This window comes from Pinus tabuliformis, chromosome 1_1, assembly GCF_031772625.1.
Source record: "Pinus tabuliformis cultivar Carrire ecotype Pingquan chromosome 1_1, CPIR1, whole genome shotgun sequence".
Taxonomy (NCBI): Eukaryota; Viridiplantae; Streptophyta; class Pinopsida; order Pinales; family Pinaceae; genus Pinus; species Pinus tabuliformis.
This window is the reverse complement of record NC_142297.1, coordinates 742,782,589-742,854,677: the sequence shown is the minus strand read 5'-3', so window position 1 is coordinate 742,854,677 and position 72,089 is coordinate 742,782,589.

The window sequence follows — 72,089 nt, the reverse complement described above, 5'->3', positions numbered from 1 at the left end:
AAGTGGCTTCAGTGGGAATACTTGTAGGTAACAGTTTGCATGTATGATTTCCTAGCTGGTTTTGGCATGCATGGTATATGAATGTGTGTATTGCATTCATTTGTTGTCATTCGCATGGGTTTTTCCTAGTTTGACGGTGGTTTCAACCTTTCCTTTCCATTTCTTAATAGTAATGGTGTGACAAAATTCATTCTTAGTTGAGCTTTGGATTGCCAGAAGGTTATTGGATCCGGGTGAGGTTTTCTTAGGAGAATCCAAAGGATTGGGGATGGAAATGGATTTCTCCAGGAAGCCCTCAACAGGTGGGTGGAGACAGCAAAATTCCTCAAGGGATGGTGAAGGAATTCTAAGGAATCCAAGTTTGGTTTGGTTTTGTGATATCGGAACCCATTTAGGTGAGATCAAGGTAGTGTGAGGGTGGAGGTGGTTTAAGCTTTAGATTCCCTTGGTTGTTTATGCATTGGTTTATCCCAATGGATCCCACATTCATGCTTGGAATATGGCACAAGGGTGATTGGCTGATAGAAAGATTTGGTTCAGCGCAATCTATGGTCAGGTGGTACGTGGAAGTCCCTTTCCTGTTTAGTTTTTCATATGGTAAATAAGAGCTAAGTTTATCTTATAATTCATCAGTAATTATACTTGTTATTATGTGGCTTTTTAATGGTTGTTCTATCCTTATTATTTATCTGGTTACATGTTGGTTATAAGCATGGTTTTATGATGGATATAAGTTATGCCTCTTAACATGTTTTCACTTGTAAATGAATGGTTATTGAATGCATGACCTAATAGATGTTATTGCAGATATGGTGAGAGGGCATTAGTCCTTCTTGCTAAACCTCAGGTAAGTTTCAGATATTTGTGTTCAAATATGCATTCATGACCTGTAGATTTCATACTCACCATGTGTTTGACGGAATGACTGTCATGGTTAGACTGGGTTAGATCAATTCCTTATCTAAGTTTTGTGTTAAAGGCTTTGTCTGTGTGTCATTCATCATTCTGGAAATTTTCATTAAGTTCTAGGCAGAGATCTACCTCCTAGCCCTGAAAAGTGGCTTAGATCTCGCAGTCACTGGAACAAAACTGGGTAGAAAAGACTACAGTTTCTCCCTTGCAAGCTCATGCATGTGACTAGAGGGTTATATTCAAATGCATGCAATGTTATTCTAGCGTCTGGGAGTCAATATCAGTAAAAAGGGAAAGTTAACTCAGGGTATGGGACCTGGAATGGTGGTTTAGCTCTTGGGGATCCTGTAGCACCGGAGGGAAGTCAGTAAAGTCTTGGGTTATCAACTCCATTTCCTTAAGATGATTTAGGAGGTTGAGTCATGTCACAATATCCTTTTTCTCATGTTTACCCTGACAGGCTGGTGAAAGTGGGAGGTGGCATTTACAGAGAGGTATCAAAGCAGGTTTCGCTCTCTTTAGGTGGTATGGTTATGGTTAGCTCATTCAGCACATGGGTTAGATGCATGTTGTTAAGCATGCATTATATGGTAATGGTTGTCATGCATGAGGTCACTGATGTAGTTGGTATTATCATGCATGTTGTTGATATATTGATATGATTATACATGTATCATACTAATTTGGACTGATTTTGCGGATGAGATAAGCCTCCCCTAAATGTCATTGAGGTATGATTTTGATTATAGTATCTATTTGGTTTAGCTGACATGGAATACTTGCAGGAAGAACAGAATCAGAGATGACGAGCAAAATGGTAGACTACAATTCACGTGACTCTCACTACATATCATTTGGGCAGCAAGGAGATGAGTATTCTCCTGGTATAGAAGATACATTAAGGCTTTTGAGGGCAGAGATCAGAAGTTGCAAGGAAGATAATGACAGGTTGGTTGAGGCTCAAGAAAGACTTGTAAGGGCTTAGGAAAAGCAGGAAGAGGTCAATGCAGTGATCCTTCAGAGTTTGTCAGACTTGCAGAGAAAGGGACAGTTGAGGATTATTCAAGAGTAGGAATAGAAGACTAATGGAGCTTATGGTAGCAGGTCTTGGTTAGGATACAGGTTGGATAGAGGGGATATAGTCATAGGTGGAAGATCATTAGATACACCTGATAGGAGGAATGGTATGTATGCGTATCATTATAGTTCCTCATCTAGGAGACATCCTCACTAACATCACTTCCATCATCCGTATAGGAGGAGTGAGTACTTTCTTGAGGAGTTAAAAAGGTCAAGCCTCCTACATTCGATGGAGAGATGAAGAAGTCAGAAGATGCAGAGGCATGGTTGCTCAGGATGAAGAAACTCTTCAAATTACATAACTACTTAGAGAACATGAAAGCCAAAATAACTACCTTTAGTCTTAAATGGAAAGCAAACATTTCATGAGAAGATGTGAATAATGTCAAGGGAAGTCGGGAAGAAGAGTTGATTTTGGATGAGTTTGAGAGACTCTTTAAGAATAAGTATCTATCTGAGAGATATTATGATGACATAGATAAGGAGTTTTATGAGCCATAGATTGGTTCTATGATAGATGATGAGTACACTAGTAGGTTCCTAGAGTTGTTGAGGTATGTTCCTTACCTCAAGGATGAGAAATAAAATATTCAAAGGTTCATCAATGGGTTTCCAACAATATATAGAGACTGGATTGAGTTTGATGAGCCTCGGTCATAGGAGGAATCCATCAGTAAACTAAAGCATTGTTATGAGAAATCAAAGCGTAAAGCCGAGCCTAAATGTGATTTGAAGGGTAATGAAAAGGTTAAAGGGAAGTGGTCACCGAAGTGGGGAAGACCTCAAGATGTGGGTGAGAAAGAAAATGTTGCTTCTTACAAGAAATTAAATGCAGTTGAGAAGGGAAATGAGTCACAACCTGGAGAGTGGCAAAATAGAGGTGATGGTAGGGGATAGTTACAGTGTTAGATATGTGGAAAAGATCATCGCAAGAAGTATTTTCCATCATACCAGGGTGGAAAAATTCATATCTATAGTTCTCAGGAGGTGCAAATGGTTGGGGATGTGGGCCACAACATTCCTTAGATTTATGTAGTTGTGGACAACAAGCAGGAAGATCACCAGGAATCCATTAATAAGATGGAAGGTAAGCTCTATGGTCGAGTTGTTTCTATTTTGATTGACCTTGGATCTAAATATAGTTATGTTAATCTTGACCTGGTGGCATAGAAAATTTTAGGGGTGAATGTTCGCCCTTTGGCGAAATTAAGGGGTTTTAGATTTTTAGTGGGCGAATATTTTGTATCATAGTACATTTTTACAAATCACCTCAAATAGCCCACCTTATTTTAAGGGAGAGGGTTAAAAAGGTAGATTTAGCCCTTGAAATTATGAGTTACAACCTTCCATTCACCCATTTTCAAGAATAGGTTTTATTTAAGTGAATCCATTCGCCCATTTTCAAGAATAGGTTTTATTTAAGTGAATCCTATGGGCCAAATACCATATTTATAAAAGAGGTATGGTAAATCAATAAAAATATAAATAAATGACAGGTATGGTAAATAAATAAATAAATAAATTATATTTACTCCATAAGTCACCTTATATACATGTAAGGATGTAAACAAATAAAAATATAAGTAAACTGGAGGTATGGTAAATAAATAAAACATCTTTTTATACTTACTCAAAAGGTATGGTAAATAAATAAAAATATAAATAAACTAGACGTATGGTAAATAAATAAAACCTCTTTTTATATTTAGTCCATAACCCTCGTTTTATTTATGAAGGCTCAAGAAAGAGGTTTTATTTAAGTGAATCCTATGGGCCAAATACCATATTTGTAAAAGAGGTATGGTAAATTAATAAAAATATAAATAAACGAGAGGTATGGTAAACAAATAAAACATTTTTTTATATTTACTCCATAAGTCACCTTATATTTACGAACACTCAAAAAATGTGTTATATTTAAGTGAAACCTATGGGCAAAATACTATGGGACAAATACCATGGACTAGATTGTTATTAATACCATGCAAAAAAAATTTATTAACCCTAATATTAGTATTAATAAAAATAAAAATGGCACATGGTATTGACCCATGCTATTCACCAAAATGGCACATGGTATTGACCCATGGTATTCACCTGGAATGTAGCCTATTTAAATGGGGGAATTAAACCAACATAGATCCATCTTTACTCTGGATCTACTAACCCCCGAGAGGTATCAAATATCGTGATATGCAAACTAGTATAGAGTGAAAAATTATTTGATCCCTCTCGGGGCTTGTTGGATCAAGAAGAGGTATCAAATATCGTGATATGGAAACTAGTATAGAGTGAAAAATTATTTGATCCCTCTCAGGGCTTGTTGGATCAAGAGTAAAAATGGATGTTGTAATTTAATGTATGTTAAACATTTTAGCTTGGTTAAAATAAAAAATAAAATAAAAATCAACTATTAATTTTATTAATTTTTATAAATTACTAATAGTAATTTTTAAGCTCCAGGTTTATGATAACCCATGGCATTGACCCATGGTAATACCAAGATTTTACAAGATTTTATAATTGAGTAAAATATTCGCCAAAAAATTATATATACATATTATTATTATTGATAAAATCGCCTTCCATTTTTCCTATATACCATGGAGATTCGCCCATTTATTATACATATAAATTTAGGGGGCCTTCTTAAAATTTTCCCTACGTTGGTGGATAAGTGTGGTTTGAGAAAATAAGTTCTTGTTGAATCTTGGTTGGTGCAGTTGACTACAGGTACTAAAAAGAGAGTTCATCATTGGGTAAGAGCTTGTGCATTTGAGCTAAATGGTATGCCAAATTCAATGCATTTGAATGTGTTTCCATTGGGATCATATAGTATGATTTTGGTCATGGATTGGTTGTACCTCCACAAGACCAAATAAGATTGTTATGACAAGGCGATTAAGTGCTTGGACAATAATGGGGAAAAGAGGATCTTGCAGGGAAAGAAGAAGGCTACATCAATTGGAATGGTTACATCTATGTAGGAAAAGCATAGTCGCAGGAAAGGGTGTGTATTATTTGCAGTTCATATTTCTAGTGATAAAGGTAAGGATGTTGAGGATGCAAAAGTCTTGAAGAGGTAATTGGTTTTGTAGTAGTTTTAGGATGTGTTTTCAGCATAAATTTCGAAGTTGTTTCCTCACAGGGAAGTGGAATTTTCTATTGAATTGTTACTAGGAGCAACACCAACATCAAAGGAACCTTATAGGATGAGCATTCTAGAGTTAGTGGAATTGAAGTTGCAATTGAAGGAAATGCTTGATAAGGGATAAATTAGGCCAAGTGTATCACCTAGGGGTGCACCGATGTTGTTCATGAAGAATAAGGATGGTATTCTCAGATTGTGCATTGAATACAAGCAACTGAATACGGTGATGATTAAGAACAGGTATCCGTTGCCAAGGATTAATGATTTATTTGACCAGTTGAAGGGAGAAACAATCTTCTCAAAGATTAATTGAGATTGGGATATCATTAGGTACGCATCTAAGAAAAGGACATCTATAAGATTGCTTTTTGAACCAGATATGGGAATTATGAATTTTTGTGATTCCTTTTGGTTTGACTAATGCTCTCGTTACTTTAATGTGCTTGATGAATAGTGTGTTGCATCCTTATTTGGACTCATTTGTGATTGTATTCATTGACGATATATTGATATATTATAAGAATGAGGAACAAGATGTAGAACACTTAGCAACAATGTTGAGATTGCTAAGAGAGCATCAGTTGTATTCCAAGCTTAGTAAATGCATCGTATTTCAGACAAAGGTACATTACTTGGGACATGTTGTCTCCAAGGAAGGCATAACATTGGATCCAGAAAAGATAAGAGCCATCGTGGAATGGGAAACTCCTAGAAATGTGGATGAAGTTAGATCATTCATGGGGCTAGAAGGTTACTACAGGTGGTTCATCAGTAACTTCTCAAGGATTGCATATCCTATTACGTCCTTGTAGAGGAAAGGAAAGAATCTTGAATGGACAAAGGAATGTGCAACAAGTTTTGAGAAATTGAACTAGTTTCTTACAGATGCTCTAGTGCTAAATATTGTACATCCAGATAAACAGTTTGTAGTGTGTATAGATGCTTGCAAGAGAGGACTTGGTGGAGTCTTGATGCAGGAGGGACAAGTGGTATGTTACGAGTCAAGGAAACTGAATGAGCATGAGAAAAATTATGTGACACATGATCTTGAGTTGGCAGCGATCATCGATGCATTGAAGATGTGGAGGCACTATCTTCTTGGTAGGAGGTTTGTGTTGATGAGCGACCACAGTGGGATGAGGTACTTGTTTGACCAACCAAATCTGAATGCTAGGCAAGCTATATGGTTGGATACCCTTAGTGAGTTTTACTTTGAGATCAAATACATTAAACGAAAGGAGAACAGGGTTGCAAATACTCTCAGTAGGAGAGTGCAGGTAAACCATATAAAAAATATGAGCTCATATAAAAATTTGTATCTCCATTTCTACAACTCAGAATCATATGATTCTCATTGTGTTAGATTTGTCTCGCTGAGAGCTATCATCCTCATCCATCACATGTCAAAATGTGCTCATGGTTTTGGCCCAAATATCAATGGGTGCAAAACCCCAAGCTTGGGTTTCAAGCCCACAAGCGACTTTTGTGGTGCTTTTCCCTCCAAACCCTGAACCTTGGGGCTTGGAGTATCTCCTAAGCTACACAAAAATCAGCAATATCAACACCACCCATTGGAATGGAAAGCATTGGACTATTCAATACATATTCTCCCATGGGTAGCCTTATATTATGGCACTTTCCAGAGAAATTTATAGTTCCTTCATTTGCAACCATCACTTGAGACTCAGTTTGTTGAATATAGAAATCAATTCAATTCCTTGGCTATCTTACAATGAATCAAAGTATGGGTACTACCCAAATAAATCAGCAATATTACCTTTTTATTCTTGATATATCCTTCTATCTTAAGAGTTTGAGGAGTGGTAATTCTTGCCAATGCATTACAAGATATCATTGGATGCATTTCTTGCTTTTATAGGGTTGGTTCCTAGTGTATATCCTCTTTTTTTATTCTTCTTTTTCCTTTTCTTCCTCCTCCTCACAATCTATGTAAAATAATTTCTCCTCAGCACACTTATGACCTTTAGTGTATTTTCTATCACAAATGTAACAAAGCCATTTTTCTCTTTTTTCCTCTAATTGTTGTGTTGTCAACATTGTAGGTTGTGGAAGGCTAGTAGCAACAACACTTCCATCTTTATAGTTGTGAATGGTCGACTTCCTTGTTACCATAATTTTGCTTTCAACTTTTCTTGCCACCTTAAACTCCTTCTCCAATGAATTAGGTCCCCAAAGGCGAACCTCATATTGGATGTTATCATTTAAAGTCCCTATGAAGACATCAATCCTATGCTCCTCTAGAGTATCATTTACCTTGATATTCAATCTTTGGAAGTCGTCAATGTGTTGTGCCATTGAACCTTTTTGTTTGAGATTTATTAATTGGCTAATGAAGGTGTTGCCTTTTGTATCCTCATAATGTTCTACAATTCCTCCGCAAAAATTATCCAAGTGACAATTGATTTACGAGATAAAAGTTATTGATACCACACAAACTGATTTCATTCTAAATATAAAGATGCAATGTGTACCTTTTGTGTGTTTGACACATCATGTAGATCAAATATTTACTCCATTTGTAGTATCCATTTCACTGTATCCTTACCATCAAACTTCCTTATATAGATCTTTGTTTTGTGGTTAGTATTCAACCCACTATGGTAGTCTCTAAAATCATAATTTGTATTCCTTTTATCCTCATCATGATTTTCGTGGAGTACCTTGTCACCACTAGGAATCATTTCTTGTAATAACTTTGTCAAACTTTCCTTAAAACCTTCTAGGTCCCTTTTCATTTATGTTTTTAAACCATCCTTCAAACATTCCATATTGACATTCATCATTGCTTCCATGTCAGATTTAAAACCATCCATCTTAGATTCTAGTTCATTTTTGGTTACTCTTTGCGAGACTGAAATTTGTTGCACTTGGTCTCGTAATTTTGACATATCATGTTGCATTTCTTCCTCTTCTTCATGCATCATGGAGGAGATTTTTGGTTGCTTACTAGTTGTGTCCATTTTTTGTTTCAAGTTATTTTGGAATCAAACAATGATATATATGCTTCACTATTCCCTTTGAATCACTTCAAACTGATTTTTCAAACAAAAGTTATACAAAATTTAAAAAAATACACTTCTTTTTCTTTCTTTTTAGGAGATCGATATTGAAACTGATGTATCTATGTAATTTTGGATCTCCAAGGTTTGAAAATTTGTCCTGTGGTATTCATCTGAGTCTTCCTTCCAACCCCACAAGTCAGACCAAGATTGGATTCTTCAAGAAAGAGTTATGCCCAATCTCCCATGATGACCTGATTATAGACTGCTTCAGAAGAACAAACTTGTATGGAGTGCCACGTGTCACTGTTTCCACCTTTGTCCTTGAAAATGATACACGAAAAACTACATTCCATGAAATTTTCATCACTTTTTACTGATTCAAATCCGATGCTCGGAGAGAAAGTTATGATCATTTTTCCTAGGTCACCTGTTTGAAATTGAATTCAGGAGCCTGCAAAAACCCTAACTTCCTCAGATCATATCTCCGAAAATATAGTGAATCAAGCTCTGAAATGTGTACACAAATTTCACCAATATTTCTACTCCATGAGGTTTCAACTGCAGCTTCTTAAGCCTCGTAGAAAAAAGTTATAGTGAAAATTCCAATATAACCTATTTGAAGAAGCAAAACCTTAGAATCCAAATCTTTGATAGCAAATGTTATGCAACCAGCTCTCAAAACTGAAGAAAAGATAGATCAATGACTTAAAAATTATCCTCTTCGAGGGGGAACCCTCCTTTACATCACATAAATGAACAATTCTTGGATGATACAAATGACAAGACCTCCTTGGTATATATAGGAGTCTAAGGGGTCATAAGATAATCAAAGCCTATATAACAATAATAATGTAAGGGCACAACAATAAAAATAGTGTGCTTCTATGGGGAATAACAAAAACAATATGGGGCCTACATGGGCACAACAATAACAATAGGGGGATACACTAACAATAAAAATAAGGGGGATACACTAGTATTATAGGGACCTAACATCCTCTCCTAGTCCTTTCAAATCAAATTCGGTCCCTCCCGGCTCCTCCCACCCTCCACCATCTACATTGGTGTTGGGGGTAATTCTCTTTTTCGTGGGTCATTGGGCACCTCATTCCAATCCATGGACTTCTAACTGGTTGGTGAAATGACTTCTCCTCCATGCCCCAATCCCTTTAGTTGTTTCATTATGGAGGAACCACCCAAAGAAGGCCCTTTTGGCTCCAGAAAAGTTGAGGTTGTTGGTCCAATCAATAGGGAACGTGCACAAAAGTAGCTGGTCCATTCTCCCTCAAGCTCATGAGGTGCCATCCCAACATGAAAAAGTCCATATTTTTGCATTGTATGCTTTGTCTTATGTTTCTCTCAAGGTCAGATGTTAGAACATGGGTAGCTACAGGCTCTTTAGCAAACGCTTTGTTCAAATCTTTTGTTTTTCTTTTTGATTCTCTAAAGTATAATAATGGCACCAAACTCTCTTTTTGGATAGACTATCTAATTTCCCCTTCTTGGGATAGATGGTCTCCCTTTTGTTTCTTTTTGTAGTGTCTATGGATCATGTCTCTGCATACATCTTTGCTTAGACTTTATGTATCTAATTTTCATTAATATAATGTAAATCATTAAAAAAAAAATATTAACCAAAAAAAATCTAAATAATCTATAGATAGGTATTCCAAATGATTCCCATGACTATTAAAATGCTTTTATTTTTTGAAATTAAATATATATAACGTTAAATATAGTTTGATTTTTAAATGATAATTTATTTTTTTAATAAATCAAATATTTTCCGTAAACTAAATTTCAGATTGAATTGTCCATATAATTAACTTCAATTATATATAAAAATTAGTTAGTTCATGTATCATGCATGTTGGAGATGGTTAAGTGATATATAAATGATGGGTATATGAACTTTTTTTTTTTATAAACTCATAATTTATGGAATTAAATTTTGATTGATGTGCTTAAATGGGTTACCATTCATCGTTACTTTGTGTTTCATTTGAATGTGCCCAATGGGTGTACTCATAAATCCTTATTCGCGAAATTAGTCTCTTTAGGAAATTAGAGAATAATTTATATATGATTATGATTTTTATTTTCAATTCTTAAAAATCAATATACAAATTATTGGAAACCTAATCCATAGGGATTATAGTATATTATATTATTCACTTGAATAAGAAGGAAAAATGCAACAAGTAAATTTTATAGAAGTCGGGAGTCCAAGAGACCTCTTGGGAGATGAATATAAACATCCTAGGATAACACAATTATATGTGTATTATATGAATGGTAAATGCATCACACATTTATCTAAATCTATCTTTATTCTTATATGTCCAACAATGTTATCAGAGTTAGAAGATAAATTATTCATATTGTAGAATCCATTATTCAGTATTGACACATACTAGCAATGAAGAGATTTTTATATTCTCACATTTTATCTTACAATGGGGAATATTAATGATTGGCAAGTAAGCTCTAAGTTTCAAAGTCCTATCAATCAAACAAAAGCAAGTGAGCTTGGCCACAATTACAACTAGAGCCATGAGCATGATTTGGTTTATAATTTTCCTTAAATCACAACTTAGTAAAGACCATAATTTATGATTTTTGTATTTAAATATACAAAAATAAATATAAATATGAAAAATAATGTAAAAATAACATATTGTATATTAAATTTTAAAATCAAACATTTATTCAAAGTAGACAAAATATATTTATTATTTAAAGTAACCAAAATTACATGTTTTAGTAATTTTTAAATAAATTAATTGTTGTATGAAGATAATATATGGTATATAACATGTCAATTAGGTATATTTATTGTGAAGAAATGTGTATTATTCTCTTTACTTTAATTTAATTTGAATTTGTGATTTTTCCATTTTAATGAATTGAGCATTTTCTCTTTCTATATAAAGAGAAAGAGAGTTGATATATTCATGTTTTTCAAATAAGTGAAAAAAGAATATAATAATATAATAGAAAGCCAATTATATATAAAGATGAAACAAGTCAATTTTATATTAAAATTATCTCAATTCAAGATTTACTAATCTTCAGTACTTATGTAATAATATTATTTGTAGATTGAATTCTCATAATTATTTGTGTATTAACACTCAAAATATTATTTTATCGAAGGAAATTTTATTTAGGATCAAGGAACTGAACCTAGTGGTGGTAGTGTGGCATAGCTAGGGTCCACACCATAGTGGAACCATTGGCATGGCCATGGCTCCCTTAGTCGATTACTCCATCCTATGGAAATCGCTATGATCTCATCCTTAAGTCCCCATTCTCTTGACTCTTTGATGATGCCTAATTCTATCCTTTCTTCTATTATGTTGTCTTCTAATTAGGTTATGCAGGTTGTTACTCACATGTTAAAGACTACTTCAATCACTAACCACTATAGAAGATATAGTTCATTCAAGGTCTAGTTCTTCCCACCCCATATCCATGCCCTTGTTGGAAGAAAATGCGTCCTTCAAGGAAACTCCCATCAAAGTCAATCCATAGGGAGCATCTTTGAACCTGTCTCCCTCACAAATCATATAAGTAAGAGAGGATCCAACTTTATCTTTGCTAGTGCTTTTCCATGTCATATATCAAACAAATTATTTTCGAAGTAATGGGTTAACCCACACATTTAATGGTCTTTGGTCAAAATGTATACATACACATGCATCTATTTCCTTCTCAACCGAGAAACCAAAATCAAAGATGAAGCCTTTATCTACACATGCATAAAAGAATTCTTCATTCTAGAATTCGAACTAAGGGTAGAGATGATCCAAGATCTTTCGCTTATAGATGTGTTAAAGAATTACATGCATAAATTGTAGCTTAAACATAGAAATTTAATGTGCACATGAGAGAAGAGGTGAAACACATAAAGCATGAAATAAGACAACAAGACTTGATAATGGAGTTCGTCTGATTTGGACTATGTCTCCGGGCCCTGCTCAATCAATGGGGAGGCCTTCATTCATTAAGTGGCATGAGAAAGAAGAGTACAAGCATTAGTTACAAAAAAAGAGTTTTATACCACCATACTGAAAAATGGCCGAAAAATGCAGAACTCTGAAGGGGAAACGAACAATGTCATTGCGTTCATGGCATAGAGAAATGTTGAAACCATATAAAATTTGTCAAAATCTCACAAAGTGAAAATCCGGCCCTCCTGCAAAAATTTGCCTCAAACTGCGTGCGCTCCCTCCTCTACTTGGGCGCAATGATAAACTGTGTTTAAATAATAAACAGTGGGCGTAAATCACAAGAATTTCGTTTGGTGAGTTGGTTTACGATAAGCTTGTTACGGAGGAGGTCGAGTGGTCAAACCCTGCCTCCTCCTTTTTTTACATACCAAAATATTTAATTAAAAAAAAAAAGAGATTGGTGGGTGGAAGGTTAGGTCCGCGCCCCAAGGGTTGGCCCACCTTTCCCACGCCATTTTCAAATGTTCTGTGGGAGGGGCCAGGGGTAGTGGTCTGCCCCTCCACATATATATGTTGCAGTTTTGGGGTGGCAGGGTTGGTGGCCTGCCACCCTTTTTTTATAATTTTTTTTGTTAAATAAAACAAACCGACCCTTTTTGAAGATTCGGGTTTTGAATGAAGGAGTCATTTTAACGAGGCAACAATTTCACCTAGAATCTGGCTGGAGTTGGCCGGATTCCATCCTCTGTAAAAGTCCAAATTGTGTCTTCATTAGTCTTGCTTAGTCAGCAAAAGTCAACCGAACTTTGATTGCCTCTATCTCCTTCATCCGGACTTAGATTGGAGTGTCGTTCGCACCGTTGGAATTAAGGCGATGAGCACTTCGATTTGATGTCAATTCAATCATCTTTCCACCACTTTGAATTTTGAGCCTTTTCCATGCCACTGGTGTCTAGAGAACCACCTGAATCAATCCTCCCCATTGAGGAGCTTTTGGACCGCCAAAAGCTTTATCAGTCAATTGGCAAGTGAGGGAATTGTTCCCTCACTCTTTCTTATTCCAGCCATTTTGCCTTGTTAGGGTGCATCCCCTTGAAACCAACTCGAAGGTATTCCACATCTCTCCGTCATGAAGTCCTGGTTCTTCTGTCAAGGATGATGTCTTCAAGTAACTCATCGAGATACTCTGGTGCAAAGTCATCAACTGTAGGAACTGTGCCCACCTCTTCGGTGTCCATAATCAATGGTGGATCATATAGCTTTAATTTTTCCACATTCACTACGGAGTACATTTGCATATATATCGGCAAATCGAGATGGAAGGCATTGTTTCCAGTCTTCTCTAAGATTGCGAATGGACCATACTAGATTGGTCGCAACTTCTTCCCTTCTCCCTTCGTCTTGTCCTTGCTAATATGGAACCACACTTTGTAACCCACTTGAAATTGATGGTTGACTCAGTGTTTGTCATGTCGAGCCTTGTACTAGGCTTGAATTTTCTCCAATTGCTTCTATATTGCTTGGTGAATCAACTGGATCCGCTGAATGAACTGTTGCACTTTGCCCCTGTCATCGCGTCCACTAGAGTCATCTTCCCTTCCAAAGACCATATCAAAAGGGTCTTTTGGCAGGTAGCCAAAACATGTCTCAAATGGTGAACGATGCATAGATGAGTGCACTGCTTGGTTGTAGGAATGTTGCACATATGGAAGATGCTCATCCCACAACTTAGGATGTTTCCCATAATAGCCTCGCAACAAGTGTACCACACTGCGGTTGACAACCTCTATCTCTGCGTCAGTTTGTGGATGAAATGTTGTGCTTCTTTTCAACTTGGTGTCCATCATCTCCCATAAGATGGTCCAAAACTCTCCGAGAAAGTGAGAGTCTTGATCTCACACAATCGATGTGGGCAACCCAAAATGGACCCAAACATGCTGAAAGAAAAGATAAGAAGTCTGCTCTACAGTGATCTGCTTTTCACAAGGCATTAAAATACACATCTTAATAAAATGGTGAACGACGACATAAAAATAGTCATGACTTTTTCTAGACAAAGGCAAACCTCCTACAAAATCCATCGACACACTTTCTCATGGACGACTCGGAATAGGGAGTGGTGTGTAGAGCCCGAGTTTTCTATTAGAGGGCTTTGAAACAGAACACATCACACACCCCTTTACATAGAGAGTCACAATGTTCTTCATATGAGGCCAAAAACAAAGCTTTTTCAACACCAAAATGATCAAACACAAGGGAGGTGTGGGCCTCCCAGATTACATGTACCCTTTCTCCTATGGGTATGCACAATTTTCCAAGGTGATACATCAATTTCCCCTGCAAGTGATAGTTTTCCACCTGTGAACCATGGGTTAGTTTTTCAGAAATCTCCTTAAAGTCATCATCGTTAGCATATTGTTCAACATAACTTTCAAAAGATAACGAAGCATTATGCAAAATAATAGAAGCAAAAATAGGAGGGCAAGATAGCATATCAACTACTTTGTTACTAGTGCCCTTCTTATACTTTATTACAAGATGAAACTGCTGAAGAAAACCCATCCACATGAAATTACGAGATTGCTGCAACTTGGTTTGTGAGTGAAGATATTGCAAGCGTTGAAGATCCATATGGATGATGGTCTTCTTGTCGATCAGGTAGTGTTTCCAATTTTTCACACTCTGGACCAAGGCATATAAATCATTGTCATAAGTGGGATAGTTTATCACAGCCTGAGAGAACTTCTCTAAATGGTAACATATCAGCTTCTTTTGCTGCATCAGTACAACTCCCATGGCATATCCACTGGCGTCTGTCTCGATCTCGAATGGCTATTGGAGATCTGGTAAGGCCAAGACCGATGCGGTGCTGATCTTTTCTTTCAATGTTTCAAAGGACTTCTGCTGCTTTCCTCCCCATTGAAAGACTTGCTTTACACTTGTCAATGCGTGTAAAGGTGCTGCAATAATAGAGAAATTGGCAATAAATCTCCTCCAATACTGTACTGCACCCAAAAAGCTGCAAACCTCAGTTACACTAGTAGGCTTAGGCCAATTTAAAATTGCTTCAACTTTAGAAGGATCAATTTTTAGCTGATCATGACCAACAATATGACCTAGGTAAACCAAAAAGGTTTTCCAAAACTCACACTTTGACAATTTTACAGAGTTTTTCTTTTTTCAATACATCAAGCACTTTCTTCACATGGCATACATGTTCACTCCAACTTTGACTAAAGACAAGAATATCATCTATATATACAAGAATAAATTCATCAATGAAAGGCCTAAAGAGATCATTCATGACCCTCATGAAAGTGGTTGGAGCATTGCAAAGTCCGAATGGCATCACCATCCATTCAAACAACCCCTGTTTGGTCTTGAAGGCGGTTTTCCACACATCCTGCTCTGCAATTCGAACCTAGTGATAACTACTATGCAAATCCAATTTGGTGAAATAGATATCATTCTTTAACTGATCTAATAAGTCATCAATGCGGGGAAGAGGGTAACGATTTTTCACCGTGATTTTGTTTAGTGCTTAGTAATCCACGCACATCCTCCATGTGCCATCTTTCTTCGGCACTAAGACAATCAATGAGCTGCATGGAGAAGTTCTCGTTCTGATGACCCCTAGGTTCAATAGTTCCTGTACTTGCTTTTTGATCTCCTCCATCTCAATGGTTGACATCCTCTACATGCCAATATTTGGTAAAGGAGTTTCATGCTACAAATGGATCTCATGTTGGATTTCCCTCTTTGGAGGTAATCCCCTTGGTTCCTGAAACATCTCATCATAGTTAGAAATTAATTCACATAATTCCTTTTTATGCACATGATCACAACCTTGGAAAGCATCGAATAATTCTACATCTTTTCCCCTTACAACCATAAGCATGCAACCCTTACTGGAATTCACCAACCTATTCATTTGTCCTGCACTTACAAGGCCGGCATTGATTTTAGTTTGATGAGCCTTTACAATATATTCTACCCCATCTTTTGTGATTTGGTATTTGTTTTCATGACGGAAGAAGATTGCCTTTCTACCATATAGATATGGACTCCCTAACACCATGCCACAGATATCCAATGGTATCACATCAAAGAATACCTCATCCACTAACTTAGAAGCAATCACTAATTTAACCTTGCACTGCTTAGTTACATTCAGTTTTTCTTTATCATGTATCCATCCAGGTGGGTAAGGTTTTGGATGTGGTTTGGTTTCCAAGCCTAGCTTCTTTACCAAGGACTCTGAAATTAAGTTTTCTTGGGATCCGGTATCGAATAGAGTTTCCACTTTTGTATGATTGGTGATAAATATAATATGAAGTAGCTCGATTCTCTTTCGTTCATTAGGGAGAGACTCATCTATTGAACTAGTGCCTTCATGTGATTCAGAATTAACATGAGGTGTAAGAGTACCTTTTGTTCCCATTGTTGTCATCAATACTTCATCTCCGTAATCAGATCCAAGGTCTTGCTGCACAGTTACCATTGTCTTCTGCTTGCCTTTTCCTCCATATTTATTTAGTCTCTTTTCCGGGTACAGTTTCCAACAATGATCATCATCATGACCTTCCTCTTTGCAGTGAGTGCAATAAGGTCTTTCTCCTTCATTTTTCTTGGTTGATGTCGTCCTTTTCTCCTTTCCTTTTCCTTTCACTATGGGTTTTCCATTTGGAGGTTTGAAAGGTGGTTTCTTGAAATGATCATCTCTTTCATTTTTTCCCATGTTCTCAAGATGGATGGCCTTTACACTGGCTAAGTCAATAGTAGTTGGTTCAAACAATAATAATGAATGTCTAAGGTAACTATGTAATGATCTGATATACTTAGTTACTACTTCAAGTGAGTCAAGTGCAATGCCCAAATTAAGTGTTTGTTTTCTAAATTCCTCTGTAAAGCTTTGAACATCCTGACCTCTGCCTTGCCTTAAGTTTTTCCAATCCATTAAGGCTTTTTGTTTGTAACCCAAGGGATAAAGTTGTTCCTTTAATGCAGAAATGAAACCAGGCCATGAGGAAAGAAGATTACCCACACTCTTACTGCTTCGCAATTTTCTCTCCCACCAAACAAGAGTGGTGCTACTTAGTCGAAGAGAGGCTAGTTGAATCTTTTCCTCGTCCTCTTCGATCTATTGAATCCTGTAGTAGATTTCAATCTGCCTAATCCTGTTATTAAGCTTTTCTACATTACTTTCATCGTTAAACATGGGAAGATCAAAGTTGACATCTAATTTAAAGAAGGTTTCTTAGATGCATCCCTTTAATTTCTATGATGATGTTGATGAGAGGAAGAAGAACTTTCGCTCGTGGAAGGAGAAGGAGGGGGTTCTTCTCCACCATTTCCATGCACTGAACCTTGTTCTTCTAGATTTCTCTCTTTTTCTTTCTCCAGCCTTGAAAGCAACTAACCGATATTTTCTACCATTGTATAGAAGGTTTTGCAGAAATTGCGCTCCTCTTCATAATAAGCCTCTTCATCTGCCATGTTTCTCCTTCCATGTGCATGCCCTGCTTCGAGATCGAAAGAATTTAGTTTCCCTTCGCCTCTTCGGAGCCTATTTCTTGTTAGCATACAAACATGCAATTCACATTGACAAAGACTTGCTCTGATACCACTTGATCCAAGATCTTTCTCTTATAGTTGTGTTAAAGAATTACATGCATTAATTATAGCTTAAACATAGAAATTTAATGTGCACATGGGGGAAGAGGAGAAACACATAAAGCATGAAAGAAGACAACAAGACTTGATAATGGAGTTTGTCCGACTTGGACTACGTCTATGGGCCCTGCTTGATCATTGGGGAGGTCTTCATTAATTAAGTGGCATGAGAAAGAAGAGTACAAGCATCAATTACAAAAAAGGAGTTTTATACCTCCATACTGAAAAATGGCTGAATAATGCAAAACTTTGATGGAGAAACAGACATCGCCATTGCATTCGTGGCGTTGAGAAATGCTGAAACCATATAAAATTTGTCAAAATCTCACAAAGTGAAAATCTGGTCATCTTGCAAAAATCTACCTCGAACTACGTGCGCTCCCTCCTCTGCTTGGGCGCACTGATAAACTGCATTTAAATAATAAACAGTGGGTGGAAATCACAAGAATTTCATTTGGTGAGTTGGTTTATGATCACTTTGTTATGGAGGAGGTCGGGTGGTCAAACCCTGCCTCCTTTTTTTACATACCAAAATCTTTAATTAAAAAAAAGAGGTTGGTGGGTGGAAGGTTGGGTCTGCGCCCCAAGGGCTGGCCCACCTTTCCTGCACCATTTTCAAATGTTCCGTGGGAGGGGCCGGGGGTAGTGGCCCGCCCCTCCACATATATATGTTGTAGTTTTGGGGTGGCGGGGTTGGTGGCCCGCCACCCTTTTTTTATAATTTTTTTTGTTAAATAAAACAACTTGGCCCTTTTTGAAAATTCAAATTTTGACCGAAGGAGTCGTTTTAACCAGGCGATAATTTTTCTCGGAATCTGGCCAAAGTTGGCCAGATTCCTTCCGCCGGAAAAGTCCAAATTGTGTTTTCATTAGTCATGCTTAGTTAGCAAAAGTCAACTGAACTTTGACTACCTCTATCTCCTTCATTCAGACTCGGATTGGAGTGTCGTTAACACCGTTGGAATCAGGGCGATGAGCACTTCGATCTGATGTCAAGTTAATAGTCTTTCCACCACTTTGAATTTTGAGCCTTTTCCATGCCATTGGTGTCTATAGATCCACCTGGATCAAGGGACCTCATCCGCAACTTGGTTCATTGGTTTTGGGCAATGTTGGCTATGCATGAAGCCTTGGACCTCAACTTTCAACCCTTCTTTAGATTCACTGTCCTCCACTGAATTTTGGGGCTTTGATTCCTTCCAGATTATTGGAAGCACATTCGTAAAACTCCACTTTCAAATCATTGAAACATAAAGGATACCAATCACTAAACATGTTGGAATTGACATGGATATTGATATCAATGAATGGTTCCCAAAAGAAAATCAAGTTGGTTGTAAAGGAGTATATTTAGACATAGCTTCTAGTTTATAAACAAGCTACCTTCCAATGTAAGTCTTGTTTTGAATTTGACCACATAGTAGCCCACAACCCAAATCTAGTAACTACGTGCTCAAACACTTAGAAAATTGCACAAGAATTCCACTTGATACGCAAGACAAAATGAAGAGCATCACATAACCAACAAGGAACTCCCTTCAAACACCTTTGGATCCTAAGCAACCTAATATTGAATTCCATCCATCAATTTTTTAAGGAGAAGAAACAACTCATAGAGCACTTGTGATTCCTAAAGGAGCATAAAACAAACCATCATATTTGTTGAATTGATCCCAAGCACCTTAGGAAGTAGCATTGTCACGTGCTATGGACCCAATGTCTAAAAAAAGTCACATATCTAGGAAAACACCTTGAAGAAAATAAACGTGTCCCTCTTCTCGCACAAAAGAAAAAGACATGACCCTATCCTAGCACTCCTACCTTGGTGATCTCACCTACCTATCCTTATTAAGAAAAGGGATGAGGAGGTTGGATTGATGTAGCAAAGGAAAAGGACAAGGCCATGTAATATCTGGACACAAGCAAGTTCTCTCAGAGTAGGAATGTGAAACATAAGAGAATTAGAAGATGAGGAAATGCAAGAATCAACAACATCAATACAAGAACAACATGAAGAATGGATATGTCTCCAAGAAGAAAAATAAATAAACCACCTCAACAAATGTTGAATTACATGATACGACATAACATGAATTACCATTGTAATTTGTTGAGTGTTAATTTATTATAATATATACATGTCAATCGTGAAAAGAAAAAAAATTAAGTAGAGAAATTATGTGTGTATATGTGTGTGCGCGCCTAGAAATCCCTTACACTATAAAAATCAAGAAACCTTCCCATGAAAAAGACATTATTATGATATTGTATACCTCTCTAACCAAGTAAAAATATAGATTTGATTTAATATAATATCGAAATTTTGAATTAAAAAAATGATAATATTTTATCATTTTAATTTTTTTTAATAAAAATGTATGTTTAGGAAGGAAATAAAATATCTTGGACCAAGTGCTTAAAGCGTTAATGTGTTTTATTTATCTTTCCATATAAATGAAACCAATAAAAAATTTAAAACTAATGTTGAAGAGTTATTACAATGTAATGTAAATATCATGAGTTCCACTCCATCCACTATGTCAAGAGTATCTCAAATGCCCATTTGGGGGCCGATGTCATGCCAAACCACAAAGTTACACTATGTGGCAGATATTTATTAATGTATTAATAAAAAAATACAAAAGGTTCAGCATCATCAACTACATTATAATTGTTGACTGGATCTATGTCACCTGTCGTTAATTTCATCAATAAATTTGCAAGTTCGACAGAGTGAAATTTAATAGATTTTATTATGAAATGAACTACTCTTCTAAATTTATTTTATTTGTTAAAACTAACGCATTAAATATGTTGGTGGACTTCAGTTTATCATCCTTTTGACATTAGGTTCGTTTTAATATTTTTATAATATATTTGTGTTGATATAAATTAGTAGGAATGAAATTTAAAATTTCTTTCACCTTTTTGTTTGGAACATTAAAAACATTTTTACATAGTTATTTGAGTACCTAATTCTACTCAGCTGCAATGGAAAAATTAACAATATCTATCTAAATAATCATATCATTATAAAAAACAAATTATTTAATTTAATATTAAATATTTATTTATATAATATGTTAGGATAGTGATATTTATTTATTCAAATGTATTATAAAAAGTAAAGATAAAATTTACTCTTTCTTTGTTAATTCAAATTTAATAGTATATAATAATAAATTTATTTTATTTAATAATAATATAATAATCCATTGTTTTAATCAAAAAAAATTATTAGTTTAAATCATAGATATATTGTGAAGGGTTTGAATTTAAAAAATTTACAACCTCATTCTTGCTGGACTTGTTGGCCATAATATAATAACAAAACTATATGATAAATAAAAGGAGTATACTAGAGAACCACATATAAAATGCCTAGTAAGACCAAAAAACCCTAAGAATCAGTAAGCAGCTAACATTCATCCTTAATCTAGAGGGTGCACCGGAGTTGGGTTATCGTGTCCATGGTCTGGTGACATAGGAGGATTGAAAGCACAATGTACATGACCTTCCATGTGCTCCAATCTTCCTTCTAGGCTCTCCATTCTCTCATGAATTCTCTTATGACCGTGTCACTGAGAAGCAATATGTTCATCATACGTCATTGGTTTCGTTGAAGGTCATTCATAGAACCATTGACCGTGTTCTTGTCCTCATGCTTGTCGCAACCAATTTGTTCCAAAAGTAATAAGATTTTTTGAAGACAATCATCCATAGAATCAAAAGGTGGAGGCAGTTCAATTCTGCTAGGAGATTGTGTTGGTTGAGGGTCGACTTCTGCCCCCAAATCTCGATTTTCCATTGCATGGGCTGCCCCACGACCCTGTGGCCCAATGCCCCAGCAGACTAGCCCATGTTGTCATAGCATGGGACTTTAAAATGCCAATATGCACCTACACTCATTGGTGCTTTGCTGAGAATTCCTTGTTGGAAATAATGTTAATACTGAGAGGGGGGTGAAACAGTATTAAGGCTAATTTAAATTTTATTCCTATTTATATTTTCATTCAAGTTTAGCATTCATTCATGTGACTATCAATAGCATATCATGTAGCAACAATATAAAGTAACACATGAACACACACACACCAAAAGCAAGAGTAGAAAACACATAGAACACAAAGGATTTAACGTGAATACCCAAAAGGGAAAAAACACCAATTTTGTTTATAATGTATATAGAATCTCCTACTCTATTACATCAATTTGTTTGTGAGTCACCACTTACAAGAAGTACCAACTCCCTTAAATTGTTTGCTAGCACCTACTAGTAAGAAGCACCAAATCCATTCTTTGTAGACACCTGATCAACTTACCATGAAGAATCAACTGAAGCATGGACTTCTTGGATTTGTTGTAAGCACCAACTTGCAGCTTCATAGATTTATGCAAGCACCAACTTGTAGGAGGCACCCACCTCTAATCTCTACTCAGAACCTACTAGATGGAAGCTCCAATTCCTTGTTTTGTAGGCTCCAACCCACACTCAATAAGGAACTTGATTGCTCTTTGTTATGGCACCCACTTTACCTATTTTCATATTTGAATTTGCTAGCTCTTAGCCCTTTGTTTTTCTTAGTAGCATATGCTCAACACTTTTCCCTCTAATCTCATTAGCAGCCTTCAATCTACTTAATCCATGCAACACTCAAATTACTAGCTTACTTTCCAGTAGCACATATCATCATAGCTCTCGGCCCTCGTACACTTTACATATCATCTCTTGTCCTTTCTCTTATGCATAGGCACTCTTGGCCTCTCTCCATGTAGAACACACGCACACTCCTGAGCTCCCTACTCTCACTCAATAATGTTGCATTCCACGCATTGAACAATGACAATCCTTAGTTGTGTTCCCCTCTTACACAGAGAACAATGCAGTCCCTATTGTCAATCACACACTTCCCAAGTGAGTACTCTCAGCATGAATCTCCATCCTATTGTTGCATCTAATTACTTGGCCATTGCAGCATCATTAACTTTGAGAATGGGCACCTCAGTGTTTTTCCATATTGAGAACTAAATGTCATTCCACTTGCACACACAAAGAGATCCTCCATTAAATTTTGCTTGAATAGACAACATGGCTCTCCAACACTCAAGATGTACTTTGGCATGGCACTCTGAGCTTTTGGTCAAATCTTCTACACCCAACACTCTTTTCCATTTAATTCTCCATAATGTGCAAGGAACACTCAGGTATGGCTCATTCTGATAAAGTTAGGCACCATATTTTAGCTCTACAAGTCGTGGTCCTCGTTTCCTTGATCCAGTGATCTCTGCAATCACCATTGACTCCATTAGCCTTGCCTATACATTCAAATCATGCACACAAAATGGTTTTCAACCCATTCATCATTCAAATGCCTGCCTGATCCAATTAAGGCCAATAGCAAATTTTGGCGTATATGGCACAAATAGTTGTCGACACGTTCAATGTCAATATACATAGGCCCACATGTCCTTTATCCCTTGGCTCCATTTTGTGCATGACCCTTATTCATTATAATTAGGTCGAAGTCCCTCTAAACATGTGTCTGCAACTCCTTTTTAAGTGCCTTTGAAATAGGCCCTCAACACCTCCTTTCAGTGTAATAATATTGTAGGCACATGGTATCATTAACATGCGAAATCCATCACAAAACATCTCATGATCACTCTTTTTGAACTAATTCCCCAAGGGATTAAACATCATGAACTAATATTTTGCACCCATGGTCACACAATGTACATAGAACCAAGTCCTGAGCTAACTTTAGCCCCTAGTATTCCTTCTGGGATTACATTTCAACGTGGGTAAACCCACTGTAGCCACTAGCCAATCAATATTTAGTCAGGATTACCTATCATAGCCACCATGATGCCACCATGTCCCAGTTCCTAGTCAGCTGAAGCAACCTCCCTTGCACCTTTTTATTTCCTTTTGGGTGGCACCTCCAGGATGACGTGTCTCGGCCTCATTCTCATTGGTTCTCGGCTCTACCTTAACCACCACCACATCTTGGTGCTTAGTCAACGTGGATATCCCTCTCTTATTCTCTTTTAAAACCTTCCGGGGTCTCGAGGCTGAGATGATGTGATTTTGTGGGACCACTCATGCACATTTAGACAAATCAACGACCAGTTGGGGTGATTTGTGCTCCACATATTCCTGATGCCTAGTCAGCCTGGATGCCTTTACCTATTCCCTTTCTAAACCATCTAGGGTAGCCCTTCCAGGATGAAATCATGCTCATGTCACCATTACCACATGGCATCTCCTTAGTGGTGACACATGTCACTCGGATTTGGCCCACATTACCTCCTAGGAAAATTGAAAATGCATGCCACATGTCCCTTGTGCTGACATCAGGTTGATGTCATCATGCTAACCATATTGTCACGCTGTCTATATGAGCCAATTACATTGTGCCATCTGTAATCTATGTTGTCTTGAGAATGAAGTCAAAGGGGGTCTTGAGCCTTTTTTTTACAACAAATTCCTTTGTTAAATTTATAAAGGTTCTTGGTCTTATTCAATTGTTGCGTTGACTAACACATATGCATGTCCCTACATCATCTTGGGATATTCCAAACTTTGCTACGCTTGGCTCTTCTAGGGAGGGACCTTCAAGTTGAGCTATCCTGTGGGGCCTCCCATCACTACAAAACTTCCACCAATGAAAATCCTTTGCCACCGCTGATGTCCTCCCAAGCTTGCATCATCTTGGGTGTTCACCCTTGTGCGCTCCTTTGGTTCTTCCGCGGAAGGACCTCAGGGATGATTTTGTTGTGGAGCCTCCTCGCACTGAAATTTCCACCAATCAATGCCTTTCCTACTATTGTGTTGATTTTCCACCTCCACCCAGGCTTACATCATCTCGAGCCTCAACACTTATGTGCACTTTGGTCCTTTCGAGGAAATCTCTGCCATGATAAGTTTTCATGTGGGCTCCACTAGAGGCCAATAAAAAAAATAGTCCACTACTGACATCCTCGTCAGCTTTCATCATCCCAAGCGCTTCCTTTGTGCACACCTTTGAACCATCAAAGGAATAACTCCCGGGGTTACGTGTCTCTAGCGAGACTTCTGCTATCCAATAAAAACTTGGTCCATCACTTTTTTGTTTACCCACATTTTCTCAGACCGTCACTTAGCCACTCCACTAACAAATCTGTTACTTTTGGAAACCCTACCAAACTCAACTTGCTCCAAATGGTCCTCCAATAACTTAGCTTTATAGATTTTGATTTTTTAGGTCACTGGCCTTTGATTGGAAATAACTTTTGATCTAAGATGCCATTTGTGGACTTTAGCATACTGTTGGAAATTTATTTCTGAGCATAATCCAACGACATCATTTCTAAATAACTTGAGCTTATCTCCCCAAGAATAAATGAATTCAAAGCCTCAAACTCCTCCTGAGTTTGACACACCACGCACACCAATGCTAGCCCAGTTGACATCAATGCCAACACTCTTGTTGCCACCTTCCAACCTAGCAATTCCAATTGTCCAACAATCTCCCCCTTTTGGCATTGATGACAACACCTCATCATTGATGGCCACTCCTCGTGCCTTCCTATACATGGATTTCTCTCCCTTGCTTGGGCCATCAACAACTTACTCTCCCCCTTTGAAATCAATGGTTATTCTACCCCTTCCAATTAATGTCTAAGGGTTTGGATGCTAATGTGCATTCTTCTTTGCATAATTCTCTTCAGGGGTTTATATATCCTTGATGATGCACTTGAAGTCTTCCATCCAAACTCACCTACAAACATCATAAACAAAGACACAAGCAAGAATCAACCATTAGCAAAACATGTCCTTGTGCCTTCTTATAGTTGTTGCTACTCTAGGAACTTGAGATTTATGATATGCTCCCCCTGAAGATATATTGACTCTTCTATGAATGATAATGTAGTTTTGGATACCTTATTGTTGTTTCCTTAAAAACTCTCTTTGCCACTGCATATTTTTTACCAAATAAAAGGAAACTGATACCAATTAAAACTACAAATGGTATTGTTCTTGTTGCAAATACCAACCATTAGTGATGCATTTCAAATTGTTGTTCACTTTTGTTGCTCCTTTAGAGATTGTGCTCACTTTTCTTGAGCATTCTAACAATCAACTCTTCTCCCCCTGAGATCATGCTTCTCGATATAGGGATTGTTTCTTAATTGATACCAATTGCAACAAAAAGTTTATACAAATTGGACAATGTACCAGGAAAACTCTCATAACTCCTCAAAAATAAATACCACTTACATAAAAATGTTACTCCACATGAACCAAAGACCACCATTTTGCACAGTGGTACCAATTGAAAGCTAAGGGAGATGAAAAGTTTGTACCAATTGTGTTCATGAACACAATATCGCTAGGCATAATCAAATTCGCAGATTAAATGAAATAAGGGTATTTCACCCAAGATGAAAACCTTTCATTTCCTAAGCAATCACTCTTCCTGAGGCTAAAAATCCTTACTTGCTACTACTAATAAAGTATCTCCCCCTAAGCCAATGCTCTCTTTCCTTTTTTTGATCTTGTTTCATCTTCCTTCTTACTTTTGCATGGGGACTGATCCTATGGACCTGATTTAAACCTTGCTTTTGTTGTAGCTCCTGTTAGGTTCCTATACCAACAAAAGTCATAATTTTGAATGACTAAGGTTAAGCCTTGTAATATTGTACATACATTTTCTTTCTGCAAATGTTTTCCATATTATAAAAATCAAAAAATGTAAAGAGGGTATGCTCTAAAAGAAAAATCAAAGGACAAAAAGTATAAGAGAAGGTCAAAAAAATGAAAATATATGAACCCCAAAAACAAAAGAGACCATGAAAGTGTGCAAGTCTAAATGCCACTACTATTTACTTTTATGCATAATAATGATTGTGTGCAACTTGTTATTCATGCCACAATCCATGGTAATCAAATTGTTTAATCTTGGTTATTTCATGTTTTGAATTTTATGTTTATAGTTAGAAAATAAAATCTAACCAAACAATTTAATCTTGGCAGATCATTATGTAGGTAGAGAAAATAAAAGGAGATCATAAGCTTAATCTGAGCCCTTGGATGATATAAGATTAAAATTAGATAGATTATTTTTCAAAAGAAAAATAGATGAATAAGGGTTTTCTAGCCTAAATGCACCCAAAGAAATGAAGAAAACATGTTAGAGGTAAGAAATGGGTAAGTAGAAGAAAGGTTGTTGAAGTACAAAGTTAATTGGATCGAAACACATACATCATGCTTATACAAATCTTTCAACACTTATGGTCAACTATGGAAGCAAAGACAAAGGTTTACAAGTTCATGTGATTAACTCCCTCTCATTCATTTTTTCCCCTATACTTACTAATTTCCTATCTACAAGTATGTTCTAGTACTTTTAATCCTACAAGTCAAAGAGGCTCAGAGAATTTCTCTTACTTTTGGTGGGACCGGACCCTCGGCTTAATGACTTATGGACACAAGTGCCAAAATCCCCTTCATAAAATCATTCCCCCTTCATAAAATCCATTTCCCCTCATCACCCTAAGAAAACCCATTTTCCTAAGGTTAAACACCATTTACCTAGGAAAAGTGAAAACCCCCCATGTAAATCCCTTTTCGCTCAAAAACCCACAAAAAACCTTTTATCCTAAGTATAAAGCAAAGTGCACGAAATGCATACATTTTACCTTTTTACTTAGGAAAAACCCACTCTGCCCATCGCATTTCATATTAATTATTAACTTTATTATATAATTCCCGATATAACCCTTTTCCCATATATTAACTAAATCCCTATGTGTAAACCCCCAACCCTTAGTTTTAATAGAAATTAATACATTTACCCCTTATCCCGACAAAACAAATAAATCCCCCATTAACCCCAAATAAACACAAATCACTTTTGATTAAAGCTTCGGGCCCCCCCTAAGCCTCCGTACATTTCCTCCGTGTTGTTTCACGACCCGACCACCGTCCGATCATCCGCGCTCAAATCCTACGATGCGTAGCCGTATCGGCCTCACCCGATGCCCGACCTTTACCCAAAGAGTTAAACTTCATTATTAAGCCCCGCCCGATCATTGTTAACCCATGATTAAACCTTAAATAATCTCATACTGCCAAAGTTTAAAGCCTGGGCCCCCCCTTAAGCCCAAGCTTTTATCTCCCACTCGTTTCCCTCGCCCGATTGCCGTCCGATCAACATCCACTTCATCCGACGCTCCATAGCCATATCGGCTGCGCCCGATGGCTGAACGTTACCCACCCGATAAGGTAGTTTTCCCCGACCCCTCGATGGTTGTGTCACGCTCTAGAGTATATCGGGTGACCCCTCCTAAAAACTGCCTTCGCCTCATAATCGGTGCGACAACCCCCAATACTGCCTCCCCGCCAATCCGATAAACCACTTATTATCCATAAACATGAAATTTCATGCCAAATTCAAAAAGTTGTCTGTTAAAGACTTAAAACCCTAAAAACCTTCGTTTTCATGCCTTTTTCCCATTTCACAGTATAAACCTGTTAAACCCTTCAGTGCCACCCTAAACCTCTGTGATGCAATTCCACCTCCATTTACATCCAAAACACTGCCACGACCCCTTCCCCAGGCATCCCTGTGAAAATAAAGCCATCAAGTGCCTTTCCAGCTGACCGAGGTTTTCTTAATAATTGTTGAATTTTACAGGTAATCAGTAGAAGACCAGAGCTTGGATAAACAGTTCTGATACTAGTCACAGAACCTATTTACTCCAAGACTCGACAATAAACCTATTGAAAAGCCTATATTTAGAACAAGAAAACCATTATACAAGGAACAAAGATGAAGACAATTACACACAGAGTCAAGAAGAAAACACTTATACAGAGCATTGACAGTTAAAACAGAGGAACCAGACAGAGGATGCAGTTAGAAGACAAACGGATAAAACATACATAGACTTGATCAATATTCACTTCCCAATGCTGATACACATAAAAACAAAAGTAGTTACTATTGAAACACACAGTAAAAGGTTAAATTGAACAGTAAAAGGGAAAAACACAGTGAAGGATAAAGACAGGTCATCAGAGTGAAAGAGTATCAGAGTCAAGCCTAAAATAACTGAAGCTTCCAGTGTGATAATTCAAACAGCAAAGAGCATAAAGAACTAAAAACTAACCATAAAAGCCAACAATACCACAATAAATGGGACAACATGAAAGCAGTTCACTAGTTGTCTCTATCTTCCTGCGAGAAGATATTTGTATTTCCTAGATTAAATCTCAAGTCAGTTTGAGATATTTGTAATAAAACCTTAGTATAAATACTTCACAATTTGAAGTATGTAGTGTGGATTCTTAGACATTTCTATAGACTTCTTGATAGAAAGACTGTAAAGCCATTGGAGCATTGACTGAGCCAGCAAGCTGTATTGATGAATAAAGACTAGATATTTCAAAGGATTCATTTGTGGAGCGAAGTGCAGACAAGTATTTTCTCAAGTTGTTGTTATCTTTCTTAAAGTTTTTCCATAATTTTTATCTAAATCTGAATGCCATAATTGGATTATTATCTCAGAATTTCTTTAATTGCACTCTGTTATAACAGCTAGGCAAATAAATGTTTTCTACTGATAATCTAAGTTAAGGAATTCTTAATTTCTCCTTAGTTTAGGTTGTTTCTTTATAATCTATAGAAAAGGATTCTTAATTTCCCTTTGTTTCCAATTACCCTTTGTTCCTCGTTTCAATCCCAGTCTGAGAATTCTTAATTTCTCTCTCACCCAGGTTAAAACCTTTTTCACCCCTCTGGTCCTAAGACTTGCACTCTACTCTACTATCTTGCCCTTTGAACATTCCCTTTAGTGAGTTGATCCAGTCCTACTGCTCTTTGGTCAACTCCATAGCCCAATGGACTAGAGACATCATCCTATCCATCTGTTTAAAGACCCCCACCACCCAATCTTCAATACAAATCAAAAACCCCTTGAACATTCAGAACTAGCCTAAAATCCTGGCAAACAAAGCTAAATCATATAGAGAGAGCCCTCTCTGAGCTTAGGTTGGCTAGAGCCTATGCCCAAAAGTTGGTTTGTGGTTACCTCAGTCATTTTCTTTCTTCTAATAATTTCTATAGAAAATTCTGAGTGATAACATAGTGGCGACTCCACTGGGGAACAAAAACTCCCCAGTCCTAATAAAGCTTTAAGAAAATTCCAATTCTATATTTTGAGCCTCTTAAAGTCATTTGTTAGAAGTTATATTGAAAAAATATCACAAAAACAATTAAAAATTTGAAATTATGGCTTTTAGGAAGGCTCATTTTATTAGGGCTAATCCAGATCCCAACCCTCCCCTAGTAGTTGATAATCCCAACTTGATTTCAAGAAAATCTAAAAAGGAAGAAAGTTCAGTTAGTCAAATACCTTTAGTTAAAGCTAATTCATGTCCTGATGAGTGGTTATTTTTAGAATATCTTCCCTTTGATGTGCAATTTGATCTTTCATTATTTAGAACAAAATTTGAAAGTGCAATATATGAAACTGTTCTAGATCCTGATTTTATTGCAGACTTTGAAGTCCAACAGGCCAACAAATAAATTGATGAGTACATTCTGAAATCTCCACAATCATCCATTAATACTACTACTACCCCTGAGTTTTCTGAACAGTTCTCCACTACTTTGAGTTCACCATTATTCCCTTCAAATTCAATACCTTCTGAATTCCATTCTGCACCACCATTTATACCTTCACTCCCTCACCAACCTATCATTACTCATTCATCACCTACTAGTCCTAGTTCTTCATCCACTACTAAATTAATTCCAAGTATATCAACCCCACATCTTAGCCCCTCCCAACCTACAGCAATGGAAAACAGATATGCTCCTCTTGTTTTACCTGCCCAACTTCATGCTATGCCTATAGATTATCAGAGTAAGATTCCCTTGTTTGATGCTACTGGTCAGTACACTTCCCAACAACATGTAAACAAGATGTCTGACTTCTTTGAACTACATGAAATAGATGAAGCCGATGTCCAGATGAGACTCTTTGCCCAAACTTTGACTGGTGATGTCAAGAAGTGGTTTAAAGCCTTTCCTTCCAACCACATAGCAGACCTAGAAAATTTCCAAAGGTTGTTTATTGATAGGTGGGAAAAGAAAAAGAATCCCTTACTAATCCTTTCAGAATATGAGAATATTAGGAGAGGACCTAATGAAACTGTTCAAGATTACTGCACTAGATTCAATAACATATATAATGCAATCCCATTTAACCTTAGACCCCCACCTGACTTAGCGTTAATAAAATTCCCCGATGGTTTTGATACAGATATGATATACCAACTTAGGGAAAGAAACCCCCCAACATTAGAAGAAATGCAAAGTGTAGCTGTTAGTGTAGAAGCTAATTTGTTAGCTAAAAGGGCTAGAGTTAGAAATGAAAAGAGAACTACTAAGGATGAAACTTCACCATCTGATATTAAAAAAGATAACTTGGCCAAAAACATGGAAAGACTAATGGAGAGAATAGGTAACATGGAAAGGAAACCCCAATGGGATAACCAACAAGCACCTCCAATTAGAAACCCAAATTTCAGAAACAACCAAAACATGGGGAAAAACGGACCAGATCAGAACATAAGGCCTCATTTTCAAGAAAATTATGCAGAGACATCCCATCTAGAAGATCCAGAGCATGATACACAAATTAACCTAATGGGAATAAATGATGAGCACACTGTTTTTCTAACCCAAGATGAGCAAGAACTGTATATACTACAGAAATTACAGGTACAATCTGGTGAATCATTTGATTATAAACAAGGATATGACTCTGCCATCTTTGAAGTCCATAAACAATATAATCTAAGAAGCAAAAAGAATGTTAATGTCCCTGACCAAACTAAGAAAACAACACAAAATCAACCCAAGAAAATAAAAAAATCCCCTGTTTCAAAGATCCTCCAAATTCTCCCTAGGTAGAACCCAAATCCTTATGGCCCCACAATTGTAGATATAACCTCTGATCAACCTTTTGTTGATCAACCATCCACTTCAATTCCACTTCAAAATCCACATAAGGACATCCCCAATAAATAAAAAGAAGACAATCCTGCTCAAATCCTTGCTACAAAAACTCCAAACCTTCAAACAAAAAAGTGTCTTTGCCATTCAATTTGGGAGCAGAGATAGCAAAGCTAAAGATTTCAGTCCCTTTAACATAACTAATCAAGAATGAACCTTATAAATCACAGATAAACCAGACCTTAAACATTGCTGAAAATGAGGATTCAGTTAACTTGTTTGATGACCAACCAGAACTCATATTTGGTCCATATGTTAATGGTAAACCATTAGGAGGAGTTCCACCTTTTTACATTAGCCTTAGTATCCATGACAAAATTCTACACAATGCAATGTTGGATTCTGGGGCCTCCCACAATTTAATGCCCAACTCAGTAATGGAGAAATTGAACCTAGACATTACAAGGCCTTACAAAGACTTATTCTCATTTGACTCCACTCAGGTAAAGTGTCTAGGATTGATTAAAGACCTATGTGTTACTTTAGTCCAATATCCTTCCAAAAGCATCCTTATGGACATTGTAGTTGCTGACATCCCACCAAAGTATGGCATGCTATTATCCATATCGTGGGGAGCCAAACTTCAGGGATCTCTACAACTAGATATGTCATATTCAACATGTTAGTGTCGGTATCTTCATCCCTCCGTCAGAGATCAAATCCTCTTGTTGCATTTCATATTAGGTGTCCCGCCCAGTCAGTTGCATACCATTAGGTGCATGGATCATCTGACGGTAGAGGCTTTCCTACAGTTTCCCTCATGTCATTTACCTGCTTGTTCATGTTTGTTCATTAGAAAAAAGCATATACAGTCTTCTTTTTGTCTTAAAGATTGCAAAAGCCTTTTAGGGTTTCATTGTCATTTAGGTCTAGGGTTTCATTAGGGTTTCATCAAAAAGTGTTTCAAAGTGTCCAATAACAACCAACAGGAACATGAGGAGGTTCCAGCATCAATAAATTTCATCATCAAGTGCTCAGAGATGTGTCTTTCCTCAAAACTCTGTTTTGAGGAAAAACAGAGTATTTTTGCTTTAATTGTATAAATTTATGTAATTTGATTTCCCCCATATGTAAAATGCTTCCCCTGCAACCCTGGTTTCTTTCCTTAGCCCTAGTAGCTCCAATCACCTACAAAACAAACAAAGCACAGGTCATTTATTTCATCACAAAGCTAAAAAGAAGTGAAAAAGTCCAAAAACAGAGTTTAAAAATAAAGTCAAATTCAAAACATTATGAAAGTGGGTTTCATGAGCCAAAAATTTAAAAGCTCTTTGTTTATAAGCCATTTCTTCATTTGAAAAGTTCATTTGCAAAGTAGGAGCAAGGCAAAGTGATTTTGGTGAGCAAGTGAGAAAGTTTGGTGAAAATCGCTCCAAGTCACTGGGCAGGAGGTGCGGCGCATACAACCGGCGTGGCGCACTGGGCCTCAGACTCCAGTTCAATTTAGCACAGGTGCGACGCATACACTGGGTGCGGCGCATTGGGTTTGATGCGCGGTGCACACAGCCAACAAGCTCGAAATTTCAAATACTTGCTCCAAAATCGCCCAAAACGCATGGATTGTCACTTGTCTAAGTAGGTTGACCCTTTTTCATTGCTCTTCATCCAAATTTGATGGTTGTTTGATGGTGTTTGTTGCATGGTGAATGTTTAAAGGAAAACAAACCCTATCTCTTCAAAATTTTCAAAGGAGATTGCTGCTAGGGTTTTGTATTGACTGTTTTGCTACCAAGTATCCCCTCACCTCATCACTCCCTTATTCCATTTCCCTTGTTTTCCCTATTCCCCAAGTTCACATACCCCTTAAATTCACTAATCCTATACCCCTATTCCCATTTCCTAAAACCCAAATACAAACTCCCAAACCCTAACCCCATACCAAAAAATTCCTAAATCATTCCCTAATTCCCCATTTCTCTTAACTAAACTCTACCTCAAACAGTCCCTAAAATCCTTCATTTTTCCCTCCCCCACAGTCCCTCATATCACTGTTTCCCTTGGTGGCAAAAGTCAAAAACATCACAATCACATATTTTTCATCAAGGCAGCTCCAAGACAGTTTATCCATTAGCAGAGATGGCATCTGATCCTTCATATGATTATGAAGAGGAGACACACAGTGACTCACCAACAGAGGTACATGCACCCAGGAGGCCTCATAGAGGTGGCAAACATATTCGAGAGGAACCAACCACCCTTGCTGAGTTACAGGCCTGCCCACTTGCCATATCTTGTTTCCAACACCAGTCCTGCTATGAGTTTTGTGAGAAGGTTGCTAGCATTCAGTTTCACCATGAGTTGGCCGGCTTATTTGTGCTGCATTTACATGATGGTCAGGCCACACTAGCTGGTGTCACTTTCACATTAACACCAGAATCCATTTCACTAGCAACCGGTATTCCCAACATTCGAGAACCATGGAACAAGAGGCAGCAAATTGATCAGCAACATTATGAACCATACATCAAGCCTGGCTTTTTGAGACAGCTCAAGAGAGTCTTTCCTTTTCGGTACCTCCAAGATGAATATGCTCCTTTAATGAAATTGATCATGAAGTATTTTAGCTGTGAGGGCCGATTCTACCGATTATATGCTTATCATATTAGGCTGCTGATGCACTTTACCCGGGTACGGATGATGAACATCCCTTACTTCATGTGCCGAAATATCGAGAAGATGACCACTCTAGTGCAACACAAGACCCCTCAGCAACAGTTTAATAGTATTTACCACTTTGCTCTCATTAAAATTGTGGTCATCCATCAGCTTGGCTTGTAGGGCATCACTTGGGATGATTTCATCTCTCGTGAGTTTTTCAGAGCTCCTCAGGGACCTACCGAGGTTTTGCATGAGACAGGTGGACCTTCTTATCAGCATGAGGGTCATGAGACACAGGTTGCTAGTATGCCGGTTTTTATTACTTATCAGAAGAGCACTAGGCAGTTGTTCGCAGCAGCAAAGCGAGTATTATCTCCACCTGGGGTGGAAGGGGTCTCGCTTCCGTCATCAGCACAATAGGTTCAGGACAAAGGCAAGAGGCCATTGCAAGATGAGGGGCCTTCAAGTGAGCGAGAGACCGATTTCATTCTCATTGAGGGTGATGATACAGATGTGGGCCCACAAAGTGCAAATCTTAAGGAAATCATCCAAGAGAAGCAGGCGGACATCAAGGCCTTGTCCCTCAACTTGGAGAGGGCTAAGTGGATTATAAAATACTTGGAGCAAAGGAATAAGCAGCTTGAAGACCACCAAGCAATCATGGAGTTACAAAACATTCGAGAGAATCGCCAAGCTGCCCAAAGGAGGATGGTGGAGTTCACTTCACTGGAGCAAGAGATCAATGCCGATCGAGAGTCTTGGCTTGAGAAAGCCAACATCCACTTAGAGATATTAATGGAGAAGGCCAACAAGGAGAAAAACTTGTTGAGACACATGGCTTTTCACTACATGGCGAGGAACAAAGCTTCCAAGGCGAGAATCAAGAGTTTAAAGGAAAAATTGAAGAAGGCATCAAAAAGGAAAAAGGAGCATGATCAACTTCGGATATTGGCTAAGGCTTCCTTGGCCCAACATAGCTCTTGATAAAGAAGACTCAGCCAAAATTTCAAAAAATTTGGGGCATTTTTTGCTTTTTGGAAAATTTTGGCACAAAAAACAGGAATTTCTGCCCTATGCGTCGCGCCACGTGGCACTCGCTTTTGCTAGGGGGCTCAAAATCACAAAAACTAAGAAGTTTTGGATTTGGAACGAAAACTTATGCTTGCCTACCTATGGCCAAGAAATTTGGGCAGGTTTTGAGCCTCAAAAGGGTCAAAAACACTCAAAAAATGACCTCACTACCCCTATTTTGACACACAGGAAGCAGTCTTGGGAGCTTTGATTTTTGATAGGGAAAATGAAGGCCAAATTGAAAAATTCCACCTGGGTTGGAAAGTAGACAGGCAGACCTTTCCCACAAGTACACTTGGAGCTAATTTGGACACCGAGAAGGCTTCCAAAAGTGGGTCCAAATAGTGCGGCGCATAGAGAATCAGGCGTGGCGCATAGAGGAAAAATTGCCAGTTTGACCAAGTATTGCTCTGTTTTTTGCCCAGTTTTGGCTAGTTTGACTTTTTCACTTTCTTGATGGAAAATTGTGATGTAATTTCATGTATATGGATGTATCATGATGTAAATATGTCAAATTCTCACTTGGTAATGTAGATTCATTGGTTAAAATGTTGTTTGAAACTGAATGAATCGGTTCCCTTGTTTCTAGAGGCATGATGTTCCACTGCCTGATTTCTAGTCCCTAGTTTAGAATCAGTTGGATCAGCTCCTACACATGTGAGCTCGACCCCTAGAGGCTAGGATGAGCTATGCTTTGTCTATATTATGTGTTTTTTCAGTCATTGGCATGGTTGGACTCTTGAGAAAGTAAGGAGCTTCATTGTACATTCAGATCAGTATTTTGGCTAAGGAATTGAGACCAGGATTTGCAGTACTCTTTGGGATCCCTGTGGCTTTTGTTTTGGTACAATGCTTTATTATGTACTTGTGAATTTATTCATGTGTTATGTATATCATTTTCTCTCTTATGTCTTCTCAGCTAAATCAAACAAGAGTGTAAGTAGAATACATTGAAATTGCGGTGCTCTACTTGAAGTTTGCTTTAGTTTTTTGATGTTTTCCACTATTTGGAGAGGATCCATGGCTTCTCTTGCCCTCTTCAACTCCTCCTTTGTCTGATCCATCCATCTCACTTGATTTAAAGTGCCAAATTCAGTTGCCTACCTTGCCTCATCGAGATCCCTGCAGGACTGAGCCTCATTCCCCGCATCCAAAATTTGCCTTCTCATCTGAGCCAACAAATCATCAAATCATTCAATCAACCTCTTGCACACATATACCTAGCCTAAGATCAGTTGTTAAACCAGTCGTCTCAAGCCTTTAGTGAGCATAATTCGCTGAGATTGACCCGGAGAGAGCCCTCTCCTGACCTGGTAGGGCTAGCTACCAGGCTGAGCGTGGTTTGATGTTGGCCCTGGATCCTACCTTTTCAGCCTGAGGTAAATCTAGGCACTAACACAACAATCTCTGGTTTTGGACAACCTAAGAAACTATACCAAGAAACCTTAATGAAATATATGGTAAGTAGCCAGGATCGGCCTCAAAACTTTCCCATCTACTCCATACACTCAGATATTGATTCTTTTATCTTGTATAATGTTGATCAAACACAAGAAACACTTTTAGACAGTATTGATACAGAACCAAAAGAAATTGCAGTTTCTACACAAAATGAAACTAACCAAACTACAGAGCTATTCAATGAACAAGAAGGTCTAATTGCTGTGAATGATGAAAAGTTTGTTGCACCAGATAGTGAAAATTATGATCATGAGATATTATGGCATTTAGAATTTGATGGATCAGTCAATAGGTTAGGAGCAGGAGCAGGAGTGTGGATATATAATTTGGAGAACAATTACTCAAAAGGCCATGCTTATAGATTGAATTTTAAATATACTAATAATATAGTTGAATATGAAGCATTAATTTTAGTTCTTAAGTTAGTTAGGAATCTAGGAGCTAAAAGAGTTTCTGTCATGGGAGACTCTGAACTAATTGTAAAATAGATTGATGCTGTATATATGAAAAAAGACCCTAGATTAAGTTGTTATAGAGATACTATTGTAGAAATACTTAACACTTTCCTAGAAACAAAGCTTACAGTAATCCCTAGAAAACATAACATGCAAGCCCATAGTTTAGCAATGTTTGCCAGCACTTGTAAATTACCCTCCAACCTAACTATCGGTACACTGTTGAAGTTAGGCACAAACCCGCAATTCCAGATAATTTAAAGAATTGTCAAATATTTTCTAATGATAAACAGATAAATAACTTTTTACTTTCAGAAGAAGAGTTTGTAAATAACAATATAGATACTGATACATCCATAGATCCTGACACTAAGGATAAGATAGAAATAAATGAGATAGAAGATGATGAAATAGATAGACTTAACCCAACTAGATTTACCAAATAAGATGTAGATAACTTAGAGCTAATGGAGATTGATGAAATAATCAATGAAGAAACCGAAGTAATTAATCTCAAGGATAACTTCTTTCCAAAGGGATTAACCCCTCAAGAAGATTTATTTGATTCAAATGATGTTCCTAGGAAACCTAAAATGGAACCATTAAGTTCTGATATAGAGGAATGTAATATAGGCACTGATGAAAATCCTAAACTGATCAAACTTTCAAGATCATTACCTCCGACTGAAAAAGTGAAATACATTGAGTTGTTGAAAGAATTTAGGGATGTCTTTGCTTGGAGTTATGAGGACCTTAAATCCTATGACACCAACATCATCCAACACACAATTCCTATTAAAGAAAATCAAAAGCCTTTCAAACAAAAACTAAGAAGGACCAATCCTGTCTTATTACCTGCAATTGAAAAAGAAATTCAAAGGATGTATGATGCCAAAATAATTGCACCAATCATATTTTCTGATTGGGTCTCAAACTTGGTGCCAACTAGAAAGAAAACTGGTGAGATCAGACTCTGTGTGGATCTCAGAAACCTCAACAAGTGTCACTAAAAGACAATTACGCTCTCTCCAAAATGGATCACATTTTAAAGAGAGTAGTTGGATCAACCAGAATCTCATTGTTGGATGGGTTTTCTGGTTATAATCAAATCTTAGTTCATCTAGATGACCAACCCAAAACTGCCTTTACTACTCCTTGGGGCACTTTTATGTATGTGAAAATACCTTTTGGGCTAATGAATGCAGGAGCCACTTTCCAGAGGGTTATGGATATAACCTTTGCTAAAGAAATTCATGATTTCCTTGTGATATATCTAGATGATATTACTGTATTTTCAAAGTCTGACAATCAACATTTAGATCATCTAAGGCAAGTTTTTATTAAATGCAGGAAGTTTGGAATCTCCTTGAACCCCAAAATGTCCTTGTTTGGGTTAGAGGAAGGAAAGTTGTTAGGTCACATAATTTCAAAAGATGGTATAAGAATAGACCCTGCAAGAATAGAAGCCATCTTACAAATAAGACACCCCAGGAACATTAGAGAATTACAAGCTTTCTTAGGAAAAATTAATTTTCTTAGAAGATTTATATCTAATCTAGCAGAGTTAATTAGATCACTAAACAACATGCTGAAAAAAGACTCCACCATAAAATGGACTGTTGAGGCTAAGAAATCCTTTGAAGACATCAAACTAGCCTTAACTAAAACACTTGTATTAATCAATCCTAAATTTGACAGAGATTTCATCTTGTTTTCCTTTGCTTTTGAACACACAATAGTTGTTGTCCTATTACAAAAAAATGACCAAGGCCATGACCTTGGCTTTGGTCAAAGCTATTAAGGATTTTAGGGTATACATCTTATATTCTCACATAGTAGCCTATGTTCCCAATTCAGTAGTTAAAGACATCCTAACTCAGGATGGTCCTGATGGAAAGAGGGGAAAGTGGATTGCTACTATTTTAGAGTATGATATAAAAATCAAACCTACTAAGTTAATCAAGGGCCAAGATTTAGCCAAGCTTATCGTTGAATTGAACTATCAAGCCTTGGATATAAACTTTATTATAACAATATATAATGAAGAGGAGATGGCGAATCCACTAATCAGCTAGGCCTTTCTTGAATCACCTTGGTATGTTGATATTATTTATGTTTTACTGAATTTACAAGCCCCTTCTAAATTATCTAGGACTAAAAGCATGTTTTTGAAGATGAAATCCTTAAGATTTTGTATATTAGACAATGTTTTGTTTTGGAGAGATCATGAAGGTATTCTTCTCAATTGCTTATTAAAAGAATAATCTGACAAAGTTTTACAAGAGTTTCATGCAGGTGACTGTGGAGAACACCTTTACTAGAAGACTACTGCAGATAAAATCCTTGGAGCTGGTTTCTACTAGCCTACCTTGTTTGCTGATGTCAAAAAATATGTGACCTCCTATCACAAATGTCAAATTTTTGAGGGGAAGAAGAAGCTCTTACCTTTACCCCTCAAGCCAATCTCTGTTGAAATACCTTTTCAACAATGGGGTCTAGACTTCATTGGTGAAATTCACCCACCCTCCTCTGCCCAACACAAATGGATCCTCACAGCCACAGACTACTTCACAAAATGGATAGAGGCCATACCTTCAAGGCAAGCCACAGATACTGTTATCATAACCTTCCTTGAAGCCAATATTCTATCAAGATTTGGATGTCTAATTAAGCTCATTACTGATAATGCAACAACCTTTAAATCCAAAAGAATGATATATTTCTGTAATAAATACCATATCACCCTTGGCCATTCCACAACATATTACCCTCAAGGTAATGGACTGACAGAATCCTCAAACAAAAGCCTAGTAAATATCATCAAGAAGTTACTAGAGGACAATAAGAAAACTTGGAATAAAAATCTAGTCAATGCCTTATGGGCAGACAGATTGACTACTAAGAAATCAATTGGTACTTCTCCCTATCAACTAGTTTATGGAATGGAAGATGTCTTTCCATCCTCTTTGGGAGTACCAGTAATGAAGATACTTCAAGAAATGCAGGTTGAACCAAATAGTATCCAAAGAAGAATCAACCAAACTATTCATCTACATGATGGTCAGGCCACACTAGCTAGAGTCACTTTCACATTAACACCATAATCCATTTCACTAGCAACCGGTATTCCCAACATTGGAGAACCATGGAACAAGAGGCAGCAAATTGACCGGCAGCATTATGAACCATACATCAAGCTCGGCTTTTTGATACAGCTCAAGAGAGTCTTTCCTTTTCGGTACCTCAAAGATGAATATGCTCCTTTAATGAAATTGATCATGAAGTATTTTAGCTGTGAGGGCCGATTCTCCCAATTATATGCTTATCATATTAGGCTGCTGATGCACTTTACCTGGGTACGGATGATGAACATCCCTTACTTCATGTGCCGAAATATCGAGAAGATGACCACTCTAGTGCAGCATAAGACCCCTCAGCAGCAGTTTAACAGTATTTACCACTTTGCTCTCATTAAAATTGTGGTCATCCATCAGCTTGGCTTGCAGGGCATCACTTGGGATGATTTCATCTCTCGTGAGTTTTTCAGAGCTCCTCAGGGACCTACCGAGGTTTTGCATGAGACAGGTGGACCTTCTTATCAGCATGAGGGTCATGAGACACAGGTTGCTAGTATGCCAGTTTTTATTGTTTATCAGAAGGGCACTAGGCAGTTGTTCGCAGCAACAAAGCGAGTATTATCTCCACCTGGGGTGGAAGGGGTCTCGCTTCCGTCATCAGCACAACAGGTTCAGGACAAAGGCAAGAGGCCATTGCAGGATGAGGGGCCTTCAGGTGAGCGAGAGACTGATTTCATTCTCATTGAGGGTGATGATACAGATGTGGGCCCGCAAAGTGCAAATCTTAAGGAAATCATCCAAGAGCAGCAGGCGGACATCAAGGCCTTGTCCCTCAACTTGGAGAGGGCTGAGTGGATTATAAAATACTTGGAGCAAAGGAATAAGCAGCTTGAAGACCACCAAGCAATCATGGAGTTACAAAACATTCGGGAGAACCGCCAAGCTGCCCAAAGGAGGATGGTGGAGTTCTCTTCACTGGAGCAAGAGATCAATTCCGATCGAGAGTCTTGGCTTGAGAAAGAAAAAATCCACTTAGAGAGATTACTAGAGAAGGCCAACAAGGAGAAAAACTTGTTGAGACACATGGCTTTTCACTACATGGCGAGGAACAAAGCTTCCAAGGCGAGAATCAGGAGTTTAAAGGCAAAATTGAAGAAGGCATCAAAAAGGAAAAAGGAGCATGATCGACTTTGGATATTGGCTGAGGCTTCCTTGGCCCAACATAGCTCTTGATAAAGAAGACTCAGCCCAAATTTCAAAAAATTTGGGGCATTTTTTGCATTTTGGAAAATTTTGGCACAAAAAACAGGAATTTCTGCCCTATGCGCCGCGCCACGTGGCGCTCGCTTTTGCTAGGGGGCTCCAAATCACAAAAACTAAGCATTTTTGGATTTGGCATGAAAAATTATGCTTGCCTAACTATGGCCAAGAAATTTGGGCAGGTTTTGAGCCCTCAAGAGGGTCAAAAACACTCAAACAATGACCTCACTGCCCCTATTTTGACACACAGGAAGCAGTCTTGGGAGATTTGATTTTTGACAGGGAAAATGAAGGCCAAATTGAAACATTCCACTTGGGTTGGAAATTAGATAGGTAGACCTTTCCAACAAGCACACTTGGTGCTAATTTGGACACCGGGAAGGGCTCCAAAAGTGGGTCCAAACATGCGCGGCGCATAGAAGAAAAATTGCCAGTTTGACCAAGTATTGCTCTGTTTTTCGCCCAGTTTTGGCTAGTTTGACTTTTTCACTTTCTTGATGGAAAATTGTGATGTAATTTCATGTATATTGATGGATCATGATGTAAATATGTCAAATTCTCACTTGGTAAGGTAGATTCATTGGTTAAAATGTTGTTTGAAACTGAATGAATCAGTTCCCTTGTTTCTAGAGGCATGTTGTTCCACTGCCTGATTTCTAGTCCCTAGTTTAGAATCAGTTGGATCAGCTCCTACACATGTGAGCTCGACCCCTAGAGGCTAGGATGAGCTATGCTTTGTCTATATTATGTGTTTTTTCAGTCATTGGCATGGTTGGACTCTTGAGAAAGTAAGGAGCTTCATTGTACATTCAGATCAGTATTTTGGCAAAGGAATTGAGACCAGGATTTGCAGTACTCTTTGGGATCCCTGTGGCTTTTGTTTTGGTACAGTGCTTTCTTATGTACTTGTGAATTTATTCATGTGTTATGTATATCATTTTCTCTCTTATGTCTTCTCAGCTAAATCAAACAAGAGTGTAAGTAGAATACATTGAAATTGCAGTGCTCTACTTGAAGTTTGCTTTAGTTTTTTATGTTTTCCACTGTTTGGAGAGGATCCATGGCTTCTCTTGCCCTCTTCAACTCCTCCTCTGTCTGATCCATCCATCTCACTTGATTTAAAGTGCCAAATTCAGTTGCCTACCTTGCCCCATCGAGATCCCTGCAGGACTGAGCCTCATTCCCCGCACCCAAAATTTTCCTTCTCATCTGAGCCAACAAATCATCAAATCATTCAATCAACCTCTTGCACACATATACCTAGCCTAAGATCAGTTGTTAAACCAGTCATCTGAAGCCTTTAGTGATCATAATTCGCTGAGATTGACCCGGAGAGAGCCCTCTCCTGACCTGGTAGGGCTAGCTACCAGGCTGAGCGTGGTTTGATGTTGGCCCTGGATCCTACCTTTTCAGCCTAAGGTAAATCTAGGCACTAACACAACAATCTCTGTTTTTGGAAAACCTAAGAAAATATACCAAGAAACCTTAATGAAATATATGGTAAGTAGCTAGGATCGGCCTCAAAACTTTCCCATCTACTCCATACACTTAGATATTGATTCTTTTATCTTATATAATGTTGATCAAACACAAGAAACACTTTTAGATAGTATTGATACAGAACCAAAAGAAATTGTAGTTTCTACACAAAATGAAACTAACCAGACTACAGAGCTATTCAATGAACAAGAAGGTCTAATTTTTGTGAATGATGAAAAGTTTGTTGCACCAGATAGTGAAAATTATGATCATGAGATATTATGGCATTTAGAATTTGATGGATCAGTCAATAGGTTAGGAGAGGAGCAGGAGTGTGGATATATAATTTGGAGAACAATTACTCAAAAGGCCATGCTTATAGATTGAATTTTAAATATACTAATAATATAGTTGAATATGAATCATTAATTTTAGTTCTTAAGTTAGTTAGGAATCTAGGAGCTAAAAGAGTTTTTGTCATGGGAGACTCTGAACTAATTGTAAAATAGATTGATGCTGTATATATGAAAAAAGACCCTAGATTAAGTTGTTATAGAGATACTATTGTAGAAATACTTAACACTTTCCTAGAAACAAGGCTTACAGTGATCCCTAGAAAACATAACATGCAAGCCCATAGTTTAGCAATGTTTGCCAGCACTTGTAAATTACCCTCCAACCTAACTATCGGTACACTACTCAAGTTAGGCACAAACCCACAATTCCAGATAATTTAAAGGATTGTCAAATATTTTATAATGATAAACAGATAAATAACTTTTTACTTTCAGAAGAAGAGTTTGTAAATAACAATATAGATACTGATACATCCATAGATCTTGACACTAAGGATAAGATAGAAATAAATGAGATAGAAGATGATGAAATAAATAGACTTAACCCAACTACATTTACCAAATAAGATGTAGATAACTTAGAGCTAATGGAGATTGATGAAATAATGAATGAAGAAACCAAAGTAATTAATCTCAAGGATAACTTCTTTCCAAAGGGATTAACCCCTCAAGAAGATTTATTTGATTCAAATGATGTTCCTAGGAAACCTAAAATGGAACCATTAAGTTCTGATATAGAGGAATGTAATATAGGCAATGATGAAAATCCTAAACTGATCAAACTTTCAAGATCATTACCTCCGAATGAAGAAGTGAAATACATTGAGTTGTTGAAAGAATTTAGGGATGTCTTTGCTTGGAGTTATGAGGACCTTAAATCCTATGACACCAACATCATCCAACACACAATTCCTATTAAAGAAAATCAAAAGCATTTCAAACAAAAACTAAGAAGGACCAATCCTGTCTTATTACCTGCAATTGAAAAAGAAATTCAAAGGATGTATGATGCCAAAATAATTGTGGCAATCAGATTTTCTGATTGGGTTTCAAACTTGGTGCCAACTAGAAAGAAAACTGGTGAGATCAGACTCTGTGTGGATCTCAGAAACCTCAACAAAGTGTCACTAAAAGACAATTACCCTCTCTCCAAAATGGATCACATTTTACAGAGAGTAGTTGGATCAACCAGAATCTCATTGTTGGATGGGTTTTCTGGTTATAATCAAATCTTAGTTCATCTAGATGACCAACCCAAAACTGCCTTTACTACTCCTTGGGGCACTTTTATGTATGTGAAAATGCCTTTTGGGCTAATGAATGCAGGAGCCACTTTCCAGAGGGTTATGGATATAACCTTTGCTAAAGAAATTCATGATTTCCTTGTGATATATCTAGATGATATTACTGTATTTTCAAAGTCTGACAATCAACATTTAGATCATCTAAGGAAAGTTTTTATTAAATGCAGGAAGTTTGGAATCTCCTTGAACCCCAAAAAGTCCTTGTTTGGGTTAGAGGAAGGAAAGTTGTTAGGTCACATAATTTCAAAAGATGGTATAAGAATAGACCCTGTAAAAATAGAAGCCATCTTACAAATAAGACACCCTAGGAACATTAGAGAATTACAAGCTTTCGTAGGAAAAATTAATTTTCTTAGAAGATTTATATCTAATCTAGCAGAGTTAATTAGATCACTAAACAACACGCTGAAAAAAGACTCCACCATAAAATGGACTGTTGAGGCTAAGAAATCCTTTGAAGACATCAAACTAGCCTTAACTAAAATGCCTGTATTAATTAGTCCTAAATTTGACAGAGATTTCATCTTGTTTTCCTTTGCTTTTGAACACACAGTAGTTGTTGTCCTATTACAAAAAAATGACCAAGGCCATGACCTTGGATTTGGTCAAAGCTATTAAGGATTTTAGGGTATACATCTTATATTCTCACATAGTAGCCTATGTTCCCAATTCAGTAGTTAAAGACATCCTAACTCAGGATGGTCCTGATGGAAAGAGGGGAAAGTGGATTGCTACTATTTTAGAGTATGATATAAAAATCAAACCTACTAAGTTAATCAAGGGCCAAGATTTAGCCAAGCTTATGGCTGAATTGAACTGTCAGGCCTTGGATATAAACTTTATTACAACAATATATAATGAAGAGGAGATGGCGACTCCACTAATCAGCTAGGCCTTTCTTGAATCACCTTGGTATGTTGATATTATTTATGTTTTACTGAATTTACAAGCTCCTTCTAAATTATCTAGGACTAAAAGCATGTTTTTGAAGATGAAATCCTTAAGATTTTGTATATTAGACAATGTTTTTTTTTGGAGAGATCATGAAGGTATTCTTCTCAATTGCTTATTAAAAGAATAATCTGACAAAGTTTTACAAGAGTTTCATGCAGGTGACTATGGAGAACACCTTTACTAGAAGACTACTGCAGATGAAATCCTTGGAGCTGGTTTCTACTAGCCTACCTTGTTTGCTGATGTCAAAAAATATGTGACCTCCTATCACAAATGTCAAATTTTTGAGGGGAATAAGAAGCTCTTACCTTTACCCCTCAAGCCAATCTCTGTTGAAATACCTTTTCAACAATGGGGTCTAGACTTCATTGGTGAAATTCACCCACCCTCCTCTGCCCAACACAAATGGATCCTCACAGCCACCGACTACTTCACAAAATGGATAGAGGCCATACCTTCAAGGCAAGCCACAGATACTTTTATCATAACCTTCCTTGAAGCCAATATTCTATCAAGATTTGGATGTCTAATTAAGCTCATTACTGATAATGCAGCAGCCTTTAAATCTAAAGAATGATATATTTTTGTAATAAATACCATATCACCCTTGGCCATTCCATAGCATATTACCCTCAAGGTAATGGACTGGCAGAATCCTCAAACAAAAGCCTAGTAAATATCATCAAGAAGTTACTAGAGGACAATAAGAAAACTTGGAATAAAAATCTAGTCAATGCCTTATGGGCAGACAGATTGACTACTAAGAAATCAATTGGTACTTCTCCCTATCAACTAGTTTATGGAATGGAAGTTGTCTTTCCATCCTCTTTGGGAGTACCAGTAATGAAGATACTTCAAGAAATGCAGGTTGAACCAAATAGTATCCAAAGAAGAATCAACCAAACTATTCATCTACAACAAACAAGAGAAGAGGTCTATGTCAGGTCTCAAGTTGTGCAAGAAAAGATTAAGAAGATTTTTGATAAGAGAACCAAGGCTGAAGATTTCTACATTGGTGACAAAGTGCTCAAGTGGGACTCAAGGAGGGAAGATAAAGGAAAACATGGGAAATTTGATTTCCTATGGAAAGGTCCCTATGTCATTTATGCTTATAGAGGAAATAATGCTTTCTTCTTGAGTGAAATTGATGGTACAAATGCAGAAGGTGGGCTAGTGAATGGTCGAATGCTAAAACATTACTTTGAACCTAATTACTAATTTTCATTTGTACATATTCTATTTTCAAAAGTCTAGTTTGGATTGGATGGTGATCTTTGAGGTTGAAACCGAAGAGAAGGCCCTAAGCTTTAAAAGATTTACTATCATAAGTATCAATAATGCAGATTCATAGAAGGACACTTTGCAAGGCAACAACAACAACAATTCAAAGGCTACTGATCTCTAAAGTTCTTGACATTTCACAAGGAAATTCCATCCCCAAGTGGAGCCACTGTTAGGTTCCGATACCAATAGGAGTCATAATTTTGAATGACTAAGGTTAAGCCTTGTAATTTTGTACATACCTTTGCTTTCTGCAAATGTTTTCCATATTATAAAAATTAAAAAATGTAAAGAGGGTATGTCCTAAAAGAAAAATCAAAGGACAAAAAGAATAAGAGAAGGTCAAAAAAATGAAAATATATGAACCCCAAAAACAAAAGAGACCATGAAAATGTGCAAGTCTAAATGCCACTATTATTTACTTTTATGCATAATAATGATTTTGTGCAACTTGTTATTCATGCCACAATCCATGGTAATCAAACTGTTTAATCTTGGTTATTTCATGCTTTGAATTTTATGTTTATAGTTAGAGAATAAAATCTAACCAAACAGTTTAATCTTGGCAGATCATTAGGTAGGTAGAGAAAATAAAAGGAGCTCATAAGCTTATTCTGAGCCCTTGGATGATGTTTAATCTTGGCAGATCATTAGGTAGGTAGAGAAAATAAAAGGAGCTCATAAGCTTATTCTGAGCCCTTGGATGATATAAGGTTAGAATTAGATAGATTATTTTTCAAAAGAAAAATAGATGAATAAGAGTTTTCTAGCCTAAATGCACCCAAAGAAATGAAGAAAACATGTTAGAGGTAAGAAATGGGTAAGTAGAAGAAGGGTTGATGAACTACAAAGTTAATTGGATCAAAACACATACATCATGCTTATACACATCTTTCAACATGTATGGTCAAATATGGAAGCAAAGACAAAGGTTTACAAGTTCATGTGACTAACTCCCCCTCATTCATTTTTCCCCTATACTTACTAATTTCCTATCTACAAGTATGTTCTAGTACTTTTAATCCTACAAGTCAAAGAGGCTCAAAGCATTTCTCTGACTTTTGGTGGGACCGGACCCTCGGCTTAATGACTTATGGACACAAGTGCTAGAATCCCCTTCATAAAATCATTCCCCCTTCATAAAATCCATTTCCCCTCATCACCCTAAGAAAACCCTTTTTCCTAAGGTTAAACATCATTTACCTAAGAAAAGTGAAAACCCCCATGTAAATCCCTTTTCGCTCAAAAACCCACAAAAAACCTTTTATCCTAAGTATAAAGCAAAGTGTGCGAAATGCATACATTTTACCTTTTTACTTAGGAAAAACTCACTCTGCCCATCGCATTTCATATTAATTATTAACTTTATTATATAATTCCCGATATAACCCTTTTCCTGTATATTAACTAAATCCCTATGTAAAAACCCCCAACCCTTAGTTTTAATAGAAATTAATACATTTACCCCTTATTCCGACAAAACAAATAAATCCCCCATTAACCCCAAATTAACACAAATCACTTTTGATTAAAGCTTCGGGCCCCCCCTAAGCCTCTGTACATTTCCTCCGTGTTGTTTCATGACCCTCCACCGTACGATCATCCGCGCTCAAATCCTATGACGCGTAGCCGTATCGGCCTCACCCAACGCCCCACCTTTACCCAAAGAGTTAAAACTCGTTATTAAGCCCTGCCCGATCATTGTTAACTCCTGATTAAACATTAAATAATCTCATACCACCAAAGTTTAAAGCCTGGGCCCCCCATTAAGCCCAAGCTTTTATCTCCCGCTCGCTTCCCTCGCCCGATTGCCATCCGATCAACATCCGCTTCATCCGACACTCCACAGCCATATCGGCTGCGCCCGATGGCTGAACGTTACCCGCCCAATAAGGCAGTTTTCCCCGACCCCCCGATGGCTACGTGTCACGCTCTAGAGTATATCGGGTGACCCCTCCTAAAAACTGCCTTCACCTCATAAGCAGTGTGATGACCCCCAATACCGCATCCCTGCCAACTCGATAAACCGCTTATTATCCGTAAACATGAAATTTCACACCAAATTCAAAAATTTGCCTGTTAAAGACTTAAAACCCCGAAAACCTTCGTTTTCGTGCCCTTTTCTCGTCTCACAGTATAAACCCGTTAAACCCTTCAGCACCACCCTGAACCTCTGCGACGCAGTTCCACCTCCATTTACGTCCAAAACACTGCCACAACCCCTTCCCCAAGCATCCCTGTGCAAATAAAGCCATCAAGTGCCTTTCCAGCCGACCGAGGTTTTCTTAATAATTGTTGAATTTTACAGGTAATCAGTCGAAGACCCGAGCTTAGATAAACAGTTCTGATACTAGTCGCAGAACTTGTTTACTCCAAGACTCGACAAGGAACCTATTGAAAAACCTATATTCAGAAAAAGAAGACCATTATACAAGGAACAAAGATGAAGACAATTACACACAGAGCTGAGAAGAAAACACTTATACAGAGCATTGACAGTTAAAATAGAGAAACCAGACAGAGGATGCAGTTAGAAGACAAACGGATAAAACATACATAGACTTTATCAATATTCACTTCCCTGCTGATACACATAAAAACAAAATAATTTACTGTTGAAACACATAGTAAAAGGTTAAATTGAACAGTAAAGGGGAAAAACACAGTGAAGGATAAAGACAGGTCATCAAAGTGAAACAATATCAGAGTCAAAGAGTATCAGAGGAAATCCTAAAGTAACTAAAGCTTCCAGCGTGATAATTCAAACAAAAAAGAGCATAAAGAGCTAAAAACTAACCATAAAAGCCAACAGTACCACAATAAATGGGACAACATGAAAGCAGTTCACTAGCTGTCTCTATCTTCCTGCGAGAAGATATTTGTATTTCCTAGATTAAATCTCAAGTCACTTTGAGATATTTGAAATAAAACCTTAGTATAAATACTTCACAATTCGAAGTATGTAGGGTGGATTCTTAGACATTTCTATAGACTTCTTGATCGAAATATTGTAAAGCCATTGGAGCATTGACTGAGCCAGCAAGTTGGATTGATGAATAAAGACCAGATATTTCAAAGAATTCATGTGTGGAGTGAAGTGCAGACAAGTATTTTCTCATGTTGTTGTTATCTTTCTTAAAGTTTTTCCATAATGTTTATCTAAATTTGAATGCCATAACTGGATTATTATCTCAAAATTTGTTTAATTACACTCTGTTATAACAGTTAGGCAAATAAATATTTTCTACTGATAATCTAAGTTAAGGAATTCTTAATTGCTCCTTAGTTTAGGTTGTTTCTTTATAATCTATAGCAAAGGATTCTTAATTTCCCTTTGTTTCCAATTATCCTTTGTTCCTCATTTCAATCCCGGTCTGAGAATTCTTAATTTCTCTCTCACCCTGGTTAAAACCTTTTTCACCCCTCTAGCCCTAAGATCTGCACTCTACTCTACTATCTTGCCCTTTGAACATTCCCTTTAGTGAGTTAATCCAGTCCTGTTGCTCTTTTGTCGACTCCATAGCCCAATGGACTAGAGACATCATCCTATCCATTCATTTAAAGACTCTCATCACCCAATATTCAATACAAATCAAAAACCCCTTGAACATTTAGAACTAGCCTAAAATCCCAACAAAAAAAGCTAAATCATATAAAGAGAGCCCTCTCTGAGCTTAGGTTGGCTAGAGCCTATGCCCAAAAGTTGGTATGTGGTTACCTCGGTCATTTTATTTCCTCTAATAACTTCTAGAGAAAATTCTGAGTGATAACAACTCCTCTTCTTCTCACAACATAAAATGTTGTTGTGTACTCCCCCTAAAATTATGTTGCACAAATTTTCCTCCTTCTTACTCCTGCACTACTGATATATTTTAAATAAACCGATTTATTATCGTAATTAGCCAAGGGACTCAATATTATCTCCAATGTTTAGATGCCTTTCTCTGTCTAATTCTTTCTAGCCCCAACATCTAATTTATTTGGCCTATCTTGATGCCATTCTCTTCTTTTAATGAATAGAAACAGAGGATCTACTCCCCCTGATCATATTGTCCTCTTTCTTCTTCCACATATTTACTAGCTAAGTCTTGAAAAAGGCATTACCTTCTAGTGTTTCGTTTACCCTTGTTTGAGATTTATCTTGGCTAAACAGGGCTAAAATGCACTACTTATCCAACTCTTTTTTCTTCCCCCGTATCTTCTTGTTTCCCTTTTGTTTTACCTACAATGGAGAAATAAGAGTGGTTCTCCTCCCTTTTTTTTGGATTCTAACGCTTGAGACATCCAGTGCATACAGAAGGGTTTTCCAAATTTGCATGCACATTCTAAGATGCATGACTCATCTTCCAATATTTGCAGCTTACTGCTTTGTGCCCAAATTTTCCATAGTTGTAGCATTTGAAATCATATAGGAATGGGGAAAATGGATTTTTGTATCTAACACCATTTTTGCCAAACCCATTAATGCTTCTTGCATGCTTATTCCCAGGAACCTTATTCCTTCTTGGGTCATTGTTACCCATCACACTTTGTTTTCTTACAATCCACCTACAATCTATGTCTTTTTGACCAAAAATATGGCAAGAAAAGAAGTGGCCATGGAATCAATTGGGCTAGCATTGATGTGCATGGTATGTTAAGCTCAGGAGTCCTGAGCTTTGAAGGAGTTTTTTCCTCATAATATTAGTGCATATGCTCCTGGAAATACCATAGTTGGACTGTGCTCTAAGAGATATTTCCAATGGTATGTTGAAGTCCACAAATGGCTTCCTAGATCAAAATTTGTTGCCAGTCAAAGTTAGGTGCCCCAAAAGGTCAAATATTAGAGTAAAATGGAGAAGGGACAAAGTGGTGACCAAGTTTGGAATTTTTTCCAAACATAGAGGATATTTTTAGCAGAGTCTCTAAACTAAAGGTTCGGGCAGATGTGGCCTCATAGTGTAGTAGCGGAAGCAATTTCTATTGGTGAGTGGTTAAGCCCATTGCATAGATCATCCCGGCGGAGCTTTCCCTAAGGACCAAAATGTTCACAAGTGTTGAGGCCCGAGATGACATATGTCAGATCAGAGGTGGATAGTCCACATAGCATCATAGCAGGCAACAAGAGTGTTGATGGGTGGAGTTGCAGTAGTGCTTGGAGGTCCCACAAACACATCATTCTGGATGTCCTTCCCCAGAATAACCAAAGGAGTGTGCAAGTGTTGCACCTGAGATAACACAATCCTGAGAAGAAGTCTATAGTAAACGATTTTCATTGGAAAAAATTGTAGAGCAGGGAGGTCCCACAATCACATCACCCCACAGTTCCTACCCTGGAAGAACAAGGCATAGCTAAAATGCCCAGGATTACATAAGCCTAGGAGGAAGTGGACAATACACATAGTAGCAGGAATGTTTTGATTAGTGGAGAGCTCAACAGTGGAGGTCCCAATGAGACATCTAATCCTGGGAGGACTTCCCCAAAAGAGAAAAGAGTGTAGCACAAAAGTGAAGGCTTGGGGTGATGTAGTGTTGGGAGACGTGGCGCAAGGAGAAGGTGATGCAGTAGTTAAATGGCTCGAGATCCTTAAATTTTTTAATAAAGGAAATTAGTGCAAAACCAAGGTCTGGGAACCCCTTTCTCTCTCCTTACTGGAAGACACATGGTAGTATTCTATTGGCACGGGATGACATCAGCATGGAGTTAGTATAGAAGACACATGGCAAGAAGATTTGGTATTTTTTGGTACCCAAATGTTGAAAATTTGAATAGCAATGGTTGGTATTTTTTATTAGAAACAATGAAGAAGAAAAAACCATATTTGTTAATTGAACAAGTTGGTCTCACAACTCTACAAGTCAGTCCCACTTAAGGCTAATTATCACATGTCACACTCGTATATATTGGGCATCATTGGCATTCATTTGGCATATAATCTCAAGCAAGTCTGATTTGCAATTTTCAAAGAGAGACTCCACATGTGCGAAGGACAGAAAGACTTGTATTCATCTACGCTAACTTTCTCCTTGAAGCTACATTGACTGTGTTTTGACTTGGATATATTGGCATATGTTTGACCTTTATTTAGATCATCATGGAAGGTTGAGTACTCCAGAAGTTCGTTGATCCTCTGAGATAGTTACTTCGCTCATGTATTGATACGTTGACCTATGTTGACCGCATCCATTGACAATTTACTTGACCGATATTTTATTGATGGGTGTGTTGAACTCTTGTGGTAACCTCAGAACTGAATTTTGTCCTATCTAATCAGCCTCCTCATGGATGAAATTTGGCCTCACTATGCAAACTTATTTCAGTGATCAGAAGTTTTATTTTTCTCTCTTTGTTGACTACTTTTGACTGTGACATTTTGAGGTCAAATTTGGATTTTATTGGCATATTCTTGATGTACTGTTGATGGACATATTATCTCTCTCATAAGGAAATAATTTGGTTGGGTTTTCCCCTTGTGGGTTTTCCCCTGGTTGTGATCCTAATTCTTGGTGTCTCTTGTTTATTATTCATTGTTTATTGTGATCTCTATTTACTACTCTAATTGAAGAATTGAATGGTTGAAGTTTTTCATGTATAGCTACTTAATGATTGAAGTGTAAAGAAAGAATTGATTATATCATTAGAAGTAGTTATCAATTGTGAAAAAATACTCTAGTCTTAAATACACTAAAAACCAACATGGTATCAAAGATTTGGTGAAGGAAAAAGGGTTGTGAGATCATCTTGTAGAGCACTTGAAGGCAATATAAAAAGGTATTTTAAAGAGTTTTGGATTTTTTTCTCTATTGTGATAATCAATCTTCATCATGAAGACTGAAAGCAAGATTGAAGGAGCTACTAACTATATAGCATGGAAGGCCAAGGTTGAAATAATTCTCAAAAGAAACAAAGTTTTGGGAATTGTCACAGGTAAAATTAGTGAACCATTTGATCAAGAAGGAAAAGAGAATTTTCATGAAGATTATATATTGGCAAGGAGTATCATATTAGATTTTGTTAGGGATCATTTGATCCCCTATATTGTTGGACATAAAACTTCCAAGTCTATGCATGATGTTATTATCGGATTATACACCATTAATAATGTCAATCAATTAATCATTCTAAGAGGAAAACTTCGCAATATCAATATGAAAAATAATGATACAATGGAATCATATTTTTTTCAAGATATCTAAAATAAGATGCCAACTCAAAGCCATTAAAGAAGAATTATCTAACAAGGAATTGGTAGTTATAGCTTTGGATGGTCTGCCTAGGTCTTGGAATTTGTTTGCATCAGATATTAGTGTAAGGTAAAATGCTCAATCTTTTAACAAGCTATGGGCAGCATGTACTCAAGAAGAATCAAGAATCCTTTCTAGAGGAGACATTGAATATTCAAGTATAGAAGTCTTTGCAACAAATTCAAGAAGCACCAAGAAAAGGAAATCTACTTTTTGAAAGTTTCAAAGGAGTTATGGAAATAGATCGAGCACAAGGTTTGATCCAAAATCAAATTCAAGAAAGGAATCTACTTCACAAAGAAGGCCTCCTCCTCCCTCTTGAGATAGAAGATACAAAAAATATAGAAGAGATAGAAATGATATATCAAATGTTCAATGTTTTCGTTTTCAAGCTTATGGTAATTATCAAGCTCATTGTCCTCAAAAGAATCGAAGATATGAATATGAAAGGAATAATGTTTGAAAAATAAGAGGAAGGCATCATGCTTCCGTTGTTGATATAAATAAGCCATCTTTAAAGAGGAGGCATAGGAGACATGATTCTGATTATGAATACTCATTTTATTCTTCTCTTACAGGTTCCATTGAAATTCAAGAGGAAATTTGGTTAGTGGACAATGGTGCCTCTAGGCACATGGCTGGAAGTTGTGAACATATATTTGAATTGGTTGAAAATAAGATTACTCAAAAGGTTGAGCTTGGAGATAATGGAAAATATGAATTCAAGGGCATATGTATGCCATCATTCCAATTGGAATCCAACAATAATGTATCTATTAACAATATTTTATATGTTCTTGGTTTGAAGAAGAATTTTTTGTCCATATCATCACTTGAATACAAAGGATATAGAGTTTCTTTTGTTGATGGACAAGTCTTAGTATGGAAGAGAAATTCATCCTTTGAAACTGTGAAAGTCATTGGAGTATGAATTGGAGGACTATATTGTCTCCTTAGTCGCTCAATCCAAGCTCTTCTACATAACACTACTAAACTTAGTGAAATTTGGCATTGAAGGTATTCTCATGTGCATTACAAAGCTTTTTCTAGATTGAAATATTTTGTTAAAGGTGTGCCTGAACTTAAAACAGATCATGATGGAGTATGCAAAGGATGTGCCCTCGGGAAAAATGTTAAAGGAAGATGCACTAGCAGTGGTAGTAGATCTAAAGGAGTTTTGGACTTTGTGCATTCTGATGTCTGTGGACCCATGCCTGATAAAACCATGGGTGGATACTTGTATTATGTATATTTCATTGATGACTTTTTCTCACAAAACATGGATATATATCTTAAATACCAAAAATTAAGTATTTTAGAAGTTTCCTGAATTCAAAGCACAGGTTGAAAATTATACAGGGAGAAGGATCAAGACTCTAAGGTCTGATAATGGAAGGGAATATGTATACACTAAATTGATTGATTTCTATAGGGATGTTGGAATTAAGAGGGAGATTATAGTTCCCTACTACCCCAAACAAAATGGAACTGTTGAAAGAAAAAGTAGGACCATTATGGAAGTTTATAAGGTTATGCTTCATGATCAAGAGTTACCTATGTTTCTTTGGGGATAAGTTGCAAGAATTATTTTCTACGTTCAAAATTGATGCCCACATCGAATTTTGGATTATAAGACTCCCGAAGAGGTATTTACAAGTGAGAGGCCAAATGTTGAACATTTAATAATCTTTGGTTGTCTTATTTTTGTTCATGTCCCCAAAGAGAAAAGGAAAAAGTTGGAACCATTTGGTAAGAAGGGTATTTTGTTTTGCTAAAATGAGAATTCAAAGGCCTTTAGGTTCTATAATTTAGAGAAACAATATATTGAGACTTGCAGGGATGTTATTTTTGATGAGGATGTTGCATTCTGGAAGTCCAAGGGTTCACACTTGGACTTTGATGATGAATTACAACTGGCTTTGAAGAATGTGAAATCAAAGTCTAAAGAACCTAGACCAATGAATCAAGCCCCTCATGAAGAATCCATTGATCATGAACATGTTGAATCTCCAAGACATCTGGTACCTGAAACTAGAAAGAGACCTGCCTGGCTAGAAAAGATATTGAAGGAAGCTAAAGGACATGTTGTTGCTCGTGGAACATTCAGGGAAAGAGAGAATCCAAAGAAGTATTTTAGTTATATAACCTTGATGTGCAAGTTCATTGAGTGTGAACCATCCTCCTATGAATAGGTTGTTGAAGATCAAGTATGGAAAGATTCAATGATTGAAGAATATCAATCCATATTAAAGAATTATGTTTGGTAGATCATGCCAAGGCCTGAAGGGAAGTTTGTTGTGTCTTCAAAGTGGATTTACAAGATAAATCATGTTGTTGATGGAAGTGTTGAAAAATGGAAGGCTAGTTTCATGGTTCATGGATTCTCCCAGAAAGAGGGAGAGGATTATCAAGACACCTTTGTTCCCATTTCCAGGTATGCAAATATTAGATTTGTTATTTCTCTTGCATCTATTACAGGTTGTAAGTTGCATCAAGTGGATGTCAAAAATTATTTTATGAATGGGGTCATTGGAGAAGAAGTTTGTATTGAACAACCTCAAGGTTTTGAGGTCCATGCTAGAGAGACACATGTTTGTAAATTGAAGAAGGCATTGTATGGCCTTAAACAAGCCCCTCGTGCATGGTACTCCTGTGCATTGGCTTAAAAAAGAGTTATGTTGATCCAAATATTTATTTCAAGGTAGTTAAGGTGAACCCCTCATATTGGTATTGTATGTAGATGACTTGTTTTTTATAGGAGCTGAAGTACTAATTTTCCAATGTAAGAGGAAGTTGGTTTCTGAATTTGAGATGAAGGATCTTGGCCTCATGAATTACTATCTGGGATTGGAAATTTGGAAAAAACTTAATGGGATATTTTTATGCCAAGGAAAGTACATTTTTTTTATTCTTCAGATATTTGGCATGATGGAGTGCAATTCCATGGACACTCCTATGGTGACAAATTTAAAGAATATCTGGGACAGTGATTCTAATTTGATTGATCCAACTATGTATAACAAATTGATTGGCTTGCTGAATTATCTTGTGAACACCAGGCCTAATGTGTGTTATGTTGTGAATACATTGAGCCAATTCTTGGTTGAGACTCATCATGTACATTGGGTTGTAGCTAAAAACATAATTAGATACTTGTGAGGTACCATTGTGTATGGTATAATATATGCTTCTAATGGGGAATGGAAACTTTATGGTTTCTTTGATGTTGATTAGGTCGGTAGCTCTTATGATAGAAAGAGCACCTCTGGATATTGTTTTAGCCTAGGCTCAGCTATGGTTTTGTGGTCTAGTAGAAAAGAGACCTCTATTTCTCTCAGTACAGCTGACGCTAAATACATTGCTACTAGTTCAGCCTATTGTGAGGCTATATGATTTCAAAAATTGTTCTTTGATTTGTTTGATCAAATGTTGGAGATGACTATCATCTGTTGTGATAATCAAAGTTGTGTAAAGCTTTATGAGAACTCAGTGTTCCATGATATATCAAAGCACATCAAAATCAAATATCACTACATCTAGAATATTATCTAGAGAGGAGTTGTGAGGCTCGAATATGTCCCTACTGATGAGGAGGTTGTTGATGTGTTGACGAAGTCATTGTCCCGGATGGAGTTTGGTTATTTCATAGAATAACTTAGATTTTCTTAGATACCCTCTCTAAGAGAGATGGGGCACTTATTACATAGCATCATATTATGGACCATCTCACATAGGTTGTGTGTTGTGAGACTTTGTGGTCTGGGAGATGTATTATATTGGTGATTCCTCCTGTAGGTTGTGTGTTGTGATATTGTATGGTCTGAGATATGTATTGTTGATTACTCATGTAGGCTATGTGTTGTGAGACCTTGTGGTCCAGGAGATGTATTGTTGATTCCTCCTGTAGGTTTTTTTCAATGACACCTTATGGTCCAGGAGATGTTTTGATTTGATGATTCCTCCCTTAGGTTGTGAGTTGTGAGACCTTGTGGTCAGGGAGATGCTTTGAGATGAAATAGATGTTATGTATCTTTCCTTTTGATGACATTGATATTGACAGAAAGAGAGAGAGACTTGGATTGTGATCTCTTCCTTAGGTTGTGGGTTGTGAGACATATGAACTAGTCGAGAAGATTGTAATTGTGAGAGAATGAAAAACTACCTCCCTAGATAAGAGGGAGTGTTGAAAATTTGAATAGCAATGGTCGGTATTTTTCATTGGAAACAATGAAGAAAAAAATCATATTTGTTAATTGAACATGTCGGGCTCACAACTCTACAAGTCAACCCACATACGGATAATTAGCCCACATCACACTCATATATATTGGGCATCATTGACACTCATTTGGCATATCATCTCAAGCAAGTTTGGTCTACAATTTTTAGAGATAGACTCCACACACGCGAAGGACATAAAGACTTCTATTCATCTGTGTTGACTTTCTCCTTGAAGTTGCGTTGACTGTGTTTTAACTTGGGTATATTGGCATCTATTTGATCATTTTTCAGATCACTGTGGAAGTATGAATACTCTAGAAGTTCATTGATTCTCTGAGACAAAAACTTATCTCCTATATTAATACATTGACCTATGTTGACCGCATCCATTGACGGTTGACTTGACCAGGATTTTTGTGACTGATACATTGACCTTCTGTGATCACCTCACAAAATTTTGGCGAGTCTGATGAGCCTCTTTAGGGTTGAAATTCGGCCTCACTGTGAAGACCTATTTCAGTGACCAGAAGTTGACTTTTTCTCTCTCTGTTGATTACTTTTGACTATGACATTTTGAGGTCAAATTTGGATTTTTTTGGCATATTCTTAATGTACTATTGATGGATAAAATATCTCTATCATAAGGAAATAATTTGGTTGGGTTTTCCCCTTGTGGGTTTTCCACTGGATGTGAGCCTAATTATCGGTGTCTATTGTTCATTGTTTATTGTTATCTCTATTTACCACTCTAATTAAATAATTGAATGGTTGAATTTTTTCATGTATAGTTACTTGATGATTGAAGTGTAAATAAAGAATTGATTATATCATTAGAAGTAGTTATCAATTGTGAAAAACTACTCTAGTCCTAACTGTACTAGAAAATCAACACAAAGTGGGCCAAATCCAGAGGACATGTGTCACCACTTAGAAGGCACCATGTGGCAGTTTTAACGTAAGCATGATGTAATCCCAGAGGCTTGACCCTGGAAGATTTTAAAATAGCGTAAGAGAGGTTTTTTCGGGCTAACTAGACATCAAGCATATGTCAAGCACAACTCACTCCCAACTAGTCGTTGATTGGTCCAAATGTGTAGTAGTGGTTCCCACCGAGACACATCATCTTGGACTTGCTACCCCCGAAGGTTTCGAAAGAGTGAAAAAAGGTCCCTCTAGGATGACTAAGCATCGAGATGTTGTGGTGGTTACGAGAGAACCAAGAACCAATAGGAATGAACCTAGGACATGTCATCCTGGACTAGCAACCTGAAGGAAACAATAAGCGCATAATAGGTAACTCCGAGTTGAATGGGTGTCAGGACACAAAGCCATGGCGATGGAAGTTACAACTCATATTGGTAGCCTTTTAATTTTCCAATGCATGTGGCTTGCGGCCCCACACTAAACATAATCCTAGAAGGAAGGTTAGGGGCTAAAGGTAAAGCCTTGGACTTGGTTTTGTGCATTCTATGATCATGGATGTGGAAGGTTTAATGCATGAATATCAAGCCCTCAGGGGCTACATCTCAAAGGGGCCCAACAGGCAGTCTAGAGATGGTTTAACAGTGGTTTCTTGTGTTAACATGACCAAATTCTTACTGGCCCATTTCATTAAGAAAAGTTGTGGGTGTATATTGAACAAGATCGAGGACTAAGCATCACAAGTCTAAGTTTCAAATGCTTTAATGGGTTAGTATATTTGGTAAAGATCCCCCATATTTGGCAGGTGTGCCATCTATGGCATTGCGCCACACTTATGGTTAACGAGGCATTGAACAGGTCAACAACTATTTAGGAACTATGGGCATAGGTTTTAATGATTGGAACATATTGGTAGCTTTGTTGATGATCCTCGATATTTAGAAGATATCCAAAATTTGGCTATTGACCTTAATTGGATCAGGCAGGCATTAAGCATATTGGCATCTAGATCTACAAATTAGTGGCAATGGAAAAATTGGTGCTAAGGAAGAGAGTCCAAGCCAACAAACTAAAATAGTGAGGACAATGATTTGCAGAGAGAATTAATGGAATGTTAGGATCAATTTGAATGAGTAAAATCTGAGTGCCTCTCACTCCAAGAAGAATTAAATGAGAAAAATAGCACAGGGATTAATGGAGATTTGACCATAGCTTAGTAAGCTATGTTCAAGTACACTCAGATCACTATGATCAATTATTAAGCATGGAGAGCCTTGTTGGAGTACACAGATGGTCTAAGAATTTATTGTCAGCATGGAAAAGCATTGTGTGCCCATTCTGTGATTTAATGTAGTTGCAGTGGCTAAGTAAAAGGATGACACAGAAAGACAACAAGCCATGTTGTAGTTAACATATTGAACAAGTAGTCTTGTCCTATATAGAATGGGAATCCATGCTAGAGTACATTCTTGGGTAGTGTGGATGATAGAATGGTCAGCATCGTTCCCTATGTAATAGAGAAATAAAACCATGGATGATAGTTATGAAATCTGGGGGAACGAAACACTTTTTAGTGAGTTTTGTGGAGAGCTCTGATGTGAAAGAGTGTTACTAAGAAAGGTCGTGTGTTCATGTGCAGAAGAAGAGATAGAGAGAAGAATGAGCTAACTATGTGAAGTTTTGAGGGATGAGAGTAGACTATTGAATATGTTGTTGAAATGTTGAAGGCATAGATTTGAATGTGTGTTGTTGCAGTGTGAAGAGAGTGGGCAGAAGACAGGGTGTTTTGTGGGTTATGCATGAGTGAAGGAAACTGATGAGAATAGAAGGTTGAGTGTATGTTGTTGAGTAGAATAGAGGGTTGATTTAGTGAATGTAGAGCTAAAATAAGGTAGAGTGAGTGCCAAGAACAAAGAGTTTCAAGTCCCTTATTGAGTGTGGGTTGGAGTCTACAAAACAGGGAGTTGGAGCTTCCATCTAGTGGGTTTATTGAGTAGAGATTGGAAGTCGATGCCTTCTGAAGTGGGTGCTTTCATAAATCCATGAAGTTGGTGCTTCATGGTAAGTTGATCAAGTGTCTACAGAAGAATGGATTTGAGGCTTCTTGCTAGTGGGCGCTAGCAAACAATCTAAGGGAGTAGGTGTTTCATGTGAGTGGTGGCTCACAAACAAATTGATGTAATAGAGTAGGAGCTTCTATTTACATCATAAAATAATATTGGTGGATTTTCCCTTTTGGGTTTCCACATTAAATCCTCTTTTTTCTATGTGTATGTTGCTCATGGACTTGTTGTGTCTGTTTATGTGTTCATGTTACTTGTTATTTTTATGATTTGTTGGTGATTGCTCACATCATGGTTTCCAAGTTTGAATGTTGAATATAAATTGGCATAAAAGAGCCATCATCCTCAAGTTGCTTCTCCAGAAGAACTAAAGGACCGTGCAAGGGTGCACCCAGGATGACCCAAGCCCAGGAGGATATCAGCAACGACAAAGGCTTTTCATTGGTAGAAGTCCTATAGTGGGAGGCCCCATGGGACAACTCATCCCAGAGGTCCTTCCATGAAAGCACTAGGTGTAATGAAGTTTGGAAGATCCCAGGATGATGTAGGGCTAGGCATATAAGGAATTCAACACAATAGTTGAATAGGCTCGGGACCCTTTATAAAGTTACAAAAGGTATTCAATGCAAAAAAAGGCTTAGGACCCCCTCTACCTCTATACTCAAGACAACATGGGCGACAAATGGGGAAATGTAATTGGCTCATACATACTACGTGTTAGCATGGTCAGAATGATGATGTTAACATCATGTCAACACAAGGGACACGTGGCATGCATTTTTCAGCATTTTCAGGTGGTCAAGTGGGCCAAATATGGGTGACACATGTCACCACTCTTAAGGCACCATGTGGTAATAGTGACGTGATCATGGCATTATCCTAAAAGGGCTGCCCTAGATGGTTTAAAAAGGGAACATGCAAATGCATCTGGGTTGACTAGGCATCGAACATATGTGAAGCACATCCCACCTCGGCTAGTCATTTATTGGTTCAAATGTGCAGGAGTGGTCCCAAAGGGACACATCATCATAGCCTCGGGACCCCAGAAGGTTTTAAAAGAGAGTGGGAGAGGGAGCTCTAGGTTGAAAAAGTGTTGGGATGTGGTGGTGGTTATGGAAAAGCCAAGAACCAATGGGAATGAGGTTGAGACACGTTATCCCAGAGGGGCCACCCCAGAAGGAAATAAAAAGGTGTAAGGGAGGTTTCTCTAAGCTGACTAGGTGCCAGGACATGGTGGCATTACGGTGGTTATGACAAGTACTCTCGACTAAATGTTGATTGGCTTGTGACTGCAACAGGTGGACCCACCTTGACACATAACCTTGGAAGGAATATTGGGGTTAAAGTTGGCCCAGGACTTGGTTTTGTGCACGTTGTGTGAGCGTGGGCGCAGAATATTAGTTCTAATGTTTAATCCCTTGAGGCTATGGTTCAAAAAGAGCACCCATGAGCCATTTTGTGATGGATTTTTCATGTTAATGATACTATGGGCCTATAGGATTATTACATTGAAAAAGGTGTCGAGGGCCTATTTCAAAGGAACTTAAAAGGGAGTTGCAGACAATTTTTTAGAGGGCCTTCAGGCTAATTATAATGAATAAGTGTCATGCACAAAATGGAACCAAGGGCTAAAGCACCTATGGGTGTATGTGTTAAAGAATTGAATGGGTCAGTGGTCATTTCTACCATATTTGGCAGATATGCCAAAACTTGTTATTGGCCTTAATTCGATCAGATAAGCATTTGAAGAATGAACAAGTCAGCAGTTGTTTTGTGTGCACAATTTGAATGCACAGATTGGGCTAATGGAGGTAATGGCAACTGCAAATATCATTGGATCATGGAAACAATGACCACAACTTTCAGAGCTAAAATAATGGTGCTTGGATTTATTAGAATGGGCCATCCTTGAGTTTTCCTTGCACACTATGAAGAATTAAATGGAAAAGAGTGTTGGGTGTAGAAGATTTGACCAAAATCTCAGAGTGCCATCTGAAAGTACATCTCGATCGTTGGAGAGACATTTTTTGTGTTTAGGGAAATTTTAATGGAGGATCTCTTTGAGCATGTAAGTGGAATGACATTTATTTCTCAGTATGGAAAAACACTCAGGTGCCCATTCTCAAATTTAATGATGTTGCAGTGGTCAATTAATCAGATGCAACAGTAGAATGGAGAGCCATGCTGAGAGTACTCACTTGGGCAGTGTGTGATTGATAGTAAGGACTACATTTTTGTCTATGTAACAGAGGAATAAAACCAAGGACTGCAGTTGTGCAATATGTGGAATTCATCATTGTTGAGTGAGAGTAGAGAGCTCAAGATTGTGTGCATGTGTTGCAAAGAAAGAAGTTGAGAGTGCCTATGCAAAAGAGAAAGGTTGAGAGCTTATATCAAAGTGTATGAGGTTTGATAGTTACACTGATATGTGTTGTTGCTCTCGTGAACCAATCAAATACCACCTAGGATGAGTTGTAAATACCACATACACCCAGTGTTGAATCATCTCGGATTCCATAGCCTTGCTAATATCTTGTTAATGTCATCATGTTGTATATATGCGCCAATCACATTGTGTACTCATCTTTCCTCTACGATGTCTTGAGTACGGAGGTAGAGGGGGTCTTGAGCATTTTTTTTTGCAATGAATTTCTTTGTTGAATTCATTAAGGGTCCCAGGCCTATTAAATTGTTGCATTAACTGCCACATATAGCTGGCCATACATTATCCTGGGATCTTCCAAATGTTGTTGCACCTAGCTCTTCTAAGGGAGGACCTTCAGGATGAATTGTCACGTGGGGCCCCCAACTATAAAACTTCTGGCAATGAAAATCCTTTGCCATTGTTGACGTCCTCCGAAGCTTGCGTCACTCGAGGTCCTCACCCTTGCATGCTCCTTTGGTTCTTATTAGAAAGGACCTCTAGTTTGATGTGGCTATGGGACCTCCTCATGCTGCAACTTCCGCCAATCAATGCCTTTCTTATTTCTATGTGGATTTTCCACCTTCATCAGGCTTAGGTAATCCCTGGCCTCAACACATGTGTGCACTTTGGTCCTTCTGGGGAAAACTCCACTAGGATGAGATGTCATATGGCTTCAACTACAGGCCAATAAAAACACAGTCTACTTTTGATGTCCTCTTGGGCTTGCATCATCCTGGGAACTTCCTTTTTGCACACATTTGAACCATCTGGGGAAGAACTCCTAGGATTACGTGTCCTAGGCGAGACCTCCTCTAGTGAAGAAAAACTTGATCTACCACTTTGTTGTCTACGCACATTTACACCCACAATTTACACCCATAACCATAGAGCATGTGCCCTAGTCCTAGAACACTAGAGAATAGAGGGTTCCTTTCCCTTTCACCCCTCAAATTCTCCACCTTCAAGCAGATAAGTTTACAGCCCAGGCTAGCATGCTTACATACTAACATAAAGAGAGAACAGAAACCAATCTTAACTCAGGTCTTAATGGGAATACCTATAGAAAGGGGCTCAAAGAGATCATCTGTAGAATCTCCTTGACTACCTATACATGCCACTGTCACTAGTACCAAGCAACAAAGACACAACCAACTGACTTTGGAGGCCGCCACGATCCTAGGTCCCATACAATTTTTTATTAGAGCACCACTCTGAGATTTGTTTCCTCGTCAGAGCTAGCTTGAGTTATTTCCCATCTTGTTGTAATGCAAAGGGTAGGGGTTGGCACATCCATAATTTCACCCTGTGAGAACCAACACTCAAAGACTTTTGTTATCTCCAATCCTATAAGCCCGTGCAACCAACAACAGACAAAGGAAATTGTTCAAACAATTATATCACTTGCCTTCTCCAGATCCTTTGATGTGCATTTTATAGAAATATGTTGCATGATCCAGGTGGATATTGGTGGCCACTCACCTATTCCACCTAGACCTCCAGTTGGTTTTATCTGTTTCCTTGTTTATTGTAGCATTTATTATTTTTAGCAGTTTTTCGGGTCTTGAACTTCTGGAGTAGTTTTGACCCCCTAAACGACGTTTTTTAGGTCTACAATAGGTACATGTCCATCGGCTAGGGCTTGCAACAAATATTGTTGTACTCAGAGATATCTTTCCAACAAGGTATCGTACACGCCAAATAGAGATAATATGACTAAGTTACGACCTCGGTAATTTGGGTGCCCAACAAACCCAACAGCACCCACAAACTCTTGTTGTTCCATCTGTTGGGGTTAGGGTTTTGGTTTTATAGGGTTTTCCCTTGTTTTTAAATAATAAATAGGCTCTTGAGTCTCATTGTAACACATTTTAGAGGCATGTAGTCACCACACCTCTTCTCAAAGATAAGCTACCATCACCCAAGCTAGTTTATTTCCATTTATGTTTGTAAGCATATTTTAGTATTTTATATTAATGAAAAGAAGTGTTATTTCTGTTGAATCTTTGTATTTATGGTTATATCTATGATTTATAGCATTCCTATTTAATTTCACATCAGTGGTATCAGAGCGGTCTACTCTTTCTCTATTTTTCTTTGCATATCCCCAACGAGGTCGGGATATAAGGATTAGGGCTCGAACTGGTCGAACCTTTGCAAGACCAGCCTCGCAAATCCTTACGACCTCCCATGGTAGAAGAGAAGAAAGACTAGGGGACATGAGATCCCTTCAAAATATTGCTCGAAAAAACCCTTGAGCCCATATCCTTCAGTGCCTACCAAAGGTGACACATCTTTTTCCAGGAGTGACTCTAGAAGCGCCACACCCTTTAAGGTATAAGTTAACTTTGACACCCCCATATTTGAAGGTTAGATAGATGCGGACGAGGTAGATAAATGGTTAAATCTTCTAGAATGATATTTTTTGTTCATGATTTTTCCAGCCGGGAAAAGATTACTTTTGCACTACTCAAAGCCGCCCCCCACGTCAAGGATTGGTGGGAAAACTACTGTGAGAAGAAGGATGAAAGAACACCCTCACTATTTTCAATTTCACCCACTTGGGATTCATTCTAGTATTACCCATTAGGGAGCTATGAGGATAAATACATAAAATGGACCATGCTGCAGCAAGGAAGGGACCAAGACGTGTCAAAGTTTACCAATGTTTTTCATACCCTTCGCATGAAGTTTGGTATCAAATATTCTGAGCGACATTCGATACTCAAGTAACATAGATGTCTACACAAATACATCCACCACAAAATGGAGTTACTGGACATCTCCCTGCTCGGCATGGCGTACCAATACATTGTCAAGATTGAGAAAAATTTTAAACAAAAGAACTGAGACTTTGGATCTGTGAATCTGAAGCAAGGGAAAGGCGCCCCCAAACTACAGAGCAAAGGACAAATCCAAGTTGGTGTGACCCAAGACAGCCCATTGAAGCCGCAAGCAAAGAAAAATACTCCGAAGAAAAAGAAGGACATGAGGAAATGGTGTGAGTTCCATAAGATATCAACTCACAACACAAGTGAGTGGTGGACCAAGAAGTAATTAGTGGTCGAGCTGAAGACTTCTGAATCAAAGGCATGTTCTAACTCTAAGTTAGAACTCGACAAGGGGAATGAAAAAAGGAAGCATATCATTGATGCAAAGCCTATTGCCACCATGGCCACCACCAAGATCCAGAAGGACAAGCCTGAAGATCCAGAGGAGGGGGAACACCTCTTCCACTCATATATGTGGGTGAAGGGCTCTCTAGTATAGTTCATTGTCGATAGTGGGAGCCAAAAGAGCCTCATTTCAGCAGAGGTCATGAAGTGATTGGGTCTACCAACTACAGCACATCCACAGTCGTACACCATCGGGTGGTTTCGCCAAGGACGAGATCTCTGCATCAGCCAGGAGTGTCACCTTCCCTATAGCATCAAGCCCTTCATGGATGATGTACTGTGTGATGTTGCTCCTCTTGAATTTTGTGTTGTATTATTATGACAACCATACTTATGGAAGAAACATTATGTATATGAGTCTAAACCTCACTCTGTGATTATTATTTTGAGCAACGAGTTGTATAGGATACCGGAGGTAGCCGCACCTACTGTCATCTCTTTGATATCTACAAAGAAATGCAGTAAGATCATTTCACAGACTAATAAATTTTTTTTCCTTATGATTCGCTCTCAGGGAAAGAATAATATTGTCGCCACGACATCCAAACAGGGCTCCTCCACACAGCAGCAGTAGATGGACAAGGTCATGGAGGAGTACAGGTACATTTTCACCTCACCTTCGGGGGTACCTCTACACTATTATGTCAAGCACTCTATCTATTTGAATTTGAGCACACCACTACCCAATGGACCGATATATCGATGCTTTTTTTGGAGAACGATGAGGTCAAGAGGAAGATTCAAGAGTCGTTGCATAAAATCACATCAATCCAATCACATCACCCTGTGGGAGCTCGATTGTATTAGTACATAAGAAGGATGGGACTTGGAGACTCTATATTGACTATCAGGTGCTGAACAAGATCACTTTCTGGAATAGGTACTCAATCCCATGGATTGATGACTTTCCGGACCAACTCAAGGGGGCCAAATATTTCAGCAAGATTGACTTGAAGTCCGATTATCACCAGGTTCCTATCGAACCCTCCGATGTGTGGAAGACCACCTTCAAATTCAAGGAGGGCCTTTTCAAATGGTTGGTCATACCTTACGGGTTGACGAATTCCCCCCGCAACCTTCATGAGGTTGATGGATGTCATCTTGTGACCCTTCACGAATGCATTCATGGTTGTGTATTTAGATGACACCTTGATCTTCAGCCAGAGTTGGGAAGATCACCTCCACCATATTCAACTGGTACTTCAAACCCTGCGAGAACACAATTTGTGTGCCAATATCGAGAAATGTACTTTTGGCATGACCCAGGTTCAATATCTGGGGTACATCATTGATGAGCATGGTGTGCATGTGGACCTAGCCAAGATATAAGTCATTCAGAATTGGCTAGCCCCAACCACTCTAACAGTGCTCCGCAACTTTTTGTACCTTTCCAATTTCTACCGCAGGTTCATGTTGGGGTTCTCTCATATCACTTGGCCTTTAAGTCAAGTCACCAAGGGTGGAGCAAAAGAAAATTTCTTTTGGTATGAAACCCAACAGAAGGCATTTGCTGAGTTGAAACAACACCTCTTTTCTACACCAGTGCTCACAATACCAGACCTGTAGCAACCATTTGATATTTGAGACAGACACCTTTGACTACGCTATTGGTGCAGTTCTTACTCATCACGGGCATCGATTGGTTTACCATAGTGAGGCGTTTTCAGACACCATCCAAAAGTATCCCGCCTATGTCAAAGAAATGTATTCCATTTTGCAGGCCTTCCGTCAATGGAAGAATTACATTCTGGGGAAGGACACGGTCATCCACACAAACCACCGACCCCTGTAGTTCATACAGAAACAATGGAAGTTGCAAAAAAATCACCATACGAAATGGTCCACATACCTTTAAAAATTTCATTTGAGCATTAAGTACAAGAAGGGCATCACCAATAATGTTGCAGACTGCCTCAGCCAACCACCAGTCATGGCGCTGATCACTGTGCCTGACTCCTATGGGTACGAGACTTCGAGGTGGCCACATATTTACAAGAGCGATCCAGAATTTGACAGCACATACCAAACACTCCCGGAAGGAAAGAAAGTTCCAAATTTTCACCTCCAGGATGCACTGCTATGCCACTTGGGACACATTTTTCTTCCTTAAAGCGAGCATGCCAAGATGATTTGGGAGGTGCGCTACAGTCGGGTCGCTAGACATTTCAAAGTAGAGAAAACAGTGGCAATACTGTAGAAGTATTTTTATTGGCCCAACCTTCGTCAGGATGTTGGGAGGTACATTAAATCCTGCATTGTCTGCGCCATTTCCAAACCAATCATCAAGAATCAAGTCCTATATGCTCTTCTTCCTACTCCTATTCAACCTTGGGAATCCATCTCCATGGATTACATGTCAAGCCTTCCTTCTTATAAACACGACACATACTACATTTTCATGGTTGTCGACTGATTCTCTAAGATGGCCATTATGGTGGCCTGCAAGAAGAGTATCACAAGCAGAGGCCACTACTAAGCTCTTCATTGAGCGAGTGTGGATACACTTTGGGATCTCCCAATCCATTATCTCAAATTGAGATAGCATATTCCTAAGTGCATTTTGGTCAAGTCTCATGTCAATGATGCATAACAAACTTACTAAGTCCACGGCTTTCCATCCCCAAAATGATGGCCAAACAGAGGTCATCAACAAGATGATCATACACATTCTGCGCATGTATAAATCGAAGCATCCTCGAACATGGGATGAAATCCTCCCCTATATCTAGCACAACTACAACAAAGCTCTCCATAGCTCAATGGGCCACAACCCCTTTCAAGTAAGGCTGGGATTCAACCATTATGTCCCATTGATGTGGGTATACCATTTGCAGCTACTCAAGAATATTCGGCTCACGTCCAATCCGAAGTCAACAAGGTTAATAACTTCATTGAGCACATTCAACACATCCACTAGTAGGTCCATGATATATTGGACAGAGCCAATGCTAAGTACAAGTAGCACCATGATCAGCATCGGATTTCGGACAAGTTCCAGGTGGGCGACAAAGTTTGGTTACATTTTCAGAAGGAATGCCTTGCTTTGCACATCGCAAGCTTCGCCCACTCCGATATGGTCCATACACCATCACCAAGGTTGTAGGGAAAAATTCCTTAGAGCTCAGAATTCCACCATTCCTTGGTCTGCACCCATTGTTCAATGTAGACTGCCTTCGGCCATACTTTCAACCATTGTTGGACACATCTGACATTGCATAACAACTCACACAAACAGAGCTAAACCCAGACAACATGGAACATGCCACAACTGATCATACCATGGATATATAGTTCAAGAACACTCGCCAACAAAGAATCTAGCTATATCGAGTTGTCAAAGCAGGCCATCTATCACTAGGGAAAATGGTTCACCAGGGACCAAGTTCAACAGAAATTTCCTCACCTCATGGAGGCTCAGCACGCAATAGGTACCATTGCTTCCTAAGGAAGGAGGACTAATCTAGGTGGACATTGGACGCCACCCACCTATTCCACCTAGACCTCCAGTTAGTTTCATCTTTTTCCTTGTTTATTGTAGCATTTACTATTATTAGCAATTTTTTGGGTCATGAAATTCTGGAGCAGTTTTGACCCCCTAAACAACATTTTTTAAGGCCCGCAACAAGCTTGTAGTCATAGGTAGGGGCCTGCCACAAATCCTGTAGTTCTTGGAGAAATATTTCCAACAAGGTATCGTACTCACCAAACGGAGATAATATGACCAAGTTATGACCCTAGGAAGTTGGGTACCCAACTAACCCCAACGGGGCCCACAAACTCATGGAATTCCATCTCTTGGATTAGGTTTTTGGTTATTTAGGGTTTTCCCTTGTTATTTAATAATAAATATGCCCTTGAGCCTCATTGTAACATAGTTCAGAGGCATGTAGCTGCCACATCTCTTCTCATAGATAAGCTACCATCGCCCGAGCTAGTTTATTTCCATTTATGTTTGTAAGAATATTTCAGTATTTGATATTAATGAAATGAAGTGTTATTTCTATTGCATCTCTATATCTATGGTTATATTTGTGATTTTTTGTCTTTCTATTTAAGTTCGGATCAGTGGTATCAGATCGGTCTGCTCTTTCTCTGTTTTTCTTTGCATGTCCCCAACGAGGTTTGGATATAAGGAGTTAGGGCTCAAACTAGTCAAACCTTTGCAAGACCAGCCTCACAAATCCTAATGGCCTCCCATGGTGGAAGAAAAGAAAGATGAGGGGGCAGGAGATCCTTTCAAAATATTTCTCTAAGAAGCCCTTGAGCGACAGTGGAATGCAATGATGGAAAATTTTTTCCAGATCCTTCAGCAGCTACCCAAAGGCGACGCATCTTCTTCTAGTAGCCATTTTGGAAGCGCCACACCCTTTAAGGTACAATTTAACTTTTACATCCCCATATTTGAAGGTTAGATAGATGTGGACGCCTTAGATAAATGGTTAAATCTACTAAAAGGATATTTCTTTGTTCATGATTTTTTCTAGTTGGGAAAAGATTACTTTTGGACTTCCCAAAGTCACCCCCCGTGTCAAGGACTAGTGGGAAACCTACTGTGAGAAGAAGGAAAAAATCACACCCTCACTATTTTTAGTCACACCCACTAGGGATTTATTCTGGGAAGCTATCAAGGAGCATTACTACTCTGTCAGGAGCTATCAGGATAAAAGCATAAAGTGGACCACGTTGCCACAGGGAAGGGACCAAGACGTGACGAAGTTTACCAATTGTTTTCATACCCTTCGCATGAAGTTTGGTATTTAATATTCTGAGTGACATTTGTTACTCAAGTACCACAACTGTCTACACATATACATCCTAGATGATATGGAGTTCCTGGACATCTCCTCGCTCGGAATGACGTACTGATACACTGTCAAGATTGAACATAAGTTTAAATGGAAGAAGCGA